This window comes from Cajanus cajan, chromosome 1, assembly GCF_000230855.2.
Source record: "Cajanus cajan strain Asha chromosome 1, NIPB_CcT2T_4, whole genome shotgun sequence".
Lineage (NCBI taxonomy): Eukaryota > Viridiplantae > Streptophyta > Magnoliopsida > Fabales > Fabaceae > Cajanus > Cajanus cajan.
In genome coordinates, this window is record NC_138517.1 from 26,894,566 (window position 1) to 26,966,654 (window position 72,089).

Consider the following 72,089-nt stretch of genomic DNA (forward strand, 5'->3'; position numbering starts at 1 on the left):
GAAGAAAAATCCTTAACAACACTCTCATATAATATAGATATTTGTGTTTAATATATAGGGATTGATTTGATTTTTATTTATCGTAATTATTTTTTAATTAAATATTAATATTTTAAAATGAAATATATAGAAATAAATAAAAATATTATTTTATAATACAAATTATTTATAATAAATCTAAAATATAATTTATACGTTACAATATTTATATTTACCTATTTTAAATATAATTTATATATTTAAATATAATATTTTTATATAATTTATTATAAATTTTAATTATATTATATATAATGAACATGTTTTTACACATACTCAAATATTAGTAATGATTCATCATAAATATGTATTTAATAAATTTATATTAAATTAAAATTATATTTTTATTCATCAAATGTCATGTGTGTAGTAATTAATGTGCATAATTTTAAGAGAAAAAATATACATAAACTTATGCTAATATATAATTTTCATATAATAAATTTTATTATATATATATATATGTTTATATATATATAATTATTTAAATATATTATTTTTATAATTATTTTTTATAATTGATGAAAAATTTAATGACTATAAATTATAGAATATGATTATCAATTATTATAAGTGTTAGATCAAACACTTACCACTATATAAAAACTATAACTAATAATCAGCATGCAAATTTTTCCTATTTAATTATAGCAGTCAAAGTGTCACGTGTCTTAATTGTAACTTCATCAAGTCATACCTCTGCCATAAAACAATTGATACAATTCAGCAAAGTTATCCCTGATAAATGAAGAATTTGGTGAATGAATATCAATGATCATGATAATTTTTTTTTAAAAAAAATATTAAATTTTTATTTAAATTTATGTTTTCTTTTAAAATTTGTAAAATTAAAGTTTTTTTAAGGATTTTAGAATATTTTGCATGAATATATTAATTTATACTGAATTTAATATATGTAGTGAATTTAAATATATATATATATATATATATTAAATATAAATTTCAAACTAAATTTACTTAAATAAAATTTAAATAGAAAAGAGTTTTTAATTAAAAATAATTATGCAATAGATAAAGAATTTTAAAAAATAAAATATAGAATTTCATTCTAGTATTTATTGTAAATGAGTTTAAGTTAAAGGAAAATAAAAAATTCATATGAATGAGTTTCAGTTAAAGGTAATAATGGCCCATTATTTGTTCCTCATGGCGTTGATTGACAACTCTAAAATATAAAGGACGCAAATAATTGGGAGTGCAGCAGCATGCAAGCTACATTTTCCATGCTTACTTTATTACAGTAATTTGGTTAATTACATATGATTCTCAGTTAAAAATATAAATAATAATAATAATAATTATTGTTCCTTCAATAAAAAATTATTTAATTTTTCTTTTATATTTTTTTATATTTAAATTTTAATAATATTGAGTAAATTATTTTTTAAAATTATTTTTTATTTTTAAAAATTAAATTTATTGGTTTAATTAATATTAATCATTTGAATAAGTTAACAGAATAGACCAAATTTTCAAAAGGGCTAGGCCACACTTATAAAAAGACCTATGATAAATAATAAATCAAGCTTAAACTTTAATTTTGCATAATAATCTAGCTTATATATTTAAAGTCTGATGTACCTGACTTATTTCTATTCTTATTTGTATATAAATTTGAAATTCTTATATTACTTAGAAATCTATATATATTATTCATTTCATTATAATTAATGCTTCCATTATAATTAATGCTTCTTTTCAAGAATAAAATTGTGATACTTTTATGAGTACTAAAATAGATATTACTTCATATACAATTACCGTAATATTGTCAGCAACTTTATGATTAGAATATATCCTTTCATTATATTACTATTATAAAAATAATGCAATTCATTAATTTAACAAATGTTTTAAAAAGCAAGATATTTCATAAAATTTAAGAAAGTAGTGAATTTGAAATTTAAAAATTAAAAAATTACATATAAATGATGTGATCATTTTTTATATTATTAAAATAATAAATAAGAGATAACACACATTATTCACTTAATAATTAACTGATACATAATAATACATGGATAATTTGACTTAAAATTTTATTTGTTAATAAATTAAGATCTTTTAAAAGTTTTTAAAAAAATACTTATCTTTGATGTCAAAAGATTTTCTTAAATATACATGCCAAAATAAAGTTTGAATGATAAGGATTCAAATATAACTGCATTACCTGAAATAAGCACTAAATAAAGGAGAGTAATTATGAGATAAGGTCCACCCCTTCTCATTTGATAGTTGAAAGTGACTACATACAATCGAATACTGTGACACCAAACCACCATGCATCCGTAACAATATACTTTTTCAAAAACTTTTTGACTTATACTTCTGTAACTGCAATTTGTTTTTCTTTCTTTCGGGACTAATTTATCTGAAACAGCAATTTCAGGAACTACAATATTGTCCTATTTTGGGAGCCACCGTTTCACGTAGTGTTTCCGTTTATGATCCACCACAACTGCATTTGTCCTTATTTGCGTACATATAATTATATTCCGGCAATCTAACAGTTATATAATTCGACACGTAAATTTTCATATCAAATTTAATAATAAAACAATATTACTACTAACCCTGAATTAATTGCCAAAGTTTTATGAAGTTATGTAATTTAGAACAGTAAAAGTAACTTATTAATGAAGTAATGAAGATATCTGCACTTTTTCTTTATTTGTAAGAACTCTCCACTTTTATAGTGTAAAAGAATTTTATTATTTCATCTGATCCCAAATTACCAAATATAGTATCATACTTTATTTTATAATGTTAATCTTAAAAATCATACTTAGTATATATGATTTTTTTTTTTTATAGAACCTAGTCCCACTCTAAATACTTAGATAGTTGTTCCATCATTAATTCACAATAGCAAGATTGGCCTCATAACCCCTCATATTATAGAGAAGACTCTCCCTCACACATGGACACACCATTAAGAATACTTTCGATATAAGAGATCTCATATACAGATCCACCTGTCAACTCCATTATACTCATTGAGTCAGTCAACTAGAGGATTTCCACACACATGTCTCTCTATGTTGGTAAGATATTATCCACTTTTGAACTTAAGTCTTCACCATTTTATTTTTGGACATCGCCCAAAAGTCCTCTAACCAATGGATACCATTATGCGAATATAAACTCATGTTCATCCCGATGGAATCATGCTAAGGAGGGCAAGAGATGACACATTGAAGGACCCAAGAGGAATGGGTTAGACATGAAGATTTGGTTGTTTCAAAGCCTGGCGGGCCCAATGGACTTAGTGGGCGCTAGTTGCTCTTCACTTGGGCCACACTATCATAGACACTATTTTTACATATTATATTAGTATAAATTTCATATATTTTGGTCTTGTATATTGGGCTTCATATATTAGGGTTTTTGGACCTTAGGTTTAATGGGCCTATTTTTGGGCTTAATGGGCCTTTGATATTTTGGTACGCAATATTATATCAAATGGATGAGAAAGTGGATGTATCAATAGGCTTGTGATAGATCAAATGGATGTAAAAACCACTTTCTTGAATGGTGAACTAGAAGAGGAAATTTATATGGCTCAACCTGAAGGGTGTGTGGTTCCTGGTCAATAGAATAAAGTGTACGGACTCTTAAAATCCTTATATGGTTTAAAACAAGCACCAAAATAATGGCATGAAAAATTTGATCAAGTTTTACTTAATGATGGGTTTACTTCCAATAGTGATGATAGATGTGTGTACATCAAATCTGTGAATAATAATTGTATTATCATATGCTTATATGTGGATGACATGCTTATTTTTGGTATTTGTGATGATATAGTGTTCAAAACTAAATCTTGCTTCTAAGTTTGATATGAAAGACATGGGTGAGGCAAGTGTAATCTTGGGAGTTAAAGTTGTAAGGAAGGATGATAATATTTTACTATACCAAGGACATTATGTTGAGAGACTTCATAAGAAATTTGATTATTATGATTGTAAGTTTGTGACTACCCCTTACGATGTTAACTCTAAACTAAAATAGAATAAAGGAGATTCTCTTGCTCAATCTCTATATGCCCAAATTATAGGGAGCTTGTTGCATTTGATGAACTTTTCTAGACCCGACATTGCATATGCAGTAAGTAGAGTGAGTAGACATACCTATAGTCTTAATCAAGACCATTGGGAAGCACTTGCAAGACTCATGAGATACTTGAGAGGTACCATGGATTATGGTATTGAGTATAGTGGATTTTCCACTGTACTAGAAGGGTATAGTGATGCTAATTGGATCTTTGATTCAGATGAGACAAAATCCACTAGTGGTTGTGTGTTTACACTTGGTGGTGGTGCGATTGCATGGAGATCAGTCAAGCAATCTATTATTACTAGATCAACCATGGAGTCAAAGTTCGTAGCTTTAGAGATGACTGGTACTGAGGCTAAGTGGTTGAGAAACTTCTTGGTAAACATTCCTCTAGGGATGAAACCAATCTCATCAGTGTCAATACATTGTGACAGCCAATCAGCAATAGCCATAGCTAAGAATAAATCTTACAATGGGAAAAATAAAGATATACAATTGAGTCATAATATAGTAAATTAAGTAGCTGTTGAAGGATGGAACAATTTCCATCAGTTATTGAAGTCAAAAGGAAACTTAGCAGATCGTCTAACAAAATAGCTAAGAAGAAATATGATTTATGAAAAATCAAAAGGAATGGGACTAAAGCCAATTGAAAACAAACAAGTGATGGTAACCCAACCTTTGTGATTGGAGATCCCATGAATGAGGTTCATATAGGTAAGAACAAGTCACTTGTTAGTTCTACTAGCACTAAATCTCTTCAATCTTTGTCCCTTCCTATAATATGAGAAAGTGTTAGAGCTATACTATTGAGAGGACAAGTTTTATTGTTAAGCTTTATGATGAGAAAGCTTGACACATTATAAAACTTTTAATGATTTTCATATCCCTTATGGGTGGTGTATGATTTGCAGCACGCACTTGATAAAATCACCTATATTAGTGTTAAGTGGGGGTCGCTTGCATGAGATCTTGGCAAGATCTCTAGAGCACTCATGAATACCGAGCACACATATGGCCTAGTAGTGCAAAATAGTGATAGCGGCAAGAATTGTGGGGGGTGTAATGTGATTGATAAAACTGCTAATATACATTAAGTGTTTTGGTTCATATAACTTGCTACACCAATCTCACTGTATGTTAAGTATTATCAATCTAGGTCTTGTTCATATAGCTTGTTACACCAGGTCCAACGTATTACAACCAATATGAGAACTCAGTTTCTTCTTCCTTTATCTCTCCTTCTTAACATAATCAAAATAAAGTATTTTTTTCTTTTGAAATATAAGGGGGATTGTTGCATATATGCATGTTATTTCAAAAGAAGGAGTCCCACATTACTTGAACAACTCAAGTGTTGACCCTTTATATATCAAAGTGCTCCTAACACTTCAAAAGGGGCAAGCAAAGGGTGTTGGACTTGCGCACATGAGAATGAGCCTTATGAGTCCATTGTAGTTCAATCTGTCGATTTGTCCCCCTTGCACGTGCAAAAATGGGATTTGAAAATGTTTTTATTTTTGATGGTCATATTCGGATAAAGTTAATTTATCCAACCAATTTATGGGATAAGGTTTATCCCTTAATTTTTGGATGGTTTACGTGGTTTACGAGCTTTCGTGACTCAATAAATAAAGGCCTTTGTCACACTGTTTGATCATTCGGAAAAGCTTTCCTCTCTTCTTTCTCTCTACTCTTTTCTGGGTTCTCATTTCGTCACTTGCCAGTTATATTCCACAAATTCTTGAGATAACCTTATTGTATCTTGGGGGACTTGCGCATATCTCGTGAATAAGTCCTTAAGGTCAGTGTCATCACACACCTCAGGAAAAATTAACTAACGTATTTGTTCAGTATTTCAGGTTACCAATCTGTGCGTCTGCCTTATTTAAAGATCAATAGTATTAACTATATCTTGTTGTGTGGTGAGATATTTGTTAGGATAAAATTTCTTAAGCCAAATAGAAATTTTTCATTAATCAAAAATTAAGAACCGTTGTCTCAGATTACAGAGTTAATGATAATAACATGTACCTGTATCCATTGACGTTGATCAAAAGGTTGCAGCGGAATAGTCTTTCGGTGCAATGATCTTCCTCAGCCAAATCACTGAATTCCTTGATGGGACTTGATGTTACTCTTCTGATGGGGAGATAGAGAGACGTGTGTTTCTAATTTGGCATATTGGGGACCATGACCATCTTTATGATTTTAAACCTATTAGGGTTCCCATTAATCCCTGACGGGCCAAATCTGATTTCCAGTTATTTGAGCCCATATCAGTTTTTCCTGTTGGTAGTCTAAAGGCTCACTAAAATTAGATCACTTTTATTGAGTCCAACTAAATGTAAATAACTAATATAAATACTACAAATAATATATATATAGCCCACAATAATTATTTAGAAATAAAATTTCTAACAATATTCACACATATTTTCACATTAATATGATATTATATATTTTGGAATTAAAAATCAATATTTATACATATCTTCACATTGATATGATATTGTCTACCTTAAAATTAAATCCTTATAAATTTGTTTTGGTCAACATTTAAAAGAACCCATACTAGGGATGGCAACGGGACGGGTCGGGTACGTGTTTCATGATACTCGTCCCCGTCCTCGCGAGTTAAACCCATCCCCGTCCCCGTACCCGTCGGGTATAGATTTTCATTCCCATTCCCATCCCCGTCGGGTATCGGGTATACCCGTACCCGTACCCGTCAATTTTTTTATTTTATTTTTTATTTTTTGTAAAAAAAGTAATATTTTTAATTTTTTTTATTATATTATAATTATAATTAGGTTATTTCTTTATCTCATATTGTAATAAATAATCACATATACAAAAATAATAAATTTTTTAATATAATTAAATTGAAAGTGAGTATTAAATTAAAAATGAGAACGAGGACGGGGACGGGTACGGGTATGGGGCGGGTAAGTACATACCTGTACCCGTACCCGTACCCGTACCCGTACCCGATTTAATATATCGGGTTTTATCCGTACCCGTACCTATGCCCGGTCAAACCGGGTATTTCTCGTCAAAGTCGGGACGGGTTCGGGTATTACCCGCGGGTACAAATATATTTGTCATCCCTACCCCATACCAATTAAATATGTGTATATGTTTCATAAACTCATGTTTCTCCTCTTTTTTAATGATGTGAAACTTTTTTTATATTTCAACATACTTAACGTGTGAAAATTGATATAACTATAATAAGAGGAATTGAAACATGTATATTTTTAAAATTATGATAGGCTACTAGTGACTTAATTAAATGTAGACAAATTTAATTATTGAAACAAATTAAACCACAACCTTCACCTCAGCTTTAACATAGATTTAATGGCTAGGTAAATGGATATTGTGTAACTTTGATCTTCATCAATTTTCACTAGACTTGTTCACAATCAAGCCGGCACGCTCATTGAAAGGGTATAGTTTTGCATGAAGAATTAATATATAAATAAATGATTAAACATACTTTTTCGTTTCTTCATAGAAATGGTTTATTCGACAAAGATTAGTTAGAGTCCGCAAATAAAATAAAACAAAATAAAAATCTTTCGTTTCTTCTAAATATAAGTATTCATAAACTTGTAATGGATGGAAAAGGAATACAAATACAGGTGCCGACAGTGCTTCTGAATAGGGAGGGAAACTGCCATTACCCTGTGAAATGAAATCTTAACAAAACTATATAAAGTGGGAATGAAAAGAAATAAAATCTTATTTCATTTTGAGACTGTTTATTAACTATATACCTAGGTCATGTTTTGTATATCACAGCTCTATGATATCATTGTTATGCAACTTTAGTTCATATCGATGCATGCATGTCACCGATTGCAATCATCTTAATTTATAACAGGGTGTATTGTTTTTATTTCAAACTAGTGGGATGAGACGTACTTTATCTTTGTATAATAGTTATATATGATGTTACATTTTTTTTCTTTTATTTTTTGTTATACAAATATATTATTAAAAATAAGTTATTGTATAATTGAGTGGATAAAAAGTTAAAGAAAAATGAAAATGAAAGCATGCAGATCCTCAAAACAGTATTCCTTTTAATTCCTCGATCTCTTGCCCGCCTCTTTAATCCCACTTTAATTCATGTAGTGTTTAGAGGGCAAATTTTTTATAAACAGAAATTTTTCATTATGTATATAGTCATAATCACATTGAAAAGGTATATATAATATTAATTTATTTTCTCAAATAAAATTACAAGTTTTTCTTGGACACACTCTAAAAATTATCTCTTCATATTAGACTAGGATGACTTTCTTCATCTCATGATAATCTATATTTATAGACTCTAATAGAGGGGGAAAAAAACCTTAAAATGAAGATAATCTTTAAACATAAACAATGTTTCAAAAGATTTGAAATTGGAAATTTAAATTTGTTTTTTTGCCTATCAAAACAAAAGACAAACATTTGATACAATTCTGTTTATAATATGTTTTAAAAATTTTATGCGAATATTTTCTACATGTAATATGTGTGTGCGCAAACTAAATTTAATATAAAAAATATCTTAGGGTGCATTTGAATGATGGAATAGGAGTATTGCGGGTGTATTAAAATTCTAATTTTGATTTTTATTCAATCAATATCTATATATATATATTAAATATGAGCGTTTATTCTGTAATATATATATATATATATATATATCTATAATTTTCTTCAATAAATAGATTTTTAAAAATTTATTAATTTCTTATATGATTTAATTTTTATTATCATAAATATTATAAAATAAGTCTTAAAATTATTTTACATAAATTATAAAAATAATGTGTTACAATATAAATTATTTAATATAAATATTAAATATAATTTATATATTTAAAATATTTATTTATATAAATTTTAAATATAATTTATATATTTAAGCATAATTTTATTTTTATGTATACTTTATTATAAATTTTAATTATATACAATATACATTAAGCATGCTAAAACACTAGTAAGAATTAGCTCAAAATTATTATACATAGATTTTATAACTGAAATCTCCAAAGCTGGAATTAGATTTGCTATTAGAATTTAAAATTCAATTCTAATTCAGTAGAGTAGATATAGGATCTAAATTTTGAGAATAAAAATCATTGCTTATCATGATTTTATTTAGATTATTTTTTAGATAAATCTCTATGTAAATATTTATAAAAAAAATTAAATAAATTAAATTTCTCCCATAAACTAAAAATCAACTTATGCAATTAAAATTTTATAAAAAATAAATATAATCTAATCTAATTTCTTTAATAAAATTGATTTTGATTTATAGAAAAGTTTAATTCATATTTTACTTTTTTATTTATTTTATGTATATTTATAGAAAATGTTATCAAAATAACACCTCATTATAATAATTATATATCAAATAGTTTATATACATGAAAATATAATTATTATTTTAAATAAAATTTTAATTAGGTCTGATAAAAATCAACCCTATTTTAACACCTTTAATTAAGAGTGACACTGATCAAATTGAGTGGTGTTCAAAATAAAATTCCATCATTAATCATAGTGGTAAAAAAAAACGATGATACTTTCATGGTGGCGCTAGCTATAGAGATGTTGGTGCATCCATCGGAAAAAACGGCAGTGAGGTGTAAGAATGAAAGTCATCACAACACTCTGTGTAAAAATGAAATTCATAATTACATGCAACATATGCGAGACAAAGAAAATTACTTAATTATTCAAATTCACGCATTATTAAAAAAAAAAAACTTATATTATAGAAAGTTTTGACATTGTCAAACTTTTCTTCTATTGATATAATTGGATGATAATGTAAAAATAAATATTCGTATAAAATCAAAAACTTCTTTCTGTTTATATTCTCAACTATTTTTTTAATAACGTGCAAATCCAATTTTTATTTGTTGGAAGTAAAAAAAAAAGTCTTTTCACGCACAATAAAGATTAAAAATAATAATAATAATAACGTGAGCATACACAAACCAACTCTAAATATGAATATTTATTTTACGACTATTTTTAGAGATTTTTTATTTGTAAATTTTTTTTAATTTTTTATTTAATTAAAATTTTATTTATCATAATTATTTATGTATTAAATACTAATATTTTTAAATAATTTATCAATAAATAAAAATATCTTTTTTGTTACAATGCATTATTTATCATAAATATAAAATATAATTTATATATTTAGAAATATTTATGTATAACAATTTTAAATATAATTTATACATTCAAATATAGTATTTATTTATATATAATTTATTATAAATTTTAATTATATATAATAAATATGTCTTTACATTATACAAACAAAAATACTAGTATAAATAATGAAGACGTGAATTTAACATGATTCAATACCTTTTACTTACATCCACAAAGTCGTAAACCTTAATGAAGTGTTTGGATACGAGGAATTTTATAAATTCAAGAAATTTAAAATTCTTGATATTTGAATTATTTTTATTTCAGTTTCTATCATTTTAAAAATATTTTGTTTGGATAAGTTAATTTCATATTTTTTAAAATTTTTAATTTTTAATTTGAATATAATAATTTGATTCTACCATGATAAAATTGATTTTAAAAATATATTTATATGTTGAGATATTTAAATTAAATTTTATAAAAAAATATTAGCCAATTTTTAAGTATGTAATAATTTTAAAAATTAATATTAGATAATATTTAATAACTTTAAAAATATTTTTGAATATTCAAAAATTAAAAACATGAAGAGATAACAGATAAAATAAAATATATAAGTGAAATAAGAAAAAAAAAATGAGAAATTTTAAATTCTTACTTTTTTGAGAGAATTTGAAATTCTACTATTTCAAGAAATTTCACAAATTCTTTGTAGATTCTCCATTTAAACAAAATATTCACCTCAAAAAATTTAAAATTCTTCAAAAGAATAAATTACTTCATTTAAATTTCTCATCCAAAAATACTCTAAATCCAAATATTCATTATCTCAAATCATGTGATATTTGTTTTGGACAATTAAACTAGAGAAACTCCCTTCATACAAAACCCTCTTTTCACATAAATTGGTGACTCTCTCTCTCTCTTTGAGTAAAGTATTTGTTTTCATCACAAGATCTCTTTTTATAATAGATGTCAAATGGTAAACTATATTAATAAATGTCTCACCTCTTCAATTACATCTCAGTATGATAGTATAATTTTTCAAGACTCAAAATACATTCATCCCCTCTTGAAATATATCTCTTATTTTCACGTTTTTCATTTATTTAGAAATATTAATTGTTATTAATTTTCCTAACATTGACAAATTGAACTCCAAGTTATTTTAATTGTCCATATGCTACATAACCTAATTTAACTTGATAGTAGATCAATGAAGAGCGAAAGAAAGAGAAGGACCGAAGAGAAGCTAAGTGGATTGCTGAAGAGGAAAGCACCAAGATCTTGAGAAAAAGCAAGAGTGTGGAAAATTTTATAATTTAAATAATGGAAGGGAGTGTGCATCCCACACGAACACCACCAACTGCAATATCTTATTCAATCAGAAACAGAAACGAGAGTTTTCAATGTTTTTGCATTCCAACATACTTCCATTATTTTGGTCACCAACTTGTTTCATGGATGAGGTCATCAAGGGGGAGAATTCAATAAGCTCCACAAACTTTTGTCTCATTATTAAAGCACAACAATGTAAAGTGAGTCCCCAGTGGTAAAGGTGCTTCTAATAGTATAATGACATCCATAAACATGTAAGTGGTTAAGAAGAATTCCTTTATAAAATCATACTAAAATACTATAGTAACATATTTTTACCAACAAGTCATTGGTTTGAGTTAAATTTCACCAATTTTTTCTTAAATAAAGTCTCAACTGAATTAGAGTTTTAAAAATTTTAAAAAAAAACATAGTTAAAAAGAAATATTTCACACTAATGATGATTTATTAGATTTTCAATAAAGATTAATTATCATAAAAAAATAGTGAATGCTTTATACCAATAAAAAAAATATTTGCTAATAAAATAATAAATATATTTTTTTAATAATATATATAAGTTTGAGTTAGGTCGTTATTTAACAAGTTTTTGCACAAATACACAGTGTAAGGATTGAGTAAGAAAAAATTTAATTAATGCCCAACTAAACAAAGAATAAAATAGTATAGTCTTGATTATTAAGTAAATATTTAGCTATTTTCTAAATATCTGTCTCATTAGAAATATATAAAGTAAATAATTAACAAATATTTAACATGTACTATTCAATGGAGATACTTTTACCAAAAAGAATTACTAAAGTTCTAAATTTAAACTTTCTAACAATGTAATTCTTACAAATAAAGAAAAAATGTCTTTACATGGAAGAAATATCTATATCTAAATAAGGATGATCAACATGCAAAATATACTGAAATTAAGCTAATTGTTATGATTTCACTGTCACTTTGCACTAACAATTAACCAATGGATGAAGATACACTCCAGAGCTCATTATTTTGCAGTGTATATCTATTTTGAGAAGAGTTCTATCCGATCTTATTCATATGCGGGACACGTTTTAATGGTATCGAATAATAAGCTAGGATATTTATGAAGATTAGAATCTTAATTATGTGACTATTTTAATGATAAAGACAATCATTGGGTAAACTTAAATATCAATCAAGATTAAGTCTCAATCTGAACTATCTGTGTGAAGAGTTTAATTTTGGCATGATCCCAGCATTTAGAGGAACTATTATTTTTCTTACAAGGGTCGTAAACCGAGATGGATTCAGAACTCTGATGAAGGGGTCAAATTTTTTAACAGATAAATTTAAATAAATAGATTTTAAACTTTAAATGCATTATATTATTTATCTACGTATGAATATCATTTTAGAAAATTATAAGATTCATCAACAATATAGAATATGTATCCACCTTTAATCAATAACTAAATAATTAATAAAAAATCTATCTTTTATTTTAAGTTTAATTTTTATAATCTATATAGCTAAAAATAGTCTCTTAATTATAACAATTGAACAAAAAGTAATCAATTAAAGAATAAGTTTAATATTTTTAACAGTTATATATTTAAGATAACAAATATATTTATCATAGTACAATTTTCAAAGAATCAAGGGAGAGAAGGGCCAAGGCCCTACCTGGATCCATAACTGATAAAAGGAATTTATATAATTTATTAGACATATCATCAAGTTATTAAAATATGAAATAAATTTATAAAAAAATTGTCTGCAATCCTCTCATAAGTTTATTTTTATTTCAACAATTTCATAGTAAAATTACTAAATTTTATTATTAGTATAAATCGAAGTAAAATATATTACCGATAATAACATTAAATAAATAATTTTATTATAAAGAATTATTATAATGTAGTTCTATGTACTCATGGATACACAATAGAAAACGTACACAGTAAAATATGTATGCTTTCACTCCTTTGAAACATCTAGAATAGAAATGATAGATAGTGACGAATTCCAAATGAAACTCCCGTACTCTCTTTTGAATACAATTTTAATTATTAGTTGAAAATTATAAATTTTTGTAAAATCACGGTATTAAACTAGAAAAGAAATTCGTTAAATAAAATGTAATGTAAGATAAAGAAAATCAATTTATAATTTTAAATAAATTTCAATAAAAAATAAACTGTTAAAAAAAAGTGCCAGAGAAAATGTTTCTAATACTTCTTTATCTAAAAACTTGAATTTAATTCCTGTAAAAAATTAAGTTTATTATATATATATATATATATATATATATATATATATATATATATATATATATATATATTAAAAGTGACACAATTTGTCAATTTTTTAGACTAAAACCAAGTGGTTTTATTAAAATGCATTGACATAAAACTGTATTAAATTTTTATAAAGATTAAAACTGAATTTTGAGGTATATTGACTAACCAAAAATATATTTTATTGTAAAATATATTATTCTTTTTTATATTTATAAACAGTATTTTCATTGTGTCTGTGGACACCTGATATGAAAGCATCAAATATATTTTAAATTACTTTATAAAGCATGCATCAAATAATTTGTGTGCTTTTTTGTGAGATGACCTTTGTATTATTTATTATTTATATAGTATAATAAATACTTTATCTTTTTAAATATTTTTTAGCTTCTTATTAACATGCTATTAAATATGTTTATATATAGAGAGAGTTGGGATTTATCAAGTGTAAGTCTGATTATACATTCAATAGAAAAAGTTTATATATCTTAGAATAATGGATTAAAGCCTAATTCAAACCCTACAAAACCGGCCTATAAAGTGAGAGTTGCTTTCCACTTATATACTATTCAATTGCATAATTTCTAGTTGATGTGGGACTTGAGTTTTTTCCAATACACTTTCTCACGTCCAGCACTATTGGGCTTACTATTGGGCTTGGTACGTGGATAAATGGTGGGTGACCCTTTTTAATGATCTAGGATTGGCGGGACTTGAGTTTTTCTCAATACACTCCCTCATGCTTATGGTGCATGTATCAATGGTGGATGGTGGGTGGCCCATTTTTAAAAATTTAGGATAGCTCTGATACCATCTTAGAATAATGGATTAAAGCCTAACTCAACCTTACAAAATCGGCTTGTAAGGTGAGGGTTGCTTTCCACTTATATACTATTCAATTACCTAATTTCTAGTCGATGTGTGACTTGAATTTTTCCCAATATTATATATATATGAGGAGGGATCCATATATTCTAAGAGTAAGTCTATATATCTATACTTACTCTATTTAATAATTCATACTCTATATCAAATCTCAACGATCTAACCGTTGAATTTAAAGTTTTTAATGTATAGATCAAATCTGCAAATTTTTAAAAAATTTAAAAAAATTATTTGATATTTCATTTCACTAATTCAAATTGACGAATAATCATAAAAACATGTTATCTGTAAATTTGAATTAATGAGATGAAGTGTCAAATGATTTTCAATTTTTTTAAAAAATTTACAGATTTAATTTGTGCATTAAGAAATTTAATAAATTTCACGATTGGATCGTTGACATTTGATATAGAACATAATATATATATATATATATATATATATATGTATAGTGTAACGACCCGACTGGTCACTACGCCCGGCATAGCACACTAGAAACACCAGACAGATAGAACAAGTATATGAATATAGGATCTAGAATATATAGATATACAAAGTTCCAGTCTGACTAGAGTTAAAGTGTACTAAAGAAAAATACAACCAAATGCTACTATCCCACGTAGCCACAAGCAAAACAACATCGCCAAGCAAAACAGCTGCAAGGTCCACCAACCTCACCACAAGACGCACCTCTATTCCTACCCTGCTCCCATACATAGTATGATCATCGCAGTCCAAAAACATGGAAAACAACAAAAGGGTAAGCTAGTGAAATTAAAATTCAGCATACAATTATATAATTGTCAATATAAATAACAACAGATACAGTTATCAGCACACTTGTACAGCTTATACCACTCAACAATATCAGCACCGCAATGCGGCAATATCAGCACTGCTTAGCAGCAACAACAACACCACTCTAGTGGCTATAACGGCACCGCAAAGCGGCAACAACAGCACCACTCTAGTGGCTATAACGGCACCGCAAAGCGGCAACAATAGCACCACTCTAGTGGCTATAACGGCACCGCAACAACAGCACCACTCTAGTGGCTATAACGTCACCCAACCCAGCATATCTCAGCACAGTACAGCACAGCACAGCACAGCAATTCAACAAAATTATTACTTTCTACAATTCAGCCCAACGGTCTATAATTCCGCTATACTATATAATTTCTCTTATTAATCCATTGATTCTAGCTCAACAATACACCTCTAATACAACTAACATATTTATCTCAGCTTTATCCCCTAATCATCACAACATATTCATCAAATTCGCTTGGTTCAGCATATAACATCATTGATTAACAATTTCGACACAACTCAACAGTCACCATCCTATAGATCATCATCTCCTTGCGCACCCGGCGCACTCGAGGTTGCGCCCAGCGTGACTCAACCCGAGAGCACCAAGGCTCTCCCGCGCCTGGCGCAATTCCAAATTGCGCCTAGCGCCTGTCTGGCAGAGACTCAAGGAGTCTCGTGCGCCCAGCGGAGCCTAACCCGCGCCCAGCGTGGGGAAGGCAGAGACCTACCAGGGTCTCGCGCCCAGCGCAATTCACAATTGCGCCCGGCATGCCCTTGGCAGAGACTCCCAAGGAGCCTCCGCGCCCAGCGAGTCCAAAAGTGCGCCTAGCGCAGTCCAAGTATCCCAAAAACATGTTACTCTTGATATCGCGCCCAGCGCAGCTCGAGTCACGCCCGGCGCGGGCCAACCAGAGACCCCCATTTGCAAGCTCGCCCAGCGCACACAGCCTTGCGCCCGGCGGGCTTGCCTAAACAGAGTCTCCTGGTGGTCGTGCGCCCGGCGCGAAGAACAGCGCTCAGCGCGAACTCATCAGTAACTTCCCCAAGTTCGAAAAGTTGCTCAAAACCTGCAAATCTTAACAGCAAACAAGCATGCAATCCAGCCAAAATGTCACATTCTCATCAAACATCAAGAAAAATACCTCATTTTCCACATGCAACCACAATCCAAGAATTTCCTCAAAATTTCTCAAAAATCCCGAAAACCCCAAAATCTTAACTTTAGAAGTTCTCAACCAAAATCAACAGTTCTCAGCCGGTTAAATGAGTCCCCAGACCCCCTTTTAACCAAACCACAGCATAAAACTAACTTCCCTTACCTTGAATCCAGAAATTTGAGCTCCGGGCACTTGAATGAAGAAGGAGAACGAAAGGGAGTTTGAACAAAGAGGAAGAACAAGCTTGGGGACTCAGCTCTCGGACAAGGAATCAGTTCTCCTACCGCTTGCACCTTGGATAAAACGGCTCCGAGCTCCGGGAAGAATCAAATAAGTAGAAGATTAGGAAAAGATGGTGAACGGAGGAGGAAGGAGGAAGAACCCGAATGCCAGCAAGTTTCTCGAAACCTAGTCAACACCTATCCACCACAATCACCAAGAAGAACCTCCGTAAGCAAGAATTGAGTATGAGGGTTGAGAGTGAACAAGAAAAAATGAGCCAGCAATGAGGGTAAGAGGGAAAAAGAAAGGGTCCGGGAAAAATATAAAAAGGGGTCTCACATATAGAGTAAATTACAATCCTCTCTCTCTACTTATTCCAATATATAACACTTTACTTTGTTAATTCCTCGCTTTCATCCCTTAACATATTAACACAAATGTTAAACTTTAATAATTTATCTCTTAATGTAAAAATAGTTAATAATTTATCTCTTGATTTACATATTTAATTATTGTTTTAAAAATTATTATTAATTTTTTTAGAATTAATTATATATTTAAAATAAATATCTTTAAAATTATCAAAATAAAAATAATATATATAATATAATAAAATCAAACACATGTGATAACATTTGATTAATGTGTAGTTAATGTAATATTTTTATAAATATTTAAATAAATAACATTTTTATTATATAGTATTAATTATATAAAATTATGGTAATATATAAATTTTAAGATATTATTTAATTCCCTAAAAAAAATATATTATTTAATTGATGTTATTAATAAAATATTATATATATATATATATATTAAAGTATATATATATATATAAGTGTATGTATATAATTTATTTTATATATTTATTTTATTTATTATTTTAATAAATTACTTTAAATTTAATTATATATTTTATAAATTTTTTTATCAAGTGAATAAATGATAATGAACTAAAAAATATTTTAGCATATATTCTAATCAAAATTATATTTTGAATTTTATTATATTTTTTTAGGATGCTTAAGTTAAATATATAAATTATATATTTTAATATAATGGAAGAGTGAAGGTGAAACTCTTTTCTCGAAGGGATAAAGATTTTACAACGCTCTCTACTCTACATACAACATAATATACAATGCAATAATTATAAAAGAAATCTTCTTAATACTAGTAAATAAAATAAATTTTATAGGGTAGAAGGATCACATTAATTAAATCCAATTAACCAATAGACAAAACTAAGTTGAGAGAAATTACAAAGAAATAAACTTGATACTAATTTGAATCCAACTAACAAAACTAAGTCCTAGAATTAAAATAACCAACAAAAAAAAATATAACTCTTATTTACTGTCTCGATGTCACATCCTATCAGAACATTCCTAATATAAGGATCTATTACTCATCTCCATCACATCATTATCATAATTGGGTTCACTAGCGATTAATATTCATCAAAAAAAATCACAAAGAAAAGGGATGAAAAATATCTCACTCCAACTACTAGTACAAGATATGGTCGGATAGCCACACGCAAATCAACAACAATTACGCAAATACAATATTTATCAAGATATATCAACAATTGTCACATATAACTCAACATATATCATATTTAGAAATTCTCGGTCAATCAATATATAATAAGGATGTTAATTATGTTAATGCAAAAGATAAAACTCTTCAAAACTATATGAATGTGACACCAGTAAAAATAATTAAATCAACTATCAATTGTTGCCTGGATGTTGAGTAGTCTAGGAGGACATATCGGGTCACAATTATCACAACACTCTACACTAGGAGGACAATTATGTCATGCAAGTTTCATCTCATGCACACAAGTGAACGAGACTGGGCTCCCAAACCCTACTATATATCCCCAAGGTCATGAATACCTGAACTTTTACATAAGGGGGACCTACCCTTGTGATGTATTCTATATCGTACTCATTCAAAAATCACAGATACATTGGATGTACATCATACAAGACTCTTATGCAATTTATTTTCAACATAACTAAACTCATAGAAAATATATACATATGTTCAATAATTGTATTACTCATTCAATTCTTAACACTACACTTAGGCACTGGCTAAGCTTATCTCGCCTAGACTTTTACATCACAAAGTTAGATTTAGACTTCACATCGTATGATCATCACATATTCCACAAACAACACCCACATTATTATCACACACAAGCACATCATGTCACCATCATGTGTACCTTGATTAGTAATTCTTGATATTTAAGATTCAATCTTAACCTACTCATTCAACTCATCACTTAATCATTCTCATATCACTATTAATATTATGAAATCATGATCCTAAGCCAAGCCACTAAAATACCTCAATTAGAATCAAACACTTAAAGGGTAAAGTCATTCATAAGATAAAACACTCAAAGAATAAAACAATTCACTATCACTTCTTGCAAATTGTAATTTTGAAATTTAATCTTCTATGATCTCGTGTGGTACAAACACAATATCTAGAGCTATATACATGATATCAAGTTAATCTTAATTTTGTTAAAAAGATAAAACAATTACCTACAATTTCTATGTTGACCTCAATAGTTGATTTTGCAATCTATTATTTCTAAAAATTATAAAAATACAACGTTTCAACCTAAATTTGACAACTTGACCTCAACTCACTAATTTGATCATAACGTGAGTTTTAAACCTATTTTTTAGGTGATTCAAAAAAATTTGAAAGCTAGCATCTAGGACTAGTTTTCATGAAGGACACAAAAGCCAATTCAAAATTTAACTGGGTGCACTGGCGTGCATAAATTTAGCATAAGTATGTTTACTTAAGCATAACATGTTTTATAGTAAACACGATCATGCTATCAGAACAAAGTTCCAAAACCATTCAAAATTCTGTCTAATTAAAGCATCAGCTCGACCTCTAAACTCTCTATTCTTGCACCAATTCATAATTAAAGCCTAAATCTATACAATTAAACAACCAATTACAAACTCCCTCATACAAAGATAAATTGTTACTTATTAATTCAATTCACTTTATCCTTAAGGTTTCCATAGAAGCCTACACATATTCATAGATTCACAATTACATTCATTTATATAGGTTATAAACATAACTACTTATCAATTAATATAACTAGAACTTATGAAGATAACATAGATTACATGGTTAAGAAGCACAACCAAAAATTAGGATTTCTCCCTCGTACATCATGTACAACAAAACAAGATTGGGGGTTAATCCCACTACCTTACAGATAATCCACACCTCGAAGTGAGATTCTCACTCCTCCTTACCTCGATGAATGTTGTCACACCCTTTATCCCACATAATGTAACACATAAATAATATGAAACTAAAATATCTCATGTAAAATAAATGAACTTAAAATCCATACAAGTATACAGAATCACATTTGTAACACCCCAATTTCCTTAAAAGGATATTTTTATTAGTAATGGCATTTTCGTAATTATTGATGGCATTTTCGTAATTTTAATAAAGGGACAAGGGTATTTCTGGGTATCGGAACGGGCCGTTCCAAATGCAGAACGGGCCGTTCCAAAAGAACGAATATGCTGTTTTTTTCAAGTTCCAGAACGGGCCTGGAACGGGCCGTTCTGGATGGAGAACGGGCCGTTCTGGTATGGAGAACGGGCCGTTCTGAAAGCAGTACGGGGCGTTCTGCTGAGATTGAGAACGGGCCGTTCTGGTTTCAGAACGGGCCGTTCTGCTTTTTGGGAACGGGTGTTCCGATTTTGGAACGGGCCGTTCCAGTTGAAAAATTTGCCCATGTTTGAAGGATCCGGAACGGGCCGTTCCGAAATCAGTACGGGTCGTTCCGGGTGCGTCAGATTGCCTATAAATAGGGCCAAGGGGGGGTGAAAAATTTATATTGAGCAAGAAGTGGTAATCTTAGAGAGAGAAAGAGGAGAGAGAGAGAGAGAGAGAGAGAGAGAAAGAAAGAAAGAAAGAGAGGGAAGAAAAAGGGGATCCAGAGGAGGAGACCCTGCCCAAGTTCCAACTCCGCCTATCCAGGTAAGGGGGGGAGTGAGAACCTCGCTCAGGGGTGTGGGGATAATTGTTGGATAGTTGTTTGTCGGATTGGCCCCCAATCCCTTGCCGTTGTTCTGTCTGATTTTCTATTTACTCTACTTTGTTCTTTGTTGAAGATGCCGTTGTTCTGTTTGATTTTCTATTTACTTTACTTTGTTCTTTGTTGAAGGTGCCGTTGTTCTGTTTGATTTTCTATTTACTCTACTTTGTTTTTGTTGAAGGTGCCGTTGTTCTGTCCGATTTTCTATTTATTATACTTTTTTCTTTGTTGAAGTAATAAATGAATATGAAATTAATGTTAATAATAAATGAGGTTTAATATGAACAAGAATGCTCTCTGGATCTCTGTGAATTCCTGTGCGGACCTTATGAGGACACTACAAGAAAATTCAGTATTTCAGACGGCAAAAATCCGTGGGAAATGCCCAAAATCCGTGGGTAATGAGGCATTTCCGACGGATTACCGACGGACACTAATCCGTCGGTAAATTGGTCGTCTGAAATTTACCCACGGATTTTTATCCGTGGGTAACTTTCCCACGGATTTTCCCACGGATTTATCCGTGGGTAATTTCCCACGGATTTATCCGTGGGTAACTTTCCCACGGATTTTCCCACGAATTTATCCGTGGGAAATTACCCGAAAATTATAATTTTTTTTAAAATTTTAATAAATTTATTAATGTAACAACCCTCGTATTTGGCCTCTCAAGGGTTCTATTTCACGATATTTCATTGTTTAGTGTGTTTTAACCTTACTTGTGCAATTTCTGGGAAACTTCCCAGAAGGTCACCCATCCCTGTACTACTCCAGGTCAAGCACGCTTAACTGTGAAGTTCTTATGAGTAAGCTACCGAAATGTATATGTATATTGTCAGTATAACTTGTATAAATTAATTCATTTAAGTCATCCTCAAATATACAATCTCATATTTATACTATAATAATAATATATAATAATTTTATATTACAAATAATAATAATTAATAATAATAATATATTTAATTATTATTTATTTATATGTACTTACTTTTATAATTAATGTCTACTTATTTTTATTTAAAATTATAATTTAAATTATTTAATTTTATAATTTATAATGCTAATATAATTTAAAAAATTATAAATATTTATTTAATACATACTTATAAATTAAATTTTAATATTTTAAATAAAATATTAATTAATTTAATATATTTATTTACCTTAAATCAAACATATAAAATTCAAAAAATGTATTTATCCTTGTTTTTTTTTTTCTAATTATCAACTATTAATAAAATACTAACTTAAAATCTTATCTAATTATATATAATATTCTCATATCAAATTTAAAATCAGATATTAGTTATATAAAAATATTAAGATCATATAGTAAAACCAGATATTAATTATACAAAAATATTAAGATCATATAGTAAATTATCAATAAGATTTTAGTTAAATAATTTAAAATAACTAATGTTTCAATTATATTGTTAATTCACAAATAATTTATTCCAAAACTAATTAATTTTTTATATTAATTATTAGTAAAATTTAGTAACTTTTAATTTAACAATTAATTATATCGATAAAATTCAACACACGTCATGAGTTACTGAGCGGAATAACTTTATCAAAGAGTTATTTTATAAGTTATCTTAAATCAAACATATAAAATTCAAAAAATTTATTTATCCTTGTTTTATTTTTTAATTATCAACTATTAATAAAATACTAACTTAAAATCTTATCTAATAATATCATAATATTTTCATATCAAATTTAAAATCAGTTCTTACATTTTCAAAAAAATATAAATTTGTCTGAAATATTTCATCAATAATATAGCTTTTCCTACAAAAATTTTCTCATCAAAAATATAAATTTTTCAATAGATTTAATTTTGTTTTATAAGAAATCATCTTCGATTAATATAACATTTTGTATATATGATTTAAGAGTAAAATATTTTTAATTTAATGGTTGAATTTACAAAATTCACATTTAATATAAAGTTATACGTCATCTTGTAACTGATTTTGTCTAAAAAATAATAGATAATCATACCCTTAACTGATTTTTATTTTATATATTCTAATTTTATTTGTAATAATATGATTATATATTTAAATAATTTAATTTTAATAATTTTTTAAGTACATTTTTGTCTTTTCACTTAAAATATTTAAATTTCCATATTTTAATTTGAATTATTTTTTAAGTATAATTTTGCCTTTTTGTCTTAAATTTTTGAATTTCTATATTGTAATTTAAATAATTTTTTATTTCTATTATTTATTAATTCTTTTCTTTTTTAATGTTTTATAACATTATTAAAATATTATAATTTTAATCTCTCTAATTTTATCTTACTTTTTATTTTATAAATATAATTTGGATTATTCATTTTATAATTAAATTAATTTTTTAAATTTTTTATGAGTTTACATTCTAAGAATGTATTGAAACTCCTCAATTTTGAATTAAAAAATAATAATTTTTCACAGAATTTCCCACGGATTTCCCACGGATTTATCCGTGGGAAATTACCCACGGACTAATCCGTGGGTAATTTCCCACGGATTAGTCCGTGGGAAATTACCCACGGATAAATCCGTGGGAAATCCGTGGAAAATTTTGTGAAAAATTATTTTTTTAAAATTCAAAATTTTATTAAATAATTATCTTATTTAAATATATTAAATTAATCATAATTATGTAAATCAAAACAAGTTCATTCATACAAAATAAAATGTCATACATAACAAATAAAGTTTAGGAGTTCAAATTTAAAAATAACATATAGTACGATCAGTAGTAGAATTATAACATAATGTCTAATAATCAGAATATCCATGTTGTTGCTATCTAATAATCAAATATTGAGGAACTTCAATAAATTCTTAGAATGTAAACTCATAAAAAATTTAAAAAATTTAATTTAATTATAAAATGAATAATCCAAATTATATTTATAAAATAAAAAGTAAGATAAAATTAGAGAGATTAAAATAATAAAATTTTATTAATGTTACAAAATATTTAAAATGAAAAGAATTAATAAATAATAGAAATAAAAAATTATTAAAATTAAAATATAGAAATTCAAAAATTTAAGACAAAAAGACAAAAATATACTTAAAAAATAATTTAAATTAAAATATAGAAATTCAAATATTTTAAGTGAAAAGACAAAAATATACTTAAAAAATTATTAAAATTAAACTATTTAAATATATAATCATATTATTTCAAATAAAATTAGAATATATAAAATAAAATTTAGTTAAGGGTATGATTATCTATTAATTGTTAGACAAAATCAGTTACAAGATGACGTATATTTCTCTTTATCTATTATATAGATAATCAAACAACTATATATTTAACTATTTTTCTTCTATTCATTTTCTCTGTCTTTATCTCTACTTTCTATATATAGATTCATTGAAGTTTTAAATACTCATATTTATACTCGTTACTTTGTATTTTACTGATTTACTTAAATATAAAATTCAGAAATCAATAAAATGTAAATTTAAGAAAATACTACAACTTAAAGAGAGATTTTTAAATCAATCAGTTATTAGGAACAAAAATAATTATTTAGTGTAATTATTTTAACTTTAATGTTTTAAGTTTTAAATAAAGAAGATTTAATATAGAAAAAATTCCATTAACCCCTACTTGAAGTTTTTCTCAATAACGTCATACAAATATCTCTTCTCAAATTTTTAAGTGAGTATTAATTTTCTTATTTATTTATTTAAGTGGCACATACAACTACTTATATATGATAATACTGTTTATATACTATTAAGGGAAAATAATTTATTAATACAAATATCAATAATTAAATGAGATTTGATTTCTTATTTCATTATTTCAACTTTTTTGAAATTTATTTTAAATATCATGCACACTGTGATTTAAAAAAATATATTAAATTTAAGTAATAATTTTAAAAATGAATTGAAAAAAATATTATTTTCAAAATTGAAGATCAATGAAAGTTTTCGTCAAAATGACATAGTATTGGATGTAATTTAGAAATAAATGATAGATACATATATATGATTTGCAGAACATAATTTAACTCTTTTCCCCCTTATTTAATTAATAACGTTATTTTCAAAGAGATGAGTGATTTTTAAAAATTAAAGAAAAGATGTGTTATTCTTAAATTTGAACGTCATGTGTTGGTATTTTTCAAGATAATAAGTAACAAAAAACACATTTACGCTAATTAGTTTATAATTTATAATAACCTAAACATATAATTATATAAAGGTAATATAAGTCATACCTCACACACTTTGATTTATATTTCTTATTTATATTTTGAAAACACCCATATAATAATGAAAATATTATATAGTGCATTGTTGTGTGTATTGATGCGATTAGGATTGGTTGCATTTGAAAAATAATTGGCTTAAATTTTATTTAATAATTTCAGAGGTGGGAAACTATGTCAGAAATTTCAGACGGATTTTAATCCGTGGGAAATTCCGTCAAAAATTTCAAACGGATATAAATCCGTGGGAAATTCCGTCGGAAATTTCCCACGGATTTAAATCCGTGGGAAATTCCGTCAGAAATTTCCCACGGATTTAAATCCGTCGGAAAGTCCGTCGGAAATTCCTTCATGTAAAAATCCATCGGAAATTCCGTCGGAAATTTCCCACGGATTTTGGTCCGTGGGAAATAATCCGTGGGAAATTTGACTTTTTCTTGTAGTGGGAGTATTGATGACATGACCATGTGAAATATGGACAAATGACATGAGACCTAAGAATGGACTATTGAGACAAACTATGATTATGATACTATGACAAATAATGATATGATGTACTAAATGAAATTATGTAATAAGTTAAATGTTGAGTCCATGAGATTATAAATGTATGACATGCATCATATGCATATATTACTCCAGGTGTGCCGTTGAGGCCGCATACCCACGACTAACAAGGTGTACTTTATGGTCACCCACGATGTAACATGCTAACAAGGTGTACCTTATGGTCACCCACGACTAACAAGGTGTACCTTAGGGTCACCCACGATGTAACATGCTAACAAGGTGTACCTTAGGGTCACCAGTGATGTAACCAGGTGTACCTTAGGGTCACCAACGATGAATTGTGAATCTTCCGTATGGCGCCACATGCATGCATTTATGAGTTGAGTCCATGACATCATAGCATGATAAATGAATATATATGTGATATTTGATTATTTATGTATGTTATTTACATGTGACTTATATTTGTTGTGTGTGTGTGGGCTATTTAACCTTTATTTCTGCACCTGAAACTGAGTGAGATGTTTCTCACTCCCTTGTTGTTTTTGTATATGTTTTAAATTATGTTGCAGATGATCAGCATCATGGGGATGTTGGTGATGAGGCTTAAGGCTTCAGTGGGGCATGCTCTAATAGGATGTGACATCGAGGCATAGTTATTTTTAGTTTAATATGTTATTGTTTTAATAACTTTAGTTTCTCTTCTTTGTAATTTCTAACGAAGAGATAACGTAGATAAAGTTTATAATTCAAGGAAATTGTATGTTAAGAATTGTAATTTGAACGTTCTTGATAAAAGACCAGAATGAATATCTTTGTTATATTTTATTACATGATTTGGAAAATATAAATTGATTCCTAACTAGGAGGCACTGCCACCTTTACTGGAGTTAATTTATATTTCCTTTATTATTATTTGTATATATATGATTTCTTGTTTTACACTAAATTGTATTGAAAATCTTAACTTCTTTTCTTTTATAATTTTTACACTGGAGTTATGATTTATGAGTTACGAATGTGAATCTTCTACCTTGTTATATTTGAAATATTTGTCAACTATGAAAGATTTTATTTACCCAAAAAAGAAGAAAAGTAATATCTTATTGTTACATTTGTTGTATATTAATAATGGGGTAGAGGGTGTCACAACATTGTTAACATAACTAGACTTAATGGAAATAAAAAAATTAAAAAGAAATTAAAACCAAAGCTTTCAAATTTAATAAAATGAAGCAAACTCCTAAACTAGTCCTAATTACGCCCCAATGTCACATGTCCTCATCACCATCATCTTCAGCACCATGCTAATGATCACCTACAAAAAACATAAGAACAACAACAAACAAAATAAAGGAGCGAGAAACATTTCACTCTAGCCCACGATGCAGGAATGTCATCGAATAGTCAAACACAAATAAGACATACATATTTTCACAACATGGACAGATTGGTAAGAATAACACATTTCACCTTTTCATGACATAATAATTAAATAATACAACATTAAGATGCATATGCAATAGACATGCATGGACTATATATTACCGTGCATGCGACACCAGTAAAACATCACACATTGCACTTGTATATTGCCACTAGCAATAGACGTAGAGTAGCCTAGGAGTACATGTCAGCTTACACCCTCAATGCACTCTCATTAAGAGGACATACTACCAAGATTTGGTCAAGATTGTAGAGCTGCACAAGATACATTCCATGCACACAAAGGACAAGACGGGGACTTCCAATTCAAACTATCTCCCAAGCTTTTACATAAAAGGGCCTTCCTTGGTGGTGTATTTCATATCATACCCTTGTTTTTTTATGCATATGATGCATGTCAAACAAACTATATGCATAACATTCCATATCATCTCATGATCTCATCATCACATGTTCTCATATCACATACTCATTAATTGTTCACATATAGTAATTAATAGATTCATTAGGAGTTATCAACATTAATAAGTATGATGATTATAGATGTTCACAGTTTAATCACAACAATTACACAACACATAACTTATTAACAATAGTTTTCTCTCATGATTTATCTTTCCTGAATATTGATATAGGTACCTCAAGCCATTCATAAGATCAAACATGTGACACCCTTACTAGTTCACATCACAATAATATAAATATAAAACATAAAACATAAGAGTTTTACAAATTGTTTTCAAAATAATATTACAATACCAAATGCATATAAATATTTCGTCCTAAAAATCCTCTGCTCCGATGTCACAATATCAGAGCATTTCCCAAAATAAAATGCTAGCATCTTATATGCCACTTGCAGTTGGATCCTCTCCACCTAAAATATCCACAATTTATACGGTGAGAAAAGAAAATATCTATATGCAAAGTACATACAAACACATCACAGTATAATATCTACAAGCATATATATAGTTTAAATATCAATTATTCAACATTTTCATAATCCATCAAACACGTCAATATCACAGTTAACATTATGCCCAGATCTCGCCATATCTGACACAAGTGATACGGGTTAATTGCCTCACTCAACTCACACCATACCAGGGGTACGCTCGTCCCTGAAGCATCACCTACCCAAGGTTCGTATCATCCCTGATCTTACGAGGAATACGCTCGTCCCTAAAGTATCCACCACCCAGGGTTCGTATCATCCTTAATCCTTTAGTGTGAGTATCCACAATCACATTACAATCAATACAATCTCTTGCAATTAACCCTATGTCAGGGCAGCCATAAATGACATAAGTGGTGGTGTTAACTGTCTTACTCATCACACACCATGCTAGGTCACGCCTTCCCTGTAGCACCACTTATACAGGACCGTGCCATCCTAGTCATTGATGTGAGACATCACAATCACATCTATATCACAACCATACAACATTTCAACTCATAATTCAATTTCTATCACATATGCAATTTCATATTCATAACAAATAAGACAACAAAATAGAGTTTACATACCCCTCAATCATTCTTAATAATTCCAACAAAATATAGCAAGATCATTAATGATACATGTCATATATTTATTGATTCAACACTCGACTTATTACATCACATTATATTCCCTTAATTATAATCTAAATTGTCCATTAATGCAGTTCATTAGTCCAATAATCCAAAAGTTCAATATTCCAAGGGTCAATAATTCAATATTTAATATTTCAATGGTCCAACCGTTCATGGGTCGCTTAGTTGTAATATATATATACAGATAATAATAAAGAAAATATAAATTAACTCTAGTAAAGGTGGCAGTGCCTCCTGGTTAGGAATCATTTATATTTTCCAAATCATGTAATAAAAATATAACAAAGATGTACATTTTAGTCTTTTATCAAAAACGTTTAAATTACAAATTAATAGGAGGCTCAGCCTTCCATTCAGATAAATTAAACATGCTTCTGAGAAATTCTACCCAATACCCTCATGTACTCTACATATAAATAACCCTCTTTTCTCCCGTACCTGGATAAATAGTAACTTGGGCAGAACCTCCTCCTCTTTTTCTTAAATCGGAACCGGAACTAGGGCAGAATCTCCTCTCTTTCTTTCTCCCTTTCTATCTCTCTAGAATTTCCTTCTCTCTAGAATTATGAATTTTCAAAACCCTAAGCCCCTATTTATAGAAATTTTGAAATTACTATGCACTATGCACTATTCATTAAAATAATATTATTTCATTATTATAATATTAAAGTTACTATGCACTATTCATTAAAATATTAGAATTAATTAAATTTTTAGAATTCTGAATTCCGCAGCCCCTCGTAGCCGCCCCTCATGCGCAGCCATTCACTATGCATGCATAGTAGAATACTATTCATACATACGTATACATGAATAGTAAAATACATATACGTAAATAGTAAAATACGTATATGTATATAGTAAAATACGTATAAAAATATGGTAACTCTTCTATTAATTCCAATACATAAAAAAAATAAAATTTTGGAATGTTACACTACTTCCCTCCTTTTAGAAATTTCGTCCCCGAAATTACCTGATGCAAATAAAAATGGATATGAAGCTTTCATCTTCTCCTCTAATTCCCAAGTAGCACCTTCTGGTATAGCTCCTCCCCAAATAACTTTTACCAAAGGAATTTCTTTACCCCTAAGTTGCTTTACCATTCGATCCTCGACTCTTATCGGGGTAGCTTCCACCGTCAAGTTCTCCTTAACCTCAATATGATCCGACTCAATCACATGCGAAGGATCATGGATGTATTTTCGAAGTTGTGAAATATGAAAAACATCATGAAGATTTGACAGATTAGGAGGCAAAGCAATTTTGTAGGCAACATTGCCGACTCTTTTAAGAATTTGAAAAGGACCAATAAATCGAGGAGTAAGTTTTCTGGATTTTAATGCCCTACCAACCCCAGTCCACGGAGTGACTTTCAAGAATACATGATCACTTTCTTGAAATTCTAAATCTTTTCTTCTCCTGTCAGCATAACTTTTCTGTCTACTCTGAGCTATCCTCATCCTATCCTGTATCAATTTAACTTTTTCAGTGGTTTGCTGCACAATTTCAGGTCCTAAGATGACATTGTCTCCAGGCTCACTCCAACACAAAGGAGTTCTACACTTCCTACCATACAAGGCTTCATAGGGTGCCATACCTATGCTAGAGTGGTAACTATTATTATAGGTAAACTCTATCAAAGGTAAAAGGCTATCCCAACTTCCTCCTTGGTCCAAAACACAGGCTCTAAGCAAATCCTCTAAAGACTGAATAGTCCTCTCAGTCTGACCATCAGTTTGAGGGTGGTATGCTGAACTAAGTCTCAGTTGGGTTCCCAAAGCTTGTTGTAGGCTCTCCCAAAATCTAGAGGTGAATCTAGGGTCTCTGTCTGAAATTATACTAGATGGTATACCATGTAATCTCACAATTTCATCAATATACAGTCTAGCTAATCTTTCCAGAGAATACCTAATGTTAATAGGTAAGAAATGTGCACTCTTGGTCAACCTATCAACTATAACCCAAATGGAATCATGCCCTTTCCTAGTCCTAGGCAAAGCAACTACAAAGTCCATAGAAATGCTATCCCACTTCCACTCGGGTATATTCAAAGGCTGAAGTAGTCCTGAAGGTTTTTGATGCTCTATCTTAGCCTTCTGACATACTAGACAGGCACTCACAAATTCAGCTATATCTTTCTTCATCCTAGGCCACCAGAATATCTTCCTTAGGTCTTGATACATCTTAGTTGCTCCTGGATGAAAACTAAGCTTGCTCTTATGACCTTCCTCTAGTATCAATCGTCTAAGTGTAGGGTCACTAGGCACACATACTCGGTCTTTAAATCTTACCACTCCATCTGCACCTAAGGTAAATTCTCCTCCCACCCCTTGTCCTATAGCCATACGTCTAGCCTCTAGAAATGGGTCTATTAACTGTGCTTCTCCAATTTCCCTTAACAACTCGCTAGTCACTCGAGTCATACCTAATCTCACACTACTATGGGTCACCTCACAAGTTAGACTTAAGTCTCTAAATTGAGTCAAAAGATCCATCTCTCTAATCATAAGAGAAGACAAATGCAAAGATTTCCTACTCAAGGCATCAGCTACCACATTAGCTTTTCCTGGATGATAATTAAGATCAAAATCATAGTCCTTAAGGAACTCCAACCATCTCCTTTGTCTCATATTTAATTCTTTTTGATCAAATAAATACCGAAGACTCTTATGATCACTAAACACCTCAAATTTTGAACCATACAAATAATGTCTCCAAATCTTAAGTGTGAATACTACAGCTGCTAATTCAAGATCATGGGTGGGGTAATTCCTCTCATGTACCTTCAATTGTCTGGATGCATAAGATACGACCCTTCCTTCTTGCATTAACACTCCACCCAAACCCATCTTAGAAGCGTCACAGTAAACCACAAAAGTCTTACTAAGATCAGGCAATACTAAAACAGGTGCACTGGTCAATTTTTCCTTAAGGGTTTGGAAACTATCTTCACATTTACCATCCCAAACAAACACAACCCCTTTCCTAGTCAAATTTGTCAAAGATAATGCTAGCTTAGAGAATCCCTCTATGAATCTCCTATAGTATCCAGCTAATCCAAGGAAACTCCTAATCTCACTAACTGACTTAGGTGTCTCCCAATTCAACACAGCCTCAACCTTAGATGGATCTACTGCTATACCCTTACTCGAAATTACATGTCCTAAGAAACTCACCTCCTCCAACCAAAAGTCACACTTGGGCAACTTTGCATAAAGTTGATTCTCCCTGAGAGTTTGTAGTACTACCCTTAAGTGTTCCTCATGCTCCTCTTTAGTCTTGGAATAAACTAGTATGTCATCTATGAAGACAACTACAAATTTATCCAAGTACGGATGAAGAATCCGATTCATGTAGTCCATAAAAATTGCAGGAGCGTTTGTCACACCAAAAGGCATTACTAGATACTCATAGTGTCCATAGCGAGTTCTAAAGGCTGTCTTAGGTACATCATCTTTCTTAACTCTAATCTGGTGGTACCCTGATCTAAGATCAATCTTACTAAACACACAAGCACCTACCAACTGATCCATAAGATCATCTATCCTAGGCAATGGATATTTGTTTTTAATGGTTACTTTGTTCAACTGGCGATAATCCACACACAATCTCATACTACCATCCTTCTTTTTGACTAAGAGTACGGGTGCTCCCCAAGGTGATACACTAGGTCTCACAAACCCCTTCTCCAACAAGTCTTCTATTTGCTTTTTCAATTCCACTAATTCTATGGGTGACATCCTATAAGGTGCAATAGAAATAGGTCCTGCTCCTGGAACTAAATCTATGGAAAATTCTACCTCTCTTCTAGGTGGTAAACTAAACACTTCAGAAAAGACATCCGAAAAGTCACACACAACAGGCAGTTCATTTATCAGAACATTTTTCTCAGAATTTAAAGAAGCTAACAACATGTATACTTGGGCATCCTCTTGCATAGATACCTTAACTTGGTTGGCAGTCAAATAATCCTTACTCACTTTCTCAACAGGTTCACCAAAAACAATAGATTTACAAGCACAGTTCAAAAGGACATGATTGGAAGATAACCAGTCCATACCCAGAATAACATCTAGTTGACTTAGAGGTAAACAAATTAAGTCAACCAGGAAATCTCTACCTTCAATAATCAGAGGACATTTTGGACAGACATTAGAAGTAATTACAGAACCATTAGTGGGTGTTTCGACAATTAACTCAAAAGATAAGGAAGAGACAGGTAATTTTAACTTAGACACACATGCATGTGATATAAAAGAGTGAGTCGCACCAGAATCATATAAAACGGTTAAAGGAGTTCCATTAATGAAACACATACCCTGAATTAAGTCTTCGGATTGAGTAGCTTCGACACCACTCAAGGCAAATACTCTTCCTATGGTTCGAGGTTTGCTAGCGTTGCCTCCATTCTCTGTTGTTTCTTTCTTATTCTGAGGACATTCACTAGCCTTGTGTCCTTTCTGTTGACATTTGTAGCATATTATTGCTTTTGGTAATCGACAATCAAATGCCCTATGCCCTGGTTTTCCACAGTTATAGCAGTTTTTGTGTGGAACAATGTTCACACTCCCACTTCCAGAAAGTTGGCTAGCTTGGTTCTTTTGCACAAAGTCTTGACTATTCACTTTAGTATTCGTATTCCCAGCGGGCTTGTTATAAGGTTTACCCTTATTGGATGAACCAAACTTATTATTTCTCATTGGTCCCCCACTTTTATAATGAGTTACCCTAGCTCGGTTGTCCTCATCATAAACTCTGCATTTATTTACCAATTCGTGGTAGTGCGTGATCCCTTGATAATTGAATACTTGTTTAATCTCTGGGCGAAGACCGCTCACAAACTTTACGCATTTGTCCTCCTCATTGCCCACACCATCATACATAGGACAGAATCTAACCAAATCTTCAAACTTGGTCACGTACTCCGCCACCGAATCCTCTCCTTGTTTTAACTCAAGAAATTCCACCTGTTTCTTATGTCTTATATCTCGGGGAAAATATTTCTCTAAGAATAACAGCTTAAAATTATCCCAACTTACTTGGGTTCCCGTAGCTATTATTCTTTTCCAAGTACTTTGCCACCAGATGCCAGCTTCTCCAGAGAGCATGAAGGTAGCCAAAGTCACCTTCTGTATTATAGGACATCCCATAGCTTGGAATATCTTTTCAACTTCAAATATCCAGTCAGCAGCTCCGTCAGGATTATAGCCTCCACGGAAACTTGGTGGATTATTTCGCTGGAATCTCTCTAGCCAATCAATGTCTGGTCGTTGGTTCAAATTACCAAGAGCCTGAGCCATTGCTTGCAGAGCATCAGCTATTGCACGATCGTTTCTACCTCCTGCCATTGTTTTTCTGTTTTTCCCAGAAAAGTTAACAATTTTGCTTTAAAACAACAATTGTCATTTTAACATATCAATTAAGTTCAATAATCAATTTACTACACCATTCATCTACCAAACAAGCACAGTAGACTCATGACTCACGGCCGATTGAATCGACATGCTCTGATACCACTAAATGTGACACCCTTACTAGTTCACATCACAATAATATAAATATAAAACATAAAACATAAGAGTTTTACAAATTGTTTTCAAAATAATATTACAATACCAAATGCATATAAATATTTCGTCCTAAAAATCCTCTGCTCCGATGTCACAATATCAGAGCATTTCCCAAAATAAAATGCTAGCATCTTATATGCCACTTGCAGTTGGATCCTCTCCACCTAAAATATCCACAATTTATACGGTGAGAAAAGAAAATATCTATATGCAAAGTACATACAAACACATCACAGTATAATATCTACAAGCATATATATAGTTTAAATATCAATTATTCAACATTTTCATAATCCATCAAACACGTCAATATCACAGTTAACATTATGCCCAGATCTCGCCATATCTGACACAAGTGATACGGGTTAATTGCCTCACTCAACTCACACCATACCAGGGGTACGCTCGTCCCTGAAGCATCACCTACCCAAGGTTCGTATCATCCCTGATCTTACGAGGAATACGCTCGTCCCTAAAGTATCCACCACCCAGGGTTCGTATCATCCTTAATCCTTTAGTGTGAGTATCCACAATCACATTACAATCAATACAATCTCTTGCAATTAACCCTATGTCAGGGCAGCCATAAATGACATAAGTGGTGGTGTTAACTGTCTTACTCATCACACACCATGCTAGGTCACGCCTTCCCTGTAGCACCACTTATACAGGACCGTGCCATCCTAGTCATTGATGTGAGACATCACAATCACATCTATATCACAACCATACAACATTTCAACTCATAATTCAATTTCTATCACATATGCAATTTCATATTCATAACAAATAAGACAACAAAATAGAGTTTACATACCCCTCAATCATTCTTAATAATTCCAACAAAATATAGCAAGATCATTAATGATACATGTCATATATTTATTGATTCAACACTCGACTTATTACATCACATTATATTCCCTTAATTATAATCTAAATTGTCCATTAATGCAGTTCATTAGTCCAATAATCCAAAAGTTCAATATTCCAAGGGTCAATAATTCAATATTTAATATTTCAATGGTCCAACCGTTCATGGGTCGCTTAGTTGTAATATATATATACAGATAATAATAAAGAAAATATAAATTAACTCTAGTAAAGGTGGCAGTGCCTCCTGGTTAGGAATCATTTATATTTTCCAAATCATGTAATAAAAATATAACAAAGATGTACATTTTAGTCTTTTATCAAAAACGTTTAAATTACAAATTAATAGGAGGCTCAGCCTTCCATTCAGATAAATTAAACATGCTTCTGAGAAATTCTACCCAATACCCTCATGTACTCTACATATAAATAACCCTCTTTTCTCCCGTACCTGGATAAATAGTAACTTGGGCAGAACCTCCTCCTCTTTTTCTTAAATCGGAACCGGAACTAGGGCAGAATCTCCTCTCTTTCTTTCTCCCTTTCTATCTCTCTAGAATTTCCTTCTCTCTAGAATTATGAATTTTCAAAACCCTAAGCCCCTATTTATAGAAATTTTGAAATTACTATGCACTATGCACTATTCATTAAAATAATATTATTTCATTATTATAATATTAAAGTTACTATGCACTATTCATTAAAATATTAGAATTAATTAAATTTTTAGAATTCTGAATTCCGCAGCCCCTCGTAGCCGCCCCTCATGCGCAGCCATTCACTATGCATGCATAGTAGAATACTATTCATACATACGTATACATGAATAGTAAAATACATATACGTAAATAGTAAAATACGTATATGTATATAGTAAAATACGTATAAAAATATGGTAACTCTTCTATTAATTCCAATACATAAAAAAAATAAAATTTTGGAATGTTACAAAACATGTAAAGGGTAAAGTTATTCATCATCACCATTCACAAACTACATTTCCATAATTTAATCTTCTAAGACATCGTGCGGTCCAAACACCTTATCTAGAGCTATATATATATGGTATTAAATTGATATTAATTTTATTAGAAATCTAACACAATTATCTCCAACTTCTATGTTGACCTCGAAAGTTAATTATGCCATCCACTATTTAAAAAAAAAATACAAAATCGCAACGTTTCAACCTAAATTTGATCATAGTCTAACATTTGCTCACTAATTTATTCATAAGTTGAGTTCTAAACCTCCTTTTTAGGTGATTCCAACAACATCTAAAAGCTAACTTCTAGGACTACAAATCTTATGCAGATCACAAAACCTGATTCTAATAGTATCATGCCCGACGTGGTGATTATTGCACCCAATGCAGAGAGGATCGCAATTGCTCTATCACACCTACAAATGACGTGACTGAGGTCATGCCTGGTGCTAAAACTCTCATAGAGACAACATCAAATGGTGCCTGACATGGCCCATTTGATGTCAGGCACGATATCAATTTGTAAGAGACCTATGGATTGTGCGAAAGTCGCACAATACGAATCCAAAACCCCAAAATTCCAAATCAATCAATAAAACTCACAACTAAAGCTTAATAGTACTCCATTATACCATCAATTACTCAAATCTAACCTCAATTTCACATACCTATGTAATTAACATCAATCTTCAGATTGTTTTATAATCAAGATTTTCCTTCAAGAACTACAAGCAATCCAAAATCATGCAATTACAGGTCAAACTCTAAAATTACAATCATATACATATAATTGACATCAATTAGAACATACAGGAAGAAATAGAGAAGATAAAGGCACATTTAGGAAAATTCTTCACACACAACGCATACAATTGAGACAATAAAGAGGGGATTGGAGGTCAATATCACTATCCAACATATATTCTCACGCGTAGAGTAAGATTTTTCACTTCCCCTTACCTTGGTAAGCAGAAGAAGATGGATGCACATTCTTGAGGTGGTTTCCTTCTTATTCTTGTTCTTTGAGCTTTAAGCATAAAATGAAGCGTGCTTGTGAAAAGTAAAAAGTGAAAGTGTAAAAAAAGAAAATTGTTCAAAACTACTCCTTTTAAAATATTAGCTCCTCTATAACCCTCTAGTTAAAACATATTAACCATAGTTACAATCTCTTCCCTCTTAATTAATTAAATAAAAAATTTAATTAAAAACACCTTATATTATATTCCAAAACATATCAAATAATTAAAATAAATATTAAACCACTTTATTAATTAAAACAAAATTACCAAAAATATTTATTAAATACTTAATTATATTTTTATGAAAAACGAGGTGTGACAAATGCTAAACTCTAGATGTAGATACTCCAAATGCAGATCTTCAAGGTCGTCTCTAACCGCCTTCAATTCTCCCTCCTCTTTAGATCACAAGAACGCACATTAATATGTATGTGAGGCAACCTAGTCTTACTAGTCTATATATAGGGAATATTAATCCATTGTTAATGACTCCTTTCTTAAATTCAAATAATTATCTATTATAATTAAACTAGAATATAGTTCTTTTTATCAACAACTCGTTAAAAAAAATAACCAAATTAATTATTTTAAAAATTCTTTATTAATTTATTCTGGAAATTTCAAGATGTTATAGGTTTCGTTTATTTTATATTTTAACATATGAAGGAATGATAATGTAATTAATACTTATATATCTCAAGGAGGGCAGTATAATTTACTTTAATAATTAATGTTAACTTAAATGAACTAAATTGCATATTTTAACATAAGAGGGAAAGACAGTGGGATACCCATATCTCTTAAGGGATGGTAACGGCATGTGCAATGCATATACATGTTTATTATATGATTAAAATTTATAATAAATTATATATATATATATATATATACCATTTTTAATATATAAATTATATTTTATATTTATATTAAATAATTTGCTTTGTAATAAATAAATATTTTTATTTATTTGATAGTTTATTTTGAAATATTAATATTTAATTCATAAATAATTATGATATATAAAAATTAATTCTATTATTAATGAAAAGTTACTAAAAACATTCTCATACAAAATAAAGGTTGGTGTTTAATATATGGTGGTTGATTTATTAAAACTAATGTACTTTGATTGTTATTTTTTATTTATAAACAATTGAAAACTTAAATTTTGTTACAAGGTTATAGGTATACTTTATATGAAACAATCTTATTCGAATTAGAAAATTTAAAGGTCGAAAAATGTGAAAAATGAAAAAGAAAATTGTGAAAGGAGAAATATGGAAAGTCAAAGGAGGAAAATAAAATAAAGATAATTTAAATGAAATGAAAAAATTAAGAAGTTTTATGTCACAAGGTGAAAGAACTTTAATCTTGTATATAAATATGTAGATCATCTTATGTCCAGTCCCTTTGATTTTGATCTTCTTTGTTTTATGTTGTTTTCAATGAACCCAGCAGTCACTTGACAAGTTTTAAATAAACCACAAAATCAGTCCGAAGAAAACCGGTTACAGAACCAGAAAATTGATATAAAATCGGTCTAGAACTAGTAAAAAAAATCAATTCACAATAAGGGATGTTAAAAAACTTGTGTACTTGCGATATTGGCAGATAAAATTTGTTATGGGTAGAATATTTATTGTAAATAGGTATCATTACAAGGAAATTATCATATAGTGACACAAATTTTATAGTGATATGATATGTGTCATTAAAAATTATTTTTACTTACACAATAAATATAATATATGTTGGGTATATATTAAAAAGGTGTGAGTATAAGCTATAGTGACACACAAAATATGTTGTTAAAATCAACACTAAAATTGTGTGTAGCTATATATGCCAAATAGATATATACCTACATATATTATACTTATAGTCAGTGACGGATCCAGAAATTTTTTATAGTGGGGGCAATAATTATTTATATATTTATAATATTAAAATTTTTAATATAACTTTTAAAAGTATAAACATATATTATAATTATTTTTTACAAACTTTTATATCTATACTTACAATTAAGAATAAAAATAAGTTAGGTCAGACTATGCTATATTATAATTTAGTAGGTTTGAACCTAACTTTTTTTTTTTATATAAAAAACACATGTCTTAAATACTTATTTATCTATCATATACATTTTTTAAATGTTTGGTTATAACTACAATTCTAGAAATATACTTTATAATAATTTAATACTAATAAAATCATAAAAATAAATATGTTAAATTATATAAAAATCAAGTTTAATTTATTTATAATATAAACATGTTTTTAATATCTAATATAATATTTTAGATAATAATTTATTTCAAACATATTTTATAATAAAATTTTTAAATAGAATATAAATCTTCCAATCTTTTCCATTTTGATTTTTTTAATTAACATATAGAATATTACAATCTTTACTATTTAATTTTTTTAATCAATTTATACATAAATAAAAAAGCACAAAAGGTAAATATATATACTACAAATTTTATTTTATCAAAAATTAAACTTTTTAAAAAAATTAAATTCATTATTAAAAAGTATTCTTTATCATGAGAACTATTCTCCTTCGAAAATTTGATAAATATCAAATAAATGAACAATTATATTAAATTTATATTTTATAATATGATAATTTAAATATATATGTTTCTTTAATTAAAATATAATTTTTATTTTTAAAAATAATTATTTTTTGGATAAAAGAATACATGTGTGTAAAATGGTAGTGGGGGCATGTGTCCCCACTCTCTTCTTCGTGAATCCGTGCTTTATAGTGACATTTTTTATATGTCACTATATGTAATATTTATTGTAGTCCGTGAATAATGAATATAGATATTTTTATACCTGTATGTTAACGAGATATGTATAAGTATAGTATATATAGTTGTAGATATCTACTAATATTCAATTATGTAATTACATATTAAAATTTTCTAAACTTATAAGATAAAGTATTTTAACAATTAAAATTAATTTTTAAATTAAAAATTTATATTAATAAAATTTTGTATAATATTTGAATAATTTAAGTTTTAACTTTAAACTATTATTTTTACAGAAATTACTAGAATGAATAGAAATTATAGTTAAAGAATTTTTAAAAATTATTATTTTTTAAATAGATATCTACGATTACTCGCAAATATTGAAAAAAAAAATTTGAATACTGCTTAACCATACTCATACAAATATGGGGACAAGTACAAGACAAATAGCAGGAGGTTACTATCTATACAGATCCCACCCCCATTGACATCTCTATTCACAACTGGCCAATAAAAAAATTCTTAATACAATTTCTTTTTACTTTTCCTTAAAAATAAACTAATTTAAATTATTTTTTATTTTTATTATTCTAAATATAAAGTTATTATTCACAATAACCAGCTTCAACTCACTTCGGCACCTTTAAGTAGTTAAATAAATATTAAATAAGCCTTTCTTTATTCACCAATATATTAAATAAGCCTTAAAATGTCTAGTATAAATATCATCAAATAGATATTAGTAATAAATTAACGTAAAATATTTATCAGAATCAAAAAGGTTGAAATATAATTATAAAATTAAAAAAAGGGTAAGTGTGAAAGGGTCTTTCTTAATAGCAATAGTAAAAAAAAATAATTGCGCATCATTGACATATATAAAATAAGCTAAGGAATTATTATATATGTGCGTATGATTGAATACTATATGAATTTATTTTGATATAGCTAGACGTATTCAATTTCGTAATAAAACCAAAAATTGTACTAAACTAATTGCTTTCCATAAATCGAAAAATTACAAAGCTAAAACTTCAGTTTTATTATTATACTATCGTTTTGTTTTACTCAAATAAATTTGGTTTGATTACATAGTATACTATGATACTCCTATTATCAATAGTTAGCCATATGCAGCAAATATATACAACCAGATGAAAAAAGCAGAAAGAGATGAAACTTGAACCTCCTTTAGCAAAAGCAATGCTTCCACGTGAAAATTCTCAGCTTATGGAGTAAATTTCTGTGTAATTAAACTTGTTTACTTATAATTGGGATTCCAGTTTTCAGATGAGTGAATAAATAATGTATACATGCATTGAAGTATATATAAAGGATTTTTACACTATCATTCGATTCCAAACTGGCATGCATGTTAAAGTTTTTAATAATTATCATAAAAATAATGATGGTCTTGATTAGTATATTGTGTAAAGATTTACATTGACGATACATATAATTTATTTATTTTTCCAAATTAGCTCCAATATGACGAGCAAGTGCCTAAGGAAAAATATAACTGGTAGCCCCATTAGTGTCACGAGGCTAACAGGGACTTGCGAGTAAAATTTACTATAAATAAAAATTAAATAATTATGTAAAAATTGTTGGTACAAGTAATTTAACATTTGTATTCCATAATTAAGAATTTAAGTTTAATTTTCAATTCGAAAATGAGATTGTGACTAGATAAACTATTTTATCTCTAAATAAATGGACCAATGAAAAGAGAATTAGTAACATACCAAATAATTATACTAAAATAAAAATAATTAAATGAATTGTCACTTGTTATCAAGATAGAGGCGTATAATAAAATATTCATACCTACAAGTATAATTAAATTTCAAATGAGTATTTTAAAATTTAATTATATTTATTCTATACATCTACACATATAAAATGAATCTCTCATTTTTACAATATTTTACTCTTATAACTATATTCCAAATCATTTACTTTTGAATTGAAAACGACTCATTATTGTATAACTTCTATTATCTCTATTTTTATCTTTCTAGATAAATAGACATAAAATGTCCCTTTCTCTGAGTTATTTACAAATTAAATTACTCTAACATATTTTTCATATAAATATATATTTTAAAATTATTTATTTTTAATATAAATGTTACAAAACTATTTTAAATACAAATATATGTTTCAAAAATATGTAATTTTAGTTTTTGTTTTAAAAATTCTATATATGTTAGATATCTACAAATACTTATAATACCAACAAATATATATAATTTATAATTACCCACTAAACAGATACCCATATAATTACATGCATGTAAGGGAGAATCATTACCTGACATCATAAGCCCTTTCGTACTCAGATTTTATACTTTAAAAGGTCGCAGGTTCTTTCTACTTGGACCAACACGCTCTTGTTCTGGTTACGGGTCCGTGATACGAAATGTTTACGAGAGGAGGCCCAAAGTTGGTAAGAAGTTCCAAATTCTTGATCATGCTGAACCAGAAGATTGATAAGCTGGCAGTTGAGTACATAGGTGTGACCCATGGGTTTCGACAATCGTGATTATTTGACACTCTTTCTACACACCTACTTTAAGCCATTGGTCCAATGACTTACCTTGAAAACATCAAATAACACACCTGGCTCACAAATGAAGTTGGGTTGAGTAACAAGGAGTCTTATCAACCATCCACCAAATCAAGACCAGATAGAAACCCCTTGTTTAAGGCTCCGCGAAATTCAGATGAAGAGAAAAGAAACAATGGATAAACAGACAGGATGATGGTAAATAAAATTGTACATACAAAATCTGATGTTTAGATATTATATTCCAGTCATGGAATTTAATAAATGGAAGAAAAATATTAGCAAAGTATTCACAAATTACAAGTGTTGTGCTCTCCAGTCCACGGCAAAATTCTCTTCACTTTCGTCATCACTGGATGACTCTTGGTGTCTAGACTCCTCGGCTTCAACCTCAGATGATTTACTACGCTTTGCAGTGTTAGCAGCTTTAAGCTCCAATCTCCTCTTCTTCAACACTTCCACTTTCTCCCTCAAGAACCTGTAGAAGGATAAAAAGATAAAAAGAGATCAAGGGTAAGGGGGGTTATATTTTAGTGCAGGTGGGAGAAAGAACAAAAAAGGGAAAGATAAAAAAAATGCTATACAGTTAAACATACTTTTGCTCTACAGATTCAGCTTCTTCTATCATTTCGGCTGCGTCAATCTGCTCATAATGACAAATGTTTAATTATATCTCATGTTTATAGTGAATGTGCATCTCAAGGGTTAAAAAATTTGCTCAAATATATATCAAAAAGAAAACGATGATCATCACCTCTTCTTCTTCCAACCGGTTGTCCACCTCCTGCAAGTCTTCTTGAATCAACTTCTCAAATTCCTTGTACTCGTCTCTAAGAGGGGATTTCAAAGAATACAACATAATTATATGTTCCAGTTTATTTAACTAATATGTAAATATTCTGTAAAATCGAAAAGAAAAGTTTTCACAGAACCAGAAATATATGCAAGGGTATTCACTAATAATCTAAAGACCAAGCAATAAAATTGATTCACCCATTAGATTTAACTCCACTAAAGTGAGAGAGGTATCCCTAAATTGCACTACTGGGAGTCTTTAACACCTCAATCAAAGGTTGCACTATACCCTCTAAAGTGCATCCTCACTTTAAATAAGCCAAAATCCTCGCGGCTCACCCATTATACCTCTATTCATTTGACTGAAAAGACTCGTAAGAAAATAGGGAAGCTCATCAAAGAATGGGGTTATAACAACACGATTAAATGTTGTTACATGCAGAGTAAACAAGGTTGATATACATTCATCTGATATTATGATTTATGAATTAGACTTGTTTTCAATCTCTTTTAGAGTACTTCAAAATTCAAACTTTAGTTAATAAAATAAGATAAAACCTAACAAAAATCTCACTGTTCTCTTTCTTATGTGGGTGACATTTTCTGCCACAGGACTCTGAATATTTCAGTTGTATTTACTTCCATGCAAACCAAATTCATGACTGTTAGATGTAGTAGTAACCAACAACATAAAGTAGGAACCTACTTGACATCTGGCTTAACAGGCTTTATGCCACGGGCTCGCAAATCAGCATCCTTATTGTCAAAAAATCCTTCAGGCAGAATCCCTTTTACTTCTGTATCAGTAGTCTTGACCGATGTGTGACTAATCTCCTTTTTGGCTTGGCTAACATTTAACTCTGCAGCATTGTTGCCCTCAAAATGACCTTTTTCCTTCTCCAAGTTTAACACCTGACTTTTAGAAGAAACCCCAGCTTTTCTACCAAGATCAGAGTCCTCTAAATGTTCTGGAAGTAAAAATGTCAACAAAACAAAAGATAAGCTAATATGAAGTGTTGCAATCAATGTTATCATCAATCATTAGCAACAAGAAGTCTCAAAGTGCGCAGAAAACCAACTGAATATACTCAATACAAAGAATGAAATATGAGAATAATGTTATTACTTCCTAGATTCAAATAAACTTGTTTATCCACTTCAATAATTAAATCGGAAAATTCCATGGTTTTTTCTATTACAAAATACAAATTTTGGCAGAATACATGAAAAAGCACCCAAAAAGTTGCATAATCCATTTCCAAGCAGGATACAGACAACTGTAGCCTACAATCATCTTGCAACATATCTAGAACCATTTCAATGTCCAAGACCATGGAAGTCATGTCTTACTCTTAACAATAATTTTTATAAATGAAGAAACTCAGTAAGAGTAAAAGAAGAAAATTACAAGGAAAGTGAAGGATAAGGAATCCTACATAAAGGGGAAAAAAATTCCATAAAGAAACAGAAGCAAAACAATGTAACACTTAATCAGGGACCACTTTTGAACAAGCATGAGCCTTTTGTGGCCTATAAACATGTAAAATGTTATTAGTTTCAATTATATTGAGCACCTCAGTGCAAATAAAAGTTTAGACCTTAGAGAAAGCTTGGAAGATACAGAAGGGATTTTCGAGATAGAAAGTAGTTTTGTATAAAATATGAGCTTGACATTGGAAAAAGGATTTGCATGAAAACGCTCCCAAAGGGTCAAGAGACCAAATCCAGGTGTCTGAGCAAGACAAAAGAAAATAAGACCCCAGAAAAGAGACACCAGTTCAGAAAATATTCTATTGTTCAAGTTACAAAAGACGTGGGATTTTGCAAAAAACAAAAAAAAAGAAGAAGAAAACTTACTCCCAAAACTATATGTATTGTAATTGTATAAATGGATAGGCAAAGCCTTATATATTAAAATACAAATTATGTATACATGAACAAATATCACTTATCAGTGCCTGGGGTATGTAATAGCAACTCTGTATATATAAATTTACAATATTATAAATTATAAATATGTACTTCATTTTCTAAATCAAATTCTAACCAGATTTTGTCTTTCCTGAATCCTTGTCATCAAAAAACCCCGGTGGAAGCACTGATGATGATTGAGGTTTAGACGCCTCTCGTGAACCTTCTGGCAGTTTGGATTGTGACTCCAAAGCATGTTGTGGTTTAGCTTTGGGAATGTTGGCATCAGAAACAGGCTTTGCATTGTTATGCTGAGTTAATCCAGCTGCATTAGCTTTCAGATTACTTATGGCCTGCCCAAAATAATCATATCCTTTAAGGTAAGCTCATTTTGGACTGGGAATTGAAGCAAAAGGGATTGTGAACTACAAAGGGAAACAAGCCTAAAAAAGACACCCAAAAAATGACTAAAATAAGACCATCTAAACATGTGCTAAGAGAATTTTGACCCAAAAAAATACCATTGAGAGATATTTAAATATTTAAAAGAATATACATAGTTATCAGTCCCAGATAAACAGCACATACCAGCCAGCTTGAAGAACACTATAGTAAGCGGGAAATGGGATGGCTGCTATTCTAAATATTATAACACAAACTAATAATTTATATTGCCATATAAATACTAAAAAAATTATGATGAATAATAAGACAATTACACACATTAGATAAAAATTAGTGGAAAGTAAACTGGGAAGTCTGCAGAAAGAAAAATGAACAGAATAAAGGTCAAAACAGAAATAACTTTTCAGGGAGAAAAGAATATCCTATAACAGATCAAAATAGAGGTAACTTATTGTGTGAACGATCAAGGAAGAAGAGTTTCAAATCTTGAATGTTTCTGAAGCAAAAAAATGCATCAGAGAATGAGAGAGAAATTATGCAAAAAATAAAAAATAAAAAATAAAAATAAAAAAAACCCAAACACATAATTTTAGTGGCAAAAGGGCCTTTTTCAATTTAAAGCCTATATCATGATTACAGCACTATAGCATTCAAAAAGCAGCTATTTTGGCAGCAATTGGAAACTGCTTTGTTATGTGAATCCTAGCAGCCCAGGGCTGCTCTGCACCAATACTCCACTATGGCACACTATTGAATAATATGCACATAATAACAAGAGCGAGAGTGTAATCATCACCTCACGATGCTTGCGAGAAACTTGATGTGCATCCCATAAAGACTCAGACTTTAGAACAACATCACAAACCCGGCAAACAGGCTGATCAAATTCATTATACCTGTATGTATATGCACAGAAAGACAGAAACATTTTAAAATAATAACAGGTATAATTTTTATATAAATAAGAAGGGAATAATTTTATGCTAAATATATATATATTGATAAAGTTTAATTTTATGCTGAGCCAGAAAGAAACATGTCTTAACAATTATATTAGTAGTTATAATCAGATGGAAATCATAATGCTAGTAAATGTGGATATTTGTACACAACTACACATTGTTACAAACACGAATATAGAAGCCATGTACATCAACACTAAACAGAAAATTAAACAAGTCAATAAAAAAGCATTACTGAATTTATAAGCAGAAGGTGTTTAAGAACTGAAGTGCCTTCTTATGTGAACAATGACAAATAAAACCATGAAGAATGAATTTGTAACTAATGCAGTATAGCATATACCAAATTAAAAATCCCATAGGTAAATTTGTGAAGAGAAAATAAATTGACGTTTGTGAATGTAAAAAGTACATGATGTACACCAAATACCAACCTCACAAGGGGAGATTCTATGCGCTTTTCCTTCTTCTGAGCATTCAATTTAGCACGAAACAAAGCCTTTTTCTTGGCTTGCGCATCCATGTTTCTGTTGCGTGGAAGAGAAGTGTAGCGTATAGGAAGACAATTGACAAAAGGAACAAAATTTGTACTGAAACATCAACAGCCAAAACCTAGTTCGGTCAACAGTTTTCCATTTCCTCAAAAAATAAAATAAAGAAGTTTGCCAATTGCAACTAACATTTTGTACCACAGTGGTTCTGTTTCGGGTGAAATGTTCACAACGAATTTTGGACCAACCAGTAAGCTGTTTTGAACTAGTACAACACAGTGAAAACAAGTTTGGAACTGGTTCTAACTGTTTAAAATTAAAACCAATTCAGAACTATTTCAAAATCCATTTTAAACTAGTTTATGAGTTCTGAACTAGTTTATTGTTGTTTTACTGATACCAGAAAAATAATTGTTTAAAAAAGGATTCCTTGCAGATTGCAGTTGCACTGAATGCTTTTCCAAAAAAAATCATATTTATTTTCAAAACCAAAACCAGTGAAGCAACTCGTGTAATTATTGCAATGGAAAAAATCCTGAAATACAAGTAACCTAAGCATCTATATAATTATCTCACTAGAAACAACAAGATTAAAACTAATTGAGAATGCAAAGGCAGATTAATGACACTGCAAAAAAGCATCCTTACAAGGCATCAAAAGTGAGGGAAAAAATATTCCTGTCATTTGAACTAAATTCTAAAGGAGTAATCCTAATCAGTTAAAATGCAGGCAGCAATCACTTGGCAATGCTACACAGAAATCGTACACAACGACAAGATCGCAAAAGTAATTCCCTCAAACCGCAATATGACTAGGTCAGGAAAGCAGTTAAAGAACAACCATGAAATTTTAAAATCCAAACCATCAAACAAACAACAAATTGAACATATGTTCATAAAGGCGTCCAGAGCAACACACGTGACTTCAGAGAAACTAACTCTAGTCTCAACTATATACAATTTTTAAATCATTTGAAAATGCTACACACAAACTGCACAACTGCACATAATTTTTTCACAGATACAAAAACAAACTTGAAGCTCACACATGCCAAGTACTCCACACCAACCAAAGAAACTAGAGCTGATTCCACTTCTGCTGCGCCAATTTGATACCCATTGGATATATCACAACCATATCAGACTTAACCATCAAATAGGATACAATAATATATGACTGAGCATTTTGCAAAGAAGGTAGGGAAAAAAAATCAAATTAAAACCTAATCCAATCACTGAATAATAGGAAAAAAAAAAAAAAAAAAAGCACAACCCAGAAATGAAAAAACCAAATGAAAACAAAAAAAAGGGGGGGAATTTCTACCTCGAATTTTGTTGACCCCCTTTCTTCTTCTACCTCCTCAACAGTCCCGCAACAACAGAAAAACGAGGGGGTTTTGGAATGAAGTGTATAGAGATGTTCGATAGTGCAAAGATTGGATTCAGTACAATTTTTCATATGCTGAGATGAAGAATTTGGGGTTAATGTCACGCATCGAATTTATACCATCAGTTCTGATTGTCCTGCCATGTAAATTGGTCTTGTTTATTTAGGGGTTGTGATTGGGTATCCTTTTGGGTTTGGCTTGTAATTAACTTTTGATGTTTTTGTTGATTTTGAGTTATTTTTTAAATTTGTGTATTAAAAAAATCAAAGATAAAAATTAAAATAATTATATATTAGAAATTTCTGCTAATAAAACAAATGTTTAAATTTATAAATGCTTTCCTTAAATTTTTGTTCATTAAGTTTTAACATAAAAATGTCAAACTTAACATAAGAATTTAGTTGAAGTATAGAACCGTCTAAAAGTTTATTAAAAATTAGTTAATCATAAAATTTGAGTTTATTTTTCTTACAAAATTTGAGGATTTATGTCATCGCTAGCATTTTTATGTTGAGATTAATGATAGCCATGTCTTTTCAATTTTATCAACTTATTTTGTATGGTTAAGTTAATTTTTATATTGGGTAAATGAGAATTTAATCTTCTTAAATATTATCTCTTATATAAATAAACACTTTAAAATTTAATTTTATTGTGACCATTAGATGCATACTTTGCGGTGAGATTTTGAGTATGGATAACAAAAAGAAATCATTTATTTATCATTTATATAATATATTTATAAATAAATTTATTAAACTCATTCATTATAGTAAAAAATAAATAATAGATTGAATTTAATTCTTCCATTCAATTTTATGACCGGTTAATTCGTGATTTATCAACTACTTTTTCAAAATTTATTATTAATATAATAAATTGATGTTTTAAAAGATTATCTTGATATAAAAAAGTCTTATAAACCTTAAAAATTACATAAAAAGTAATAAATTATAAAAGAAATAATAGATAGATGAATAAAATACTTTAAAAAAATAAAATATTATTTTTATGGATGGATTTATCTATAAAAAATTAATAAATAGGTTTTTTTTCTTCTATAAATGGATTAAACAGAATGAGTTTTTAAGCAAATTTTTAATTGGTATAAATACACTAATGAATTAATTTTATCTAATCTATTTATCACTCATAATTTTAAGTGAGAATAAAGAGATAAAGAAATAAGAAAAGTTAAGTGAGAAAAATATTATGTTTCAAACGTTATTTTAACATTAAAAAGAAATAATAATAAAAATATCACATGTAAGTGAAATGAATCTTACAATAATAAATAATAGTAATACACTAGTGAAGTTATTTATTAAAATGGTTCATCTTACCTTTATATCGGTAGTGTAGGATTTATTAACTTATATTATTTAGTGGAACGCCCAACCCAATAGCTAATTTAGTGTGCTGGATGAGGATCATACAAAAGAAGCCCATTTACTTTAGTATGTCAGCTAAGTCTAGTTCTTTTGAAGTGTGTCATTCAAACATGGACTAATATTGATGCAGAATTTCCACCATATCAGAATATCAAATTCCAATTTCTGCATATTAAAATATTAATTGTTGTATATCAGAATATTGATTTTATTTGTATATTTGTATTTGATTTAATTTTCTATTTTTTATTTCATCTTTTTTATCCCTTATTAATTGGAATTAGCCTATTAATTTAAGAGAAATCATCGAAAAAGTTGTTGGAAGACTCGTATATATTCTCTTTGGTTTCTAATAAAGATAGAATAGCAAAATCAGATTCTTTATTTTCATATAATATTAGAACCTCCCAGAAAATTCCCCAAAACAAAAAAATCTCCGAGGCCCTGATTAAGAAATGTTTGTCATATAATGGCAAACCAACACACAGACAGCCAAGAAAACACCATCTTTAAATGATTTGAGTTCAATTGATAACTTAGGAAGTGTGAAGGGGTGTTAAAAAAAATATATTAAACTAAACTATTTTTAAAAACTAAACTAAACTATATTTGAAGTTTAGTTTTAAAAACTAAACTAAAAAATAGTTTAGTGTATATAAAAAAAATTTATAATTAGGAAATATTTTAAATAATTAATTAGAACTAAATTAATAAATAACTAAATTGGATTAAAATAGAAAAAATTAAATTATTTTAAAAATTGAACTAAAATAAATTTTATGTTCAGTTTTATAAATCTAAAACTATTTTTTAAAGAGTAGTTTGTTAGACTAAACTATTAATAAAACTGAATTCTTATTATTAATATTTTTTTCGTCGCTTTTCAATTTTGCCTATTGCTCATTTTTGAGTCAATATATTAATGGTTTAGTGTTTCTGGGCCCAACTACACATTTTTTTTATTAATTTACAGGATTAAAAAAAAAATTAATTTTCATTTATTAATTGAATAAAAATTTATATGTCTTTCGTAATTATTACTCTTTCAATATTCTTAATATAATTATTATAAAAATTAAAAATATATATTATATATGTATGTACAAATTTATCTCTTTATTATCCAAATAATTTTATTTTTGATGCTAAAAAATATTATTATTTTAATAAAAAAATTATAATATTAATTAATTGAGGTTAACAATTGAGTTTACAACATTATAAAAGTAACGGTATACATTTTTATAATATTTTTTAAAAGTCATACTATTTATAACGAACATATTAACTTTAAAAAATAGTTACATGTAATATTTAGATATTATTTTTAAACTTTTTATTTAACAACTAATAAGATCAGTAAATTGATTGAAAATTAATAAGATTTGATTGATTTTCAAAAAATATGAATGAAAGATATATCATGTGGACTTTTATCAATGTTATACTTGTTTTAAATTTCAAACTATTTTAATTTTTTTTTTTTTAGGTTCGTTCCTGGAGTATCCACCGCCGATAGCAGTGACTAATCTCCTCGCTACGTTGGAGGCACCTCAAAGGGTGGGATAGCTGGCCCCAAGATTTAACTATTTTAAATTTAATTCATAATTAATATTAATGATTTGGTAGCTCAATTTAAAAATGTTGATTTTAAATTTGTTTTTTTTAATATAGTTCAATTTAGTTTATAGTTAATAATAGTTTAATTTAGTTGATATTATAGTTTAGTTTAAACTCCTAGGACTATAGTGCGCTAAACTAAATAATAGTTTAGTTTAGTTTAATCAATATTTATTTTAGTTCAATTTAGTTTGGTGAATTATTTATTATATTTCAGTTTAGTTTTCTTCTAGTTTAGTTCAATTTACTAATTTGAACACCCCTAAGTGTGATCACTTAAGTCTAGTTTCAAGCTGAAAATTAAAAAGAATGGGCTAAGGCTATGAAGATCCTGTTGCAAGCACAACATGAATGAGGATTTGTGGAAATTAAGAACCATAGAACAACCAAAGGAAGGAACAATAAAGATGGAGGATTGGTGAACCGTGCAATCTATGTTGGTGTCATGGATATTAAACACCATTAAACCATCTTTGCGTCCAACTATCTCTTATGTGGAGAATGCAAAGGAATTGTGAGAACGCATTAAAGAATGATTCTCAACCTAGGATTCAACGACTAAAATTAGAACAGGCTCAATGTAAGCAAGAAGGAATGACCATGGTAAATTACTATGGGAAACTTAAGGTATTGTGGGATGAGTTAGCAAGTTACTAGCAAGTTCCATTGTGCTCTTGTGGGGGTTGCAAATGCAACATCAAGGCAAAATTAGAGAAGTAGAGAGAAGAAGAAAAAGTACATCAATTCTTGATGGGACTAGATGATGCATTGTACAGGACAATTCGATCAACTAGTTAGGGCTTATACTTTATGAGATATTTATTATGTACTTATTGTGTATACATTTATGTATTGGATATGTTTCAAAAAAAAAGTTCTCTAGTATTTTGTATGTATTACAGACCATTGAAAATATATCAACTGTCTAGTATTAATTTGCAGGTTTTGTTCAAGAACCTTCTCAAAATAAGGTAATCATTTTTAAAAAAATTCACAACTTTAAAGATTGGTCATGGTAATAATTGATCTTAAATATTCAGTTTTTAAGATCGGCTATTACCATAATCGATCTTAAAAGTCACACTTTTAAGATCGATTATTACCATGACTGATCTTAAAAGTTCAGCTTTAAGATTGATTATTATCATGGTCGATTTTAAAAGTTCAACTTTTAAGATTGACTATTAGCATGACTGATCTTAAAAGTTCAGCTTTTAAGATCGGTTGACAACCAATCTTAAAAAGTCTAGTTTTTAAGATCAGTTGACGATCGATCTTAAAAAGTTCAGCTTTTAAGATCAGTTCCTTTATGATTGGTCAAGGAACTGACCTTAAAAGTAACAAATGACCAATCTTAAAAGTATTTTTTCCACTAGTGACTTTCCTCATACTGATTCACTACCATCATTGAACAAAATGTATGCTACTCTAATACAAGAAAAACGGGTAAAGTTATATCTAGAACTAAGGAGGAACAAGGAGAAATTGTGGGTTTGGCTATACAAGCTAGTGGAAGAACAAGAGGATGTGGAGAAGAAAAAGACAAGACCATGAGATGTTCATATTGCAATTAAATAGGACATAAGGCCACAAATTGCTTTGAAGTGGTTGGGTATCCTAATTGATGGGAAGAGAGGTCCCACCATAAAACAAAGACAAGTGTTGGACAACAAAAAGAACAACATCAAGCATAAGGTTCTAGTCAAGGTCATGGAAAAGGCATTAATGGGCATACAAATGTTGCTCACATTTCAAATGGAGGGATGATTTTACCTGTAACAGATGCTGACAAAGGTGGACTAATAGGTTTGAGTAGCAAGCAATGGCAAACTTTAATTTGGTGGTTCTTCTTAACAACAACAGAAAGGAACATTTTAGAAAGAATGCTAGGTAAAAATGTAGTATGAATCATTGACACAGATGCATCCAATCACATAATTAGAAATTTGCGACTTTTACATGAGTTAAATGTAACATCCCATTTTTTCCAAATAGATTAACAAAAGATTTTCTAATCAATTAATTAGAGAACAAAATATTTTGAGTGTTTTGATAAGATAATATTTGTTAATTATATTTTTAAATTCCAATATGTGAAGTTAATTAGTTGGGATTTTTATTAACAGGCTATATGTATGGGTGAGATTTAGGGTTTTGTTTGAATATATTAGTAGTGTGAGGTAAAGGGAGAGTGAGAACATCACTCCTGAATTAGGGTATCTGTTGTGCTACAGGATTGACTCCCAATCCCTAGATTTCATGTATACATGTAGGTGAGGGAATAAATTTATACCTTATATGAATTTGCAATGTGTGAATGTTGTGATTGGAATACCATGTGTATGTAATTAATTAAGTATTTGATTTGTGATATTAGTTTATTTACACAATCATCTCATATATATATATATATATATATATATATATATATATATATATATATATATATATATATATATTTTGATCGCATATAATCTTCATTTTAAAAGAAATTAGATTGTTTTTATGATATAATTACATAAATATTACATCAATTATTTTATTAGGAAACAAACTGATTTATCATTCAGATACATTATGATCGAATTGAAAATAGTTTATTCACGTTTGATTCAAAGTAATTGTTGTAATTTTAAATTGTTCAAATATTGTTATTTACAAAATACATATATTATTGATTATGCATATCTAAATAAAGGATGAGTTAACAATGTCAATTTGACTTTTTGTTATTTTTGTAATTCATGGATGCATTATAGCAATTAGTTATGGCTTAGATAGTGCGAAATATATGATAAGCGTAAGTGAAGAATTTTTAATCAGTAAATCAAAATATATTTATGTGATTTTGCTTGTGATGCAAGAATGATGTGATTGTATGTGGGTTTTTAGGAAATCCTAAAGATGGAACTTAACCCTTGATTAGGAAGTGAATTGAAACAATTATAATTGCATGATTAAAAACAAGAATTAATTAGACTATAGATATTCCTTTAAAGAATTAAAGTTTTAGAAATCATAGAACCCATATATATGTTAATTCATAAATTATGCAGAAAATTTGTTTACTCATATTGCACCTAGTGGCAGATTGGGCTTGTCGGACATAGCCTTTTTTACTTGATTTTCTTAAGTGTGTATATATGTGTGAATTGTGTAAATAAGTGATACTCATACTGTGTTGAGTGACAAGAAATTTGTGTTTAGTGAATATGATAAGCGATAATAGATTGATAAGTGATTTATTGTTGAAAGTGAATAATAGAGTATTGAATGTCATACATCATGTGCACATGTATTTTGTGATGGGTACAATATGAAATACATCACTAGGAAAGACCCTCTTGTGTAAAAGCTTGGAAATTAGTCTTTGGGGATAACTTGGTTAGGAAAGTCTCAATCTCACACATTGTGTGCATAGAACGTATTTTGTGCGACTCAACTATTCCAACGAAACCCTAGTAGTATATCCTTCTGTAACGCCTAGTCGTATTAATATTAATCTCAGTAATATACATATATATATATATAATAGTTGTAGCTAGAAAACACATGTATAATAATATTATTATACATCATACCATACCATAAATATTTTCCAATACGCGCGTAGTTGCTTTCCTTACATATATATAGTACAGACTATTACGCGCCTATCTACATATCATAGTTTTTCTTTTTCTACTTCTATAATAATTACATGGGTGGTTGGAACAAATTTATGATAGGGTTCACATGATTTGCTGGGGGTAAGTAAAAAGTAACAACGATGGGTCCATCTATCACCGTGGGAATTTCTTGATATAGAGAAAAAGTGAATGAAGACACAGCTACTCCATTGAAAGTTACTGAGTTGGCTAGAGCATCAACACTCCATGTTGTACCAGAGAAGACTGCCGAAATTACTGAAGGAAAAGGAGCGGGAATCGCTGGAACATCCATCTATATTTATTTAATGATTTTTATGATTTTATTACACAAGAACATAAGGAGTGAGAACATTTTCAAAGAAATATTTATAATCATAGAGCATGGGTAACAATAGTTAATATTAATATATATCAAATTTTGAATTACACTTGCAGTGACTAGTCAGGATAAATGAGCATTATAATATCAACCAGCGAAAGAATTTTTAATCATAATTTCTTACTCATTTAAATCCTCAAGGTCAAACCTCCAGCTACAAATAATTCAATTTTTGTCTTCTATGGCCATAGAGTAATATTTATCTTTAAAACGAGTCAAAGACATTTTAACAAAATTATATTATAATCAATCATAAAACAATCACACTAAATAAATTTGAGAATTTATCATTATTTAAACTTTAATTAAATAACATATACGTAAATAAAATATATTAAGAGCACCAATTAATTAAATGACAATGATAATTATTATAAAAATAATTAAATAATATAAAATATGAACATATTAATAATTATTATGAATAAAAATAATCATAGAATAAGCAAAGAAATGAGGTTAGGGGCACCTCACTAGATAAAGATAACATAAATAAATAAACATAGAAATATATAAAATTATAGAGATAAAGTTTTCCTCTCCCTTACCTTGAAATGCACACTTATCAGAATTTTATTCTCTTACGTTGCGATTTCCTCTATTTTCTCTCGTTCTCTCTTCTCTCTTTTGTTTCTAATTCTGTTACTTCTGCCTCTTACTTTAGTGAAATTGAAGCCTATTTATAGGTAAATAAGGCTCACTCAGTTCACGAATTTCTGATAACTTTCTCAGTAAATACGAATTTCAGATAATACTCAGTAAATACGAATTTCAGATAATATTCTTATCCCGTAATAAATTTTATGTACTTGAATGCTTATCTCTGCTCAGTAAATTCTTAGCTGGGCTGCTTATATATATATATATATATATATATATATATATATATATATATCCGTTGTTGCCACGTGAATGCATATATATATAGACATCCACTGTACATTCCCTGTTTTCTAATTTTAATTATTCATATAAAATATATATAAGGTCATGGTAGGATTTGAACCCAGGACCCAGTTGTTGCCACGTGAATGCATATATATATAGACATCTACATTCCCTGTTTTCTAATTTTAATTATTCATATAAAAATATATAAGGTCATGGTAGGATTTGAACCCAAGACCCAGTACATGTAGTACCTAAGCACAACTAGTTAAACTACTGAACCATTTTATTTTATATGTCTATAACATCATGCAAATTTATAATAAGTTATTTTTCGTAGTTAATATTTATAATAGAATTAGATAGCACACATACACACACACACACACACACACACACACACACACACACACACATATATATATATATATATATATATATATATATATATATATATATATATATATATATGTATACATAAGATTTTATAAAATAAAACACTAGTATTTTAATTATACTAACTAAAATTTAAGAATTTGATTTAAAATAATAAAATTATAAATATTAAGTGATTCTATTTTATTAATTAAATCATAATAATTATATAATTAGGAATAAATATTTTAAAATTTTGTTTCAATAAAAATGTTATAATAAAATTTATATATATATATATATATATAGTGAAAATATTATACTTATTCTCTTATATATATATATATATATATATATATATATATATATATATTATCATAACTAAAATTTTCAATACACTTAATAATAATGTTGAGAATATTGTTATCTAAAAACATTAGGATATTACACCTTCTAGTGAGGGTGATGTGATAGCTTGACCCAGTATGTACTCCTAAACTACTCAACCTTTAGGCAAGGAAAAGTGTTTTTACTGGCACCACGTGCATATAATTTAGGAGAGTCTAGTTTATGTATTATCATAACATTTTACTTGTATTTAAACTGTATTTTGATTGATAACATGATGAAATCAGATATAAACTAAGTTGAAATTATTGTATGGATTGATGGAAAGTTTAATTATTGGTTTTATATATTGTTTGGATGTGGCTACCCGACCTTATTATACATTGGTAATCGGAGTGAGATATGTTCTCATTCCCCTATTTGCCTTGTGGATGTCTTATGATAGCTTTGGTAACAATGATACTAGGGATCTTGGATTATGTTTCATGCTTTCTGTTTTAAGAATTATAGTTTACTTCCCTTAAAACATATCTTCTGTAAGTCTAGGCATTGGTTTAATATTATTTGAATGTTGAAATGTGATACTCTTTACCTGTGAAGTTATTCAAGTACAATATTTCCTTTTTTTTAATCATGCATGCAAGGTAGAGGGTGTCATATTAAAAGTTGTTCAAGGGTGTCCTATTAGACTACCCAATGGAGAACAAGCCACTACAACCAAGGAAGGAAATATCATTCTTGAAGGAGGATTGAAACTTATCAATGTTTTATACGTGCCTGGACTAAACTATAACTTAATATAATGTCCTAGTTAATAGATGATGCAAACTGTATAGTTCAATTCACTATATCTTTTTGTGTTATGTAGGACTTCACCTTGAGGATGTTGATTGGAGCGAGTGAACGAAGAGATAGACTATATTATTTATTTTAGAGGAATTTGTCATGAGAAAGTCTTCAAAATTGGATATATCTGTACTTGATATTTGGCATAAGCGCATGGGACATCCTTCCTAGAAGATCACTAAAATAATTTCAAATGTTAATAGCAAGAATAATGTGACTGAAAAAAAAACATGTGATGTATGTTAGAGGGTAAAGCAAACTAGAGATAGTTTTCCTTTTAGTGATCACAATGTTAACAATAGTTTTGATTTGATTCATTGTGATTTATGGGGACTCTACAAAACTTCATCTTCTTGTGTAGCATATTATTTTTTAACCATAGTAGATGATTTTTCTCAAGTTTTTTGGATTTATTTGTTAATTGATAAAAAAAGAAGTTTCACAAGTTTTGTTGAATTTTATTGCTTTGGTAGAAAGGCAATATGGTAAACAAATAAAAATAATTTGAAGTGATAATGGAAATGAGTTTACATCCTTGAAGATGCAATTTCTTGAGGGTGGAATTGTCTTCTAGACATCATGTGTGGGAACCTCACAACAAAATGAATGAGTTGAAAGAAAACACAAAATGTCCTAAATATTGCATGGGCACTCAGATTTCACAGTAATCTACTTATCTTCTTTTTTTTTTTTTAAGGTGAGTGTGGGTTTTTAACAGTAGTTTATCTAATCAATAGGAACCAGCACCATTGTTGAATGGAAAAACACCATATGAGGTGTTCAATGGGCCGCCACCTTTATATGAACATTTAAAGGTGTTTAGATCTTTATGTTATGTTCATAATCAAGGAAGGAAAGGTGATAAATTTGCTAGTTAAAGTAAGAAATGTCTATTTGTAGGATATCCTTATTGAAAGAAAAGGTGGATATTTTTTTATCTAGACAACAAAACTGATTTGGTGTCGGGAGATGTTGATTTTTTTGAGAATGAGTTTCATTTTGCCTCTGTTGATGAAAAATTAATTAGTCCTGCCCAACATGCTATGATTGAAGAATTTGAAACTAAAAGTGTTGTAAGTGACTACTTAAAAGAACTTGTTGAAAAAAAGATGCCTAAAGTGAAGAGGGTACTAAATTAAAGAGTCCTCAAGATGTTAAAGCATTAGGAGTAGTGCAACATAATGGTGAATCTGAACCGCATAATCAGGAATTGCTTAGCCAAGGTAAACACACTGAAATTTCCTCTATGAAGCTGTAAGACTTCTAGCTTATTCTATCCAAAAATTCAGCCTATCCGTTCATTCACTTTCCCCACAACAAAAAATAGGTACTCTTTTTCCCATAATGCATTATATGAGTTGTGAAAAAAAATTTATTCATCATCGCAAGTTTCTTGTTACTGTGATTGTAGAGAAACAACCAATGGCATTCTTGTAGGCAAAAAAAGATGCTAGATGGTGTTCCACTATGCAACATGAAGTACAAGCCCTTTAAGATAATAACACATGGATTGTATGCACCCTACTAGTAAATAAAAAGGCCCTAGGATGTAAATGAGTCTACAAGATCAAGTACCACTATGATGGCACCACAGAACGGTTTAAAGTTCTCAAAAATCATCAAGATAAAAGGAACAGATTACGCATAACATTTTCTCCTATGACAAAAATGGTACTGATTTTGTGTCGAGGGATGTTGATTTTTTTGAGAATGAGTTTCCTTTTGCCTCTGTTGATGAAAATTAAATTAGTCCTACCAAACATGCTATGATTGAAGAATTTGAAACTAAAAGTGTTGTAAGTGAGTACTTAAAAGAACTTGTTGAAAAAAAGATGCCTAAAGTGAAGAGGGTACTAAATTAAAGAGTCCTCAAGATGTTAAAGCATTAGGAGTAGTGCAACATAATGGTGAATCTGAACCGCATAATCAGGAATTGCTTAGCCAAGGTAAACACACTAAAATTTCCTTTATGAAGCTGTAAGACTTCTAGCTTATTCTATCCAAAATTTAGCCTATCCGTTCATTCACTTTCTCCACAACAAAAAATAGGTACTCTTTATCCCATAATGCATTATATGAGTTGTGAAAATTTTTTTTTGCACCATCACAAGTTTCTTGTTACTGCGATTGTAGAGAATAACCAATGGCATTCTCGTAGGCAACAAAAGATGCTAGATGGTGTTCCACTATGCAACATGAAGTACAAGCCCTTTAAGATAATAACACATGGATTGTATGCATCCTACTAGTAAATAAAAAGGCCCTAGGATGTAAATGAGTCTACAAGATTAAGTACCACTATGATGGCACCACATAATAGTTTAAAGCTCTTGAAAATCATCAAGATAAAAGGAACAGATTACGCATAACATTTTCTCCTATGACAAAAATGGTCACAATTTAGATTGTTTTAGTTGTTGTTGTAGCAAAGGGGTGGGAACACCATCAAATGAATGTGCATCACATTTCTTCATGGTGATCTACAAGAGGAAGTGCTTATGAAACTGCCTCTTAGGTTTCGTACTGGTCAACCCAGAATGGTGTGCAAGCTAAACAAATCATTGTTCGACTTAAAACAAGCTCACATTGTTGGTTTGCTAAACTTTTCTCAACTTTCAAGCATTATGGTTTTTACCAATCTTATTCAAATTATTCCTTATTCATATTGTTTGATCAAGATGTGAAACTTGTGGTTCTAATTTATGTTAATGATCTAATTATTTGTGGAAATACCTTTGCTTGTATCTAGCATTTCAAGGACTACTTGAGTTAGTGTTTTCATATGAAATATTTGGGATTATTAAAATATTTTTTAGGCATGGAAGTGGCCAAATCACTTGTAGGAATTTATTTGTGTCAAGGAAAAATGCCTTGGACATTATTAGTGAAGTTATGCACAACCAATGGAGACTCTATTAGAATATAATCATAATTTCAACCTCGCCAAAAGAGAGTTACTGACAATCTCGATAAGTATTGCATGTTTGTTGGTTGTCTCATTTATTTGTGTTTCACTCAACCTGAGTTGTTGTACAATGTTCATGTTCTCTCTTAGTTCATGCAGCAACCACGAACAGAACACTGGGCAGCTGTATTACAAGTGGTGTGGTACCTTAAAAGTAATCCAAGACAAGGCATTATTTTAGATAGTGCTTATGATTTGAAACTATATAGGTGGTGTAATTCTAACTAGGTTGTTTGTGCCCTTACTCGTCAATCATTTACTAGTTGGATTATTTTTTTGGGCCATTCTCCAATTTTTTGGAAGACCAAAAAGCAACAAATTGTGTCCTACTCTTCTACTAAATTTGAGTACCATTCAATGGATAATACATGTGAACTTAAGTGGGTGAAGGGTATTCTTTCAAGTCTTTATAGTATTCATTATAAGCCTATAAAACTTTATTGTGATAGTTAAGCAGTTTTTCACATTACAAAGAATCATGTTTTACACTAACATACCATGCACATAAAGTAGATTGTCATTTCATACATAATGAAATTATTGATGGTAATCTTTAACCATCCTATGTATCTACTCATGCTCAACTCATTGACATATTTACTAAAGCTTTGGAACGTGCCTTGTTTCATTATTTACTAAGCAAGCTAGGCATTCAAGATCTTCATGTTACCACTTAAGATGGGTTGTGATGCAACTAATCAAAATTTGTAGCATAGAAAAATATCATATGTTGATTTCTACATATCAAAATACTAATTGTTGTATATTAGAATATTGATTTTGATTAATTCTATTTGTATATTTTGTATCTGATTTAGTTTTCTATTTCTTATTATATCTTTTTATATCCCGTGTTACTTAGGATTAACTTATTAATAAATTTAGGAGAAATCATACAAAAAAGTTGTTGGAAGGCTTGTTGTCAAGTCAAAAACTGATCACTTATTTTTATAAAGTTTTAATAATAACAAATACTACATTTTTAGTAAGAAAACATGTTGTAAAAAGTGTTGTTTCTAACTAAGTAAGACGAAGTATTATCTGTAAGATGAAACTAATCAGACGAAGCATACAAACATTCTCTAACGATTGTTATTTATTATGATTGACGGTTTTAAATATTCAAATGAATGTTTTATACCTTAACAAATCAAAAGTTGTTGTCTTGGAACTCATATTTTGTGAAAAGTGTATAAAAGCATGAAGAATAGCTGAACAAATGACAAAGATCTTAGATTTCACGAAAAAGATGCTGAAAAAGGATTGAATTCTCACCGACATGCTGACTTTGCTTCCTACTATTTACGTTTTGCTACTATGCCATGATAAGTATCTTAATTTATCATAGATAAGGAGTGCGTTTAGGTAAAAGATATTAATTGAAGCATTTAGTATACCAACAAATACTTCCTCTCTCTAAAGATTAGATGAAGGAGTGACATGAAAGAGTTCTATGAATCAAACTCAAGAAATTGCAAAAGTCATCTCTTTCGGAGCTACTATATAAGGGACTTTAAAACTCAAAAGAAGATAAGTATAACACATATAGAGAATAGAAGTGTAAATATAGAAAAATCAATTTTGTACTCATATTTTAGAAAATCTTCTTCAAGAGTCTTTTGTACTGAATCATTTGTTGTAATTACATCAAAAAGAGATGACAACTGCAACCTTGTAATACTTTCATAATCCACTACAAAAAAAAGCCAATTTAGCCACCGAAATTAGCGATCGATTTTTTTTCCGTCGCGACATAATTAGCGACCGAATATAATTTAGTTGCAAATTTTATTTAGCGACCGAATTAGCGACCGATTTTTTTAGAGGCCAATAAACGGTAGCTAAATTAGTCGCTAAAATAATAATTATTGGTTAAAATAGCGACGGAACGGTTTCGGTCGCTAAAGGAATAAAAAATTATTATTTATAATAATTTTAGCGACCAAATTAAAATCGGTCGCTAAAAAATAAAAAATTATTATTTATAATAAGTTTAGCGACCAAATTAAAATCGGTCGCTAAAAAAATAAAAAATTATTATTATTTATAATAACTTTAGCGATCGATTTTAATTTGGTCGCTAAAATTATTATAAATAATATTATTTTTTATTATTTTAGCAACCGATTTGAATTTAGTCGCTAAAAAAATAAAAAAAATATTATTTATAATAATTTTAGCGACCAAATTAAAATCGGTCACTAAAAAAATAAAAAAGATATTATTATTTATAATAAATTTAGCGACCAAATTAAAATCGGTCGCTAAAAAAATAAAAAAATATTATTATTTATAATAACTTTAGCGACCGATTTTAATTTGGTCGCTAAAATTATTATAAATAATAATATTTTTTATTTTTTAGCGACAGATTTGAATTTGGTCGCTAAAAAAATAAAAAATTATTATTTATAATAATTTTAGCGACCAAATTAAAATCGGTCGCTAAAGTTATTATAAATAATAATAATTTTTATTTTTTTAGCGACCGATTTTAATTTGGTCGCTAAAAAATAAAAAAATATTATTATTTATAATAACTTTAGCGACCAAACTAAAATCGGTCGCTAAAAAAATAAAAAATATTATTATTGATAATAACTTTAGCGACCAAATTAAAATCGGTTGCTAAATAAATTTTTTTTAAAAAATTCAAAAATATATTTATTTTAATTGAAAGCAAATATAAAAATATATAATATTATTTTTATAATGATAAAAATATTAATGATAAGAAATAAAAATCATTATCCTCCCAAAAAAATTATTTTTTTAAAAATAATAAAAATATATAATTTAAAATGGACAATTAATATATCATGATGTATTAAAAAATGAGAAACATAATGCTATAAAAGAAAATTAAATAATAGTCTTTTTAATTGAATCTTTTTTAAAAAAAATTAGACTAATTTAAATAATAGTTTATCTAGAAAATTTATTTATTTTTCTCTTGAAAATTTATTTCTCTTTTATCATGCTTAATGTTTTATTATATTATTAGATAATATGAAAATACATAATTTATTTTTCTTTCCAATTTTGTTAAGGTAAATAAACTTCTTTTCGTAAATATTATTTTATTTTAATTATTATTTTCAAAATTGACTTAAACATCTAGTTCAATTGATATAAACATGCTAGTTCGATCAAATTAAAAATAATTGGCTTATATAAGGATTAATAAAAATTTATCAAACAAATCTAAAATTGATAAAATATAATTAATGTTCCATTAGTTTAATAAATAAAAATTATAAAATAAAAATGTATATATAAATATATACACCAATAATGTAACGACCCGGCTGGTCACTACACACGGTATAGCACACTAAAACACCAGACAGATAGAACAAGTATATAAATATAGGATCTAGAATATATAAATATACAAGATTCCAGTCTGACTAGAGTTAAAGTGTACCAAGGAAAATTACAACCAAATGCTACTATCCCAAGTAGCTACAAGCAAAATATCCACACAAGCAAATTAGCTCCAAAGTCCGCCGGAGACTCATCCCAAGACGCCCACCTATTTCTGCTCTGCTCCCATACATAGTATGATCATCGCAGTTCCAACCACATGGAAAACATGCAAGGGTAAGCTAGTATTCTTTAAAAATCAAAACATACTAGTAAAGGATTAGCAATGTAAATAAATTCATCGTTATAATTATCAACACATCTGCACAGCTTATATTGCTCAACAACATCAGCACCGTAATGCGGTTATATCAACACTGCTTAGTAGCAGCAACAGCACCACTCTAGTGGCTATAACAACACCGACTTAGCGGCAACAACAACACCACTCTAGTGGCTATAACAACACCGACTTAGCGGCAACAACAGCACCACTCTAGTGGCTATAACAACACCGACTTAGCGGCAACAACAGCACCACTCTAGTGGCTATAACAACACCGACTTAGCGGTAACAACAGCACCACTCTAGTGGCTATAACAACACCGACTTAGCGGTAACAACAGCACCACTCTAGTGGCTATAACAACACCGACTTAGCGGTAACAACAGCACCACTCTAGTGGCTATAATCAGCATACAGCTCAGCATTATATAGTACAACAAATCAGCATACAACACAGCTAAGTAGTATTCAACACAACTTACTACTCATAACTCAGTTCAACATCCTTATAGTACAATACTGTTAAAAATCAACATATAATTCAGCTCGACTCAACAACAAAATTTGACACAGTTCAAAAATATTCATTTATTATTAATCATAAAAAAATTAATAATTTCAAAAACTAACTTCCCTTACTTGGATAATCCTGAACCGAAATTTGAGCAGAACCTCCTCCTCTTTCTCCTCTTTTCTTTATTCTGACAGAACCACCTCTACCGGATTCCTCTTCCTCTTTCTCCCCCTTTCCTTTCCTCCCTCTTTCTCTAAGGATTTTCTCTTCCCAAGGTATGAATTTTCGTAACTCCCCAAGCCCCTATTTATAGCAATTCTGGCTCCTCTACCCGGTACGGCCGTTCCAAAAAGCGGAACGCCCGTTCTGGGCTCGAAAAAGCTACGCAAATTTTTGAACTGGAACGGCCCGTTCCAAATACGGAACGGCCCGTTCCCAATTTCCAGCAGAACGGCCCGTACTCCTTTTGAAACGACCTGTTCTCCCTTTAGAACGGCCCGTTTCACAATCAGAACGGCCCGTTCTCCTTGTCGGAACGGCCGTTCTGAGCCCGTTCTAACTCAAGATTTTTAGTTAAATTTTAAAGCTTGGAACGGCCCGTTTTGCTTTTGGAACGGCCCATTCCAAGTTACCAAAACACCCTTCAAACTTTTTGAAAATTGCGAAAATGCCATCAATAATTACAATAATACCCCTATACCTTTATAAAATTCACGAAAATGCCATTTTAATAATAAATAATAATAATAAATAAAAAAATAAGGTATTACAATTCTCCCCAACAACAAAAATTTTCGTCCTCGAAAATTCACTTACTTAGAAGAGATATGGGTACTGTTCGCTGAACTGACTTTCTACTTCCCAAGTTGCCTCACCCGTAGTTGCATCCCAAAGAATTTTCACCAATTTTATGGACTTGCCACGAAGCTCCTTCAACTTATGATCAATTATAGCTACCGGTTTCTTTTCATAAGTCAGATTCTCCTTCACCTGCACCTCATCCATCTCCACCACATGACTCGGGTCATGAACATACTTCCTCAGCTGGGACACATGAAATACATCGTGTAGGTTTGAAAGAGACGGTGGCAAAGCCAACCGATAAGCAACCGGACCCACACGCTGTATTATCTGATAGGGACCCACGAATCTTGGTGTTAACTTCCGAGTCTTCAGCGCTCTACCCACACCAGAAGTCGGAGTCACCTTCAGAAACACATGTTCCCTCTCAGCAAATTCTAAAGGCTTACGCCTTTTGTCAGCATATGATTTCTGCCTACTCTGAGCAGTCCTCATTTTCTCCTGAATCATCTTCACCTTCTCAGTAGTCTGTAGGATCAACTCCGGTCCCACAACCACTGACTCACCATCCTGATACCAGCACAGAGGAGTCCTACATCTCCTGCCATATAAGGCTTCAAACGGCGTCATCCCAATACTAGCATGGAAACTGTTGTTGTAAGTAAACTCCACAAGCGGTAATACTTCCTCCCAACTACCCAAGTGATCTAACATACAAGCCCTCAGCAGATCCTCCAAGGACTGGATTGTCCTCTCCGACTGACCATCCGTCTGTGGATGATAAGCAGAACTCAGCTTCAGCTTTGTGCCTAAAGCTCGGTGTAGACTCTGCCAGAATCTGGAAGTGAACCTCGGATCTCGGTCGGAAATAATACTGGAAGGCACCCCGTGCAACCGAACTATCTCCCTTATATACAACTGCGTCAGCTTCTCTAAGGACCACTTGATGTTGACAGGCAAGAAATGCGCACACTTGGTCAACCGATCAACAATCACCCAGATAGCATCACTATTCCTAGATGACCTAGGCAACCCCACGATGAAATCCATAGTAATGCTATCCCATTTCCACTCGGGAGTCTCAATCTGTTGCATTAACCCACTAGGCTTTTGATGTTCAACCTTTGCCTTCTGACAGGTTAAACAGGCCGCCACATACTCAGCTATCTCTCTCTTCATACCAGACCACCAGAAAGTCTTCTTGAGGTCTTGGTACATCTTAGTCATACCTGGATGTATGCTAAGTTTGCTCTTGTGACCTTCCTCTAGCACAACTCTCCTTAGCTCAGCATCCTGAGGTAGGCAAATCCTGCCTCTGAACCTTAAGATCCCATCCTCTCCCAGCTCAAAGCCTACAGCTTTATCGGTACCCAACATCCCAAGAAGCTTCACCAGTTCGGTGTCTTGCAACTGCTTAAGTCCAACTTGCCTCAAGAACTCATTAGTTATGGTAATTGCCCCACAACTAATGTGATCCTGAGCTAACTCCACACAGAGATTCAAATCTCTGAACTTCTCAACCAACTCCAGCTCTCTAATCATCATACTTGTCATGTGGATGGATTTCCTACTCAGCGCATCTGCCACCACATTGGCCTTGCCTGGATGATACATCAACTGAAAATCAAAATCCTTCAGAAACTCCATCCATCGCCTCTGTCTCATGTTCAGCTCCTTCTGATCAAACAGATACTTCAGACTTTTGTGATCACTGAAGACACTGAATCGAGCTCCATACAAGTAATGCCTCCAAGTCTTTAAGGCAAACACCACAGCTGCTAACTCCAGATCATGAGTGGGATAGTTCCTCTCATGAGTCTTCAGTTGCCTTGAAGCATACGCCACCACTTTCCCGTTTTGCATCAACACACACCCCAGACCCTGATGAGAAGCATCACAGTACACATCAAAAGGCTCACCAGAATTCGGTAACACCAACACAGGAGAAGTAGTCAACCTTCTCTTCAACTCCTCAAAGCTCCGTTCACAGGCATCTGTCCAAATAAACGGCTGCTCCTTCCTCGTCAACTGGGTCAGAGGCGCTACTATCCTAGAGAACCCTTCAATGAACCTCCGATAGTAACCCGCTAAGCCCACAAAGCTCCGTATATCCGTGACAGTCCTCGGGCGTTCCCACTGCAATACCGACTCCACCTTAGCCGGATCAACAGCAATCCCCTTAGCTGAAATCACGTGGCCCAAGAACTTCACCTCATCCAACCAGAACTCACATTTTGAAAGCTTAGCATACAATTGCTTCGCTTTCAAAATCTCCAACACTGTCCTCAAGTGCTCTCCATGTTCCTCCGGGGTCCTTGAATAAACTAAGATATCATCAATAAACACTACCACGAATTTATCCAAGAACGGCCGGAAGATTCTGTTCATGTAGTCCATGAACACAGCGGGGGCGTTGGTCACACCGAACGGCATCACAACATATTCATAGTGACCATACCTAGTCCTGAAAGCAGTCTTCGGTATGTCACCCTCCTTCACCCTAATCTGGTGATATCCTGACCTCAAGTCAATCTTAGAAAACACCGTCGCGCCCCTCAATTGATCCATTAAGTCATCTATCCGGGGAAGTGGATATTTGTTCTTAATGGTCAATTTGTTCAGCTGCCTGTAATCAACACACAGTCGACTACCCCCATCCTTCTTCTTTACCAACAACACAGGAGCACCCCACGGCGAAACACTCGGTCGCACCAACTGCTTTTCCAATAAGTCCTCCAACTGATCTTTCAGCTCAGCCAGCTCAGCAGGAGCCATCCTATAGGGAGCTACTGACACTGGTCCCGCACTTGGAACCAGGTCAATGCTGAACTCCATCTCCCTAACAGGAGGCAACCCAGGCACCTCGTCAGGGAACACCTCGGCATACTCCTTCACCACATCGATACCAGCTAAGATCCTCTCGGTCTCCACACTCGTGGTAGCAAGCAGAAGACAGCACTCTGCCCCATCCCTCAGCAAGGACTCAGCTTGAATAGCTGAGATCAACAGCTCATCCTCCTCTTGAGGGAAGATTAACCGCCTATTGGCACAGTCTATAAGGATGCGATTGGCAGACAACCAATCCATCCCTAAGATTATGTCAATATCCACCAAAGGTAAACAAATCAAGTTCACCTTGTACTTCTTCTCATCCACCACAACTGGACAACCCACGCACAATTCAGAAGCAATCACAGAAGTAGAAGCGGGCGTCGACACAAGTAGTCTCAACCCCAACTCACACACAGGCACACCCAACAAAGCAGCACATGCATATGATATAAATGAATGCGTAGCACCAGAGTCAAATAGAATCATCACATCCTTACCAGCGGCCTTGCCCTTCCCCTTCACAAGATCAGAAGAAGTCGAAGCCTCAGCACCCGTCAAAGCAAATACCCTACCAGCAGTAGTAGGTCTGTCACCCCTCTGTGTATCAGCTCTCTGTGCACCACTCCTCTGAGTATCAGCCCTCTGTACATTACTCCTCTGAGTGCTCCTCTCTGGTCTATCCCCCGTAGGACAATTTGCCGATTCGTGGCCCATCTGATGACATCTGAAGCAACGGTTCTCCGTGTGCGGACAGTCCCTGATAAAGTGGGGCCCAGCACACCTGAAACATCTCAGAGTGGCACCTCCACTCTGTCTATCTCCACTAGCAGCACTGAAAGATTGCCTATAAACAGAACCCCCTCGCTGTGGTTGGGGCCTGTCATATGGTTTCCTCTGACTCTCACCCTTCTTGGACCCATATGGTCCCCCAATAGTCCTTACAGTACGGTTGCCACCTTCCAACTGTTCAACCACCTTCGCCTTCTCCACTAAGGCTGGGAACTCCGTGATGGCCATAGGCACCACCATCCTCTTCAGCTCATATCTCAATCCATCTGCAAATTTCCTGCATTTCCAAGCCTCAGGCATAACCTGCGAATAAAAACGGGCCAGGTGCTCGAATTTTATCGCATACTCAGAAACTGTCATCCCACCCTGATGCAGTCGCATAAATTCAACCTCCTTGGCGTGCCTTACACTGTCAGGAAAGTATTTCTCCATGAACACTGTCCTGAAACACTCCCAGTCAACGGTAACTCCTCTAGCAACAAGCATCTGATAGGTGCCTCTCCACCAATGCTCAGCCTCTCCCACAAGCATGTACACAGCATATGCTAACCTCTTCTCTGGAGGACATCCCAGTACGGTAAAGATCTTCTCTAATTCACGGATCCAGCGGTCAGCTACCTCTGAATCCCCATCTCCAGTAAACTGCGGAGGGTTACACTTTCGGAACTCAGCAAGATCCCGGCTCTCCTGTGACCCTGCAGGTCTTGCTGCACTAACTGCAGCTCTCTCAACCTCCATCCTAGCAAAATAGGTATTTTGTTGTTGCATAGCCATGGCCAACATCTCGAGGGCACGGGCTATCTGCTCATTTGTCCTAGTCATCTTCTACAAAGATAACAACTTCTTTAGTAAACAGTAACTAAGCCACACAAAATCAATAGCACAACAAATCACCACAACAATTTCAGTACAGCAGACATCACAGCAAAACAACACAGCACAGAGCTAACACAGCAAAAAGCCTAAAGGAACTACCCCCAAAGAGTGTCCACTAGACTCTAACTGCTCTGATACCATTAAGTGTAACGACCCGGCTGGTCACTACACACGGTATAGCACACTAAAACACCAGACAGATAGAACAAGTATATAAATATAGGATCTAGAATATATAAATATACAAGATTCCAGTCTGACTAGAGTTAAAGTGTACCAAGGAAAATTACAACCAAATGCTACTATCCCAAGTAGCTACAAGCAAAATATCCACACAAGCAAATTAGCTCCAAAGTCCGCCGGAGACTCATCCCAAGACGCCCACCTATTTCTGCTCTGCTCCCATACATAGTATGATCATCGCAGTTCCAACCACATGGAAAACATGCAAGGGTAAGCTAGTATTCTTTAAAAATCAAAACATACTAGTAAAGGATTAGCAATGTAAATAAATTCATCGTTATAATTATCAACACATCTGCACAGCTTATATTGCTCAACAACATCAGCACCGTAATGCGGTTATATCAACACTGCTTAGTAGCAGCAACAGCACCACTCTAGTGGCTATAACAACACCGACTTAGCGGCAACAACAACACCACTCTAGTGGCTATAACAACACCGACTTAGCGGCAACAACAGCACCACTCTAGTGGCTATAACAACACCGACTTAGCGGCAACAACAGCACCACTCTAGTGGCTATAACAACACCGACTTAGCGGTAACAACAGCACCACTCTAGTGGCTATAACAACACCGACTTAGCGGTAACAACAGCACCACTCTAGTGGCTATAACAACACCGACTTAGCGGTAACAACAGCACCACTCTAGTGGCTATAATCAGCATACAGCTCAGCATTATATAGTACAACAAATCAGCATACAACACAGCTAAGTAGTATTCAACACAACTTACTACTCATAACTCAGTTCAACATCCTTATAGTACAATACTGTTAAAAATCAACATATAATTCAGCTCGACTCAACAACAAAATTTGACACAGTTCAAAAATATTCATTTATTATTAATCATAAAAAAATTAATAATTTCAAAAACTAACTTCCCTTACTTGGATAATCCTGAACCGAAATTTGAGCAGAACCTCCTCCTCTTTCTCCTCTTTTCTTTATTCTGACAGAACCACCTCTACCGGATTCCTCTTCCTCTTTCTCCCCCTTTCCTTTCCTCCCTCTTTCTCTAAGGATTTTCTCTTCCCAAGGTATGAATTTTCGTAACTCCCCAAGCCCCTATTTATAGCAATTCTGGCTCCTCTACCCGGTACGGCCGTTCCAAAAAGCGGAACGCCCGTTCTGGGCTCGAAAAAGCTACGCAAATTTTTGAACTGGAACGGCCCGTTCCAAATACGGAACGGCCCGTTCCCAATTTCCAGCAGAACGGCCCGTACTCCTTTTGAAACGGCCTGTTCTCCCTTTAGAACGGCCCGTTTCACA

General features: G+C 30.7%; 2 protein-coding genes across 5 annotated transcripts; both read right to left on the reverse strand.

Annotated features, from left to right (window-relative positions):
- Positions 1-27,109: 27,109 nt before the first annotated feature.
- On the reverse strand, positions 27,110-34,247 carry LOC145954065 (uncharacterized). The gene is made up of 6 exons (XM_083067745.1): positions 34,071-34,247; positions 33,218-34,028; positions 32,593-32,725; positions 32,301-32,445; positions 31,800-32,177; positions 27,110-27,169 (listed from the first exon to the last, which is right to left on the reverse strand). Exons 1-6 carry the CDS (start codon positions 34,245-34,247, stop codon positions 27,110-27,112), a joined length of 1,704 nt encoding a protein of 567 aa, XP_082923871.1.
- An 8,597-nt stretch (positions 34,248-42,844) lies between these two features.
- Positions 42,845-48,809, reverse strand: LOC109813799 (zinc ion binding protein). 4 transcript variants are annotated; one of them, XM_020378056.3, is made up of 8 exons: positions 48,575-48,809; positions 47,194-47,286; positions 46,594-46,693; positions 45,529-45,745; positions 44,188-44,449; positions 43,441-43,516; positions 43,283-43,329; positions 42,845-43,164 (listed from the first exon to the last, which is right to left on the reverse strand). In XM_020378056.3, the coding sequence occupies exons 2-8, from the start codon at positions 47,280-47,282 to the stop codon at positions 42,984-42,986; spliced, it is 972 nt and encodes a 323-aa protein (XP_020233645.1). In that variant the 5' UTR covers positions 47,283-47,286; positions 48,575-48,809; the 3' UTR covers positions 42,845-42,983. The 4 variants fall into 4 exon arrangements, with proteins under 4 accessions (XP_020233645.1, XP_020233643.1, XP_020233644.1 ...); XM_020378054.3 differs by having other exon boundaries at positions 47,194-47,349; positions 48,575-48,808; XM_020378055.3 differs by having other exon boundaries at positions 47,194-47,371; positions 48,575-48,808.
- Between the last annotated feature and the right edge of the window lie 23,280 nt (positions 48,810-72,089).

Excerpts from the sequence above, each read along its gene's own strand:
- LOC145954065 (XM_083067745.1), bottom strand. The coding sequence starts at position 34,247 with ATGGCAGGAGGTAGAAACGATCGTGCAATAGCTGATGCTCTGCAAGCA. Across the intron at positions 34,029-34,070 it reads CTGCTGACTGGATATTTGAA|AAGGTGACTTTGGCTACCTT; the intron begins GTTGAAAAGATA and ends CCTATAATACAG. Across the intron at positions 32,726-33,217 it reads ATCCGAAGACTTAATTCAGG|TGTTTAGTTTACCACCTAGA; the intron begins GTATGTGTTTCA and ends TCTTTTCTGAAG.
- LOC109813799 (XM_020378056.3), bottom strand. The coding sequence starts at position 47,282 with ATGGATGCGCAAGCCAAGAAAAAGGCTTTGTTTCGTGCTAAATTGAAT. Across the intron at positions 46,694-47,193 it reads ATAGAATCTCCCCTTGTGAG|GTATAATGAATTTGATCAGC; the intron begins GTTGGTATTTGG and ends ATATACATACAG. Across the intron at positions 45,746-46,593 it reads TTTCTCGCAAGCATCGTGAG|GCCATAAGTAATCTGAAAGC; the intron begins GTGATGATTACA and ends TATTTTGGGCAG.